Genomic DNA, 72089 nt, shown 5'->3' with positions numbered 1-72089 from the left:
GAGTTGGTCCAGTGGCATATCGTTTGATTTTGCCCCCTGAACTCGAAAAGATTCACGATGTCTTTCATGTTTCGATGCTTTGACGCTATAGATCTGATCCATCGCACGTGATTAGTCCATCAGAGGTTGAAATTCAAGCCAATATGAGTTATGAGGAAGAACCGATTCGTATCCTAGCTCGTGAAGTGAAGGAGTTGCGAAACAAAAGGGTTCCATTAGTAAAAGTGTTATGGCTCAAACATGGGATGGAAGAAGCTACTTGGGAACCCAAGAGCTCTATGAAAGAGCGTTACCCAAACCTATTTACTGGTAAGATTTTCGGGGACGAAAATTTCTTAAGTGGGGGAGAGTTGTGACAGCCCAAAATTGACCCTAGTCGGGAGGTGGTTTCGGGACCACAAAACCGAGGCATAAAAATAATTTATAATTTATTTTGATGCCTATAATATGTGTTAATTCATGTGTGACATTTTGATGTTTCGATTTAGAGTTATAAATGTGAATTTCATTAGAAAGGACCTAGTAGTAAACTTTGAAAGTATGATGGGGAAAGGTGTGATGACTAGTTGAACATGCATGCAAAAATAAGGGATTTGCATGTCAATTTCCCCAACATGAAGTGGCGGCCATGGCAAGAGTGGATGGGCAAAACATGTCATGAAACATGTTTTGTTGGTGCATTAGGGTGAAATAATAAAATAAAGAGCATGGGCAAAGAAAGAAAATAAATGGTCTCATCCATGCTTCCCCCCCCCCTTGGCCGTGAGTTGAGAGAAAGGAAAAGAAAAAAATTTGGTTCATCCATTCTCATTTTCTTTGGGCTGAAAATTCTAAGAAGGAAGGAGTTTTGCTCCATGCTTGGTTTAGAAGAGAACTAGAAGGAGATTTGGCTATACTTGCATCAAGATTAAGGTATGTTTGAGGTTGTGTCATGAGATTCATGCATGTTTTAGTTGCTAACTTGATGTTCATGTTAGCCATGGTTCAAATCCTTGTTGTGCCATGGAAATGGTGTTTGGCCAAGGTTGATATTGTGTTAAAGCCATTGCATGCTAAATGTGAAGCTTGTTGATGATGCATGCAATGATGGATTGACTACTCTTGAAATTTCTTTTAGCATTCTTGAGTAGGGCATTGAGTCCTTTGTTTAACCATGACCAAAAATTGAAAGGGTGTGGTGTGTGATGTATTCGGCCATGGTATGCTCATGAGCATGGTTTATGCTTCTTGCATGATAGTTAAAATTTGTGTTTTGAATGGTTATGAACACCTTGAGATTCGGCCTTGCACCTATATGTGTATACATGTTTGCACATGATGTATTGGCATGACATATATACTATTTCAAGGTATATATTTGCTTGTGATGATGTTTCGGTTATGAAGTACATGAGAGATGTGTATTGAGCTACAATATGTAATCGTTAGTTAGTAAAATGCATGCTGTTTTGTGTGGTATTAAGTGCATAATTGGCCTCAACATGGACATGCATATTCGGCCACATGAGGGAAATTGGTGTGCATGCATTCGGTTAGAGGCAAGCATATTGATGCCTATTCTTGGCTTAGAAAATTCGGCTAAGAGGAATATTAACTAATGTGTTGAGTTCGATTCGTGATTTCGTACATATGCGACTTTGATGCCTAATGAGTATATATATTGGCTAGGTATCTTGAATTCCTCTTTCGATGCTCAAATGATAAAACCAATTTATTTGTTAAATTAAGCTCAAGAGCAAAGGGGAACCAAATCCGATAAAGGGAAGGAAAAAGTAGTCGAATAGCCATCGAATCGCTCGACAACATCCGAGGTAAGTTTTCGAGTATCGAAACTTAGATTTTGATTTGATTGAATAAAGTAATAAGCAATCGAAATTCGCCTTGTATATGGCCATTGAGCGAAATGATATTTTTGTTAAGTGAATTGTGCATAAAAGTTTTGTTGTGAAAATGAAACAAAGATGTGTATGAATGTTCGAGTGATATCGGGCTAAGCCCAAGGCAATTGTCGAAGCTATGATATCCGGGCTAAGCCCAAGGCAATTGTGCGAGCTATGATACCGGCTAAGCCGAAGGCAATTGTGCGAGTTGTGATATCCGGGTTAAGTCCCGAAGGCATTTGTGCGGGTTACCATAATCGGGCTATGTCCCGAAGGTGTTTTGAACGAGAAGCTTTATCCGGATAAACTCCAAAGGTATGTGAATTGAAATTTATAAGCTGTTGGAAAATTTTCAGTTATTGCACTTGTGAAATTCCCAACAACAAGGTATGTTTTGTGTGTGCTTTGCACACTATGAGTAAATCGCATCTAATATTCGCTCTAATGATAAATGAGCTATCGGCATTAACTAGGCCGTTATTTGTGTATGAATATAAGAGTTGGGATTGTGAAGTAAGCATGTCTTTGAGAAATTGTGCATATGAATTATTGTTTAGCTACTTGAATGCTATGCTTTGGTTGTGTGTATATTATGGCTCAAACTTACTAAGCATAAATTGCTTACTCCGTTTCTTTGTTTCTCTGTTTATAGATTTTGCTCGTTAGCGATCGGATTCGGGATCATAGAAGTTGAAGTCAACCACACTATCAAAGCCCTTTTGGTACTCCTTTAGTTGAGTTTTGGATATGGCATGTATAGGACCACCCTCGGTTGTTTTAAGTACTTTGTGATGTATATGTGTGCTGCTATGCGAAAATGGTTCGTAAAAGTGGAGTATGGAATTTGACCATATGTGGTTTGTAATTATATTTGGTTTCATGATGTGATTATGGTTTGGAATGAGAGTGTTGGTCACATGATCAGCCATTGGAATGGCTAAATATGATCATATGTGGACCTAAGTATGACTAGACTATAGTTGGTCCATGGGAACTACAATATAGGTAAAGCCTACCTTAAAAACAGAGGCTGCCAGCTGCAGTGATGTGGATGTGAAAAATCACAAAAATTTGTAGGAATGGTTTTAAATAGTGAATAAATTATGTGATCGAACCTTGATGAGTCTATTTTCATATGAAAGTAACGAAATGATCATATGAACAGTATACTGAGAGATATTAAAGTTCTCGTGAGACAGGGCCAGAACGGTTTCTGGGTCCCCTGTCGCGACTTTGCAAATTTACCATAAATTATCCAGAATGAATTAGAAGTCATTCCTTATATTTCCAGATTCCTTTTTGAGTCTAGTTTCATTAGAAATAAACGGCATCAGTATTGAAACCCTGTACAGAGAGATATTCAAGTTGTAACGCGCGAAGGTCAGTGTAGTCGACCCCTGTAACATGGGTGACTTTAACTAATAAACTGTACCAATTTGCCCGACCAAAAATTCTACAAAAAAATACAGGGATGGATATATGAGTCTAAATTCAGGAAAAATTTACGGAATCAGTTTCCGAGTTCTGTAACTCGAGATATGCGTTTTAAGGCAACAGTGATGCAGTTTTCCAGCTTGCCTGGGAATGTCAAGTTGGTCGGTGCTATAAGTGGTTTTGGCTTGTTAACCCCTCGTGTCCGACACCGGCAACGGTCTCGGGTTCGGGGTGTTACACATTGTGACTTAGATAACTCCTTATACAGGGCTTCAATACTTATGCCATTTGTTTCTAATGAAACCAGACTCAAAAAGGAATCTATACATATATGGCATGACTTCTAATTATCTCTGGTTAATTTATAATGAATTTCCAAAGTCGATCGGGGATTCGTAAATCACTCGCCCCGTCCCCCTAAAACTTGAATATCTCTTAAAATACGACTCATATGACCGCTTTCGTTTCTTCCATATGGAAGTAGATTCATCAAGGTTAGATTAAATAATTTATTCACTATTTAATTCAATTTCTACTATTTTTAGTGATTTTTCAAATTTACACCATCTTCATTGTCAAGATCCGCCTTTAAGGTAGACTTTACCTATTACACGCTTCCATGATTCAACTAACCCTTTTGCATATATAGCACAAAGTATGATCGTGATTAACCATTCCAATGGCCAATCCTTGCCAAGCATATCCACACCTCTCAATAACCATATACATACAAAATGATTATAATATTATGCTCAAAAATATATATAAGCCATTTTCGCATGGCTATCCAAATTTATACAAAACTGAAGGGTACATGACCCACAACAAAAAGGGTAGTCCTATACATGCCATTTCAAAGTTCAACCAAAAGTGTACCAAAAGGGGGTTTGATAGTGTGGACGACTTCAACTTCGACACTCCCGAGTCCGATAGGTGACGAACCAAAATCTATAAAACAGGGATTCAAAGAACAGAGTAAGGATTTAATGCTTAGTAAGTTTGAGCCATAAAATTAGACACAACTAAAGTGTAGCATTAATATGGCTAAACAGATAATTTCATATGCACAAATTCTCAATATCATACTTACTTCACATTACCAACCCTTATATTCATACACAAAAGATCAACTTAGCCAAAGGCCGGTAGCTTATTTATCGACTGAGCGAATACTAATTGTAAGGGATCAACTAATTCAATGCATGAACAAGACATACCTCATTGCTGGGATTTTACGAGCATATTAATTGAAACTATTACAGCAAGGTCGCTCATTCCCAAGCCAAGTACCTTTGGGATTTAACCGGATATAGCTACTCGCTCAATGCCTTCGGGACATAGCCCGGATATAGTAACTCGCACCAATGCCTTGAGACTTAGCCCGATATAGTAACTTCGCACAAATGCCTTCGGGACTTAGCCGGATATAATAACTCGCACAAATGCCTTCGGACTTAGCCCTAACTAGTCACTAGCGCAAAATGCCTTCGGGACTTAGCCCGGTTATCATCCAAATATTCATGCACATATCAATAAATCGTGACACATCTATATTTCATTTTCATAATTAGAGTTCAAACACAAGTCACGTATTAAGCAATCCCATTTTCTACTCACTAGCCACATACAAACAACATGGTTTAGTTTGCTTTATGACACGATCTCTATGCACATACGGCTACCATCATAACGTATAGACTACTTAACTCAACATATAATTCAAGTAGAATCATCATATCACCGTATATTTGTTATGCTCATACGTCATGACTTAATCAAATCAAACTAAGTCTCGTTATCAAAACTTACCTCGGATGTTGTCGAACGATTTCGATGGCTATTCGACCACTTTTCCCTTCCCTTTATCAGATTTAGTTCCCCTTTGCTCTTGAGCTTAATTCAACAAATAAATTGATTTAATCATTTGAGCATCGAAAAGAGGAACTCAAAGTACTTAGCCCATATATATACATTAGACATTAAAGTCACATACATATGAAATCATGAATCAACTCAACATATTAACCCACACTCCCTTTTAGCCGGTTGTCTAAGCCAAGATAAAAGCATCAATATGCTTGCCTCTAACCGAATACATGCAACACCAATCTTCTTCCTATGGCCGAATATGCATGTCTATGTTGAGGCCGATTATATGCTTAATACTTCCTACAAGTATGGTTACTTGTATTGATTATATATCATTTTGTTTCAAATTCAAAACTCGGCTAATACGCATATATACACTAGTAATCAAATACTAACATTTTGCACTTCACCTTACTACCTTTTCACATCTACTTTCTACCATGGCCGAATGCATCAAGACACCATTTACCCTTACAAGGCATAAATTTCACCATCAAAACTAACAAGCTTATAATCCCATGACCGAAACCTCTAACAACACCAGTTAAAAATACTTCACGGGTTTGAGGTAAAACCAAGAAAGAAACTCATGAATATCAAGATATAAGCACTAACATTGTTCATCTAGATTTAGCATGAAACAACATCCATCACCCTTATAATTACCATAGCCGAAAACCTTACTCATTCCAAAATCCAAATCTCAACTTGGGTCACAAAAATAACTTGATATCTCACCAACACAACATCAACACCAAGCAAGAATGATGCATCCATGGCCGAGTGTCATCTCCATCACATAGCAAGATTTAGACCATGGGCTAGGTAGAACTCAAGCTAACAACTAAAACATGCATGCATCTCATGGAACATCATCAAACATACCTTAGCCGAGTTACATGCATGGCCGAACCTCTTCAACCTTTCTTCTTCCTTCCTCCCTAGAATTTTCGGCCAAGGATGAACATTTTTTTTTCTTTTTCTTTGTCTAGTCACGGCAATGGGGAGTAAGGGGGGACAACTTTGGTTTCTCCTCCCACTCACCTCATTTTTTTATCATTCTTAATTCACTATTTTATTTTCTAAACCCATAATGCTAATAGGAAATTCATATTATCATCTAAGACCCATACATGGCCGACCACTACTCAAAATAAATGGATATTTGACATGCAAACTCTTCATTCTTATAACATGCATTAATAGGCCACTTACATTTGCCTAGCACATTTCTAAAATTTCTCACATAAGTCCTATTAACTAAATTCACATGCAATCAACTAAATTGGAGCTTAAAACTTTCACACATTGATATTCACATATTTTAGACAATAAATATCATATTCAAATAATTTGGTGACTCGGTTTAGCGTTCCCGAAACCGCTTTCCGACTAGGGTCACTTTAGGGCTGTCAAAACTCTCCCCCACTTAAGAAATTTTCGTCCCCGAAAATCTTACCAGTAATTAGGTTTGGGTATCGCTCTTTCATAGAGTTCTCGGTTTCCCAAGTAGCTTCTTCCATGCCGTGTTTGAGCCATAACACTTTCACTAGCGGAACCCTTTTGTTTCGCAACTCTTTCACTTCACGTGCTAGGATACGAATCGGTTCTTCTTCATAACTCATATCGGCTTGAATTTCGACCTCGGAGGGACTTATTATGTGCGAAGGATCAGACCTGTAACGTCGAAGCATTGAGACATGAAAAACGTTGTGAATCTTCTCAAGATCAGGGGGTAACATCAATCTATATGCCACCGGACCAACTCGTTCGGATATTTCATACGGCCCTATGAACCTCGGACTCAGTTTGCCCTTACGGCCAAATTTGAGTATCTTTTTCCAAGGTGAAACCTTAAGAAACACTTTGTCTCCCACCTGATACTCAATATTTCTCCGTTTTAAATCCGCATATGACTTCTCGACGATCCGATCTCGCCTTCAGACTTTCACGAATTATTTTTACTTTCTGCTCAAAGATCTTTAATCAAATCCACTCAAAATTTTACTTTCACCGAGCTCGGTCCAAAACAATGGTGTACGGCATTTACGCCTGTACAAAGCCTCGTAAGGTGCCATCTTAATACTTGATTGAAAACTATTGTTGTGGCGAATTCAATCAAAGGTAAATACCGCCCCATGAACCACTAAACTCGAGGATGCAACATCTCAACATATCCTCAAGTATCTGAATTATCCGCTCGGATTGACCATCGGTTTGTGGATGAAAAGCGGTGCTAAAATGCAGCTTGGTACCCAAAGCTTCTTGCAATTTCTTCCAAAATCGCGAGGTGAATCTCGGATCTCTATCCGACACAATAGAAATCGGTACCCCGTGTAATCTCACAATCTGAGAAGCATACAATTCAGCTAGTTTATCCAATGAAAAATCCATACGTACGGGGATAAAATGAGCCGACTTAGTCAGTCTATCAACAACAACCCAAATCGCATCTTTCTTACTTGTCGACAATGGCAACCCAGACACAAAATCCATCGTGACTCGATCCTATTTCCATTCAGGTATCATGATCGGCTGAAGTAAACTAGTAGGCACTTGATGTTCCGCCTTCACTTGCTGACATACTAAGCACTTCGAGACAAAATCAGAAATGTCTCGTTTCATACCATGCCACCAAAACTGACGTCTTAGGTCGTTGTATAATTTCGTACTCCCCGGGTGAATTGACATTCGGCTACAATGAGCTTCGTTCAGAATCATCGAAATGAGTTCTGAATTTCTTGGAACACACAAACGATTTATCAACCTCAAACAATCGTCATCATCAACTTGAAACTCTGATTCCATATTCGGAACACATTCAGCCCATTTTGCAACCAATTCATCATCGACTTTCTGAGCTTCACGAATTTGATGAATCAACAATGGTTTGGCCTTTAATTCTGCCACTAACACATTGTCGGATAGAACGGACAAGTGTACATTCATCGCTCGTAAAGCAAACAGTGATTTACGACTTAAGGCATCCGCAACCACATTAGCCTTTCCCGGGTGATAGTCAATGACAAGTTCATAATCTTTTAACAACTCAAGCCAACGTCTTTGTCGTAGATTTAAGTCTCTTTGAGTCATCAAATATTTGAGACTTTTGTGATCCGAAAATACATGGCACTTCTCACCAAATAAGTAATGTCGCCATATTTTCAAAGCGAATACGATGGCAGCTAATTCGAGATCATGGGTCGGATAATTTTTCTCATGTGGCTTTAATTGTCTCGACGCATAGGCCACAACTCGACCTTCTTGCATCAATACGCAACCCAACCCAAGTAGGGAGGCATCACTATAAATGACAAACTCTTTGCCCGATTCGGGTTGCACTAGAATTGAGCTTCACCAAATAAGTTTTCATTGATCAAAACTTTTCGACATTTTTTCGTCCATTCGAACTTAACATCTGCTTGAAGTAGCCGTCATTGGTGTGGCTATCATCGAGAAACCTTTACAAACCGTCGGTAGTAACCGGCAAGTCCCAAAAAGCTCCGAACCTCAATAATATTTCTCGGAGGCTTCCAGTTAAGTATGGCTGAAATTTTGCTCGGATCAACTCGAATACCTGATGCGGATACCACATGGCCCAAGAAGCTCACCTCTCTTAACCAGAACTCACACTTACTGAGCTTTGCATATAACTGCTTATCTCGTAAAATTTGCAACACTAATCTCAGGTGCTTGGCATGTTCGGTCTCATCTCTTGAATAGACCAAGATGTCATCAATAAACACAACTACGAACCGGTCCAAATACTGTCTGAAGATCCGATTCATCATATCCATAAATACCGCAGGGGCATTAGTAAGCCCAAACGGCATCACTAAGAACTCGTAGTGGCCGTATCTCGCTCGAAAGCGCTTTTGGGTATATCCGAATCTCGAATTATGGCGATAATAACCCGATCTCAAATCTATCTTTGAAAACACTGAGGCTCCCTTTAGTTGATCAAACAAATCATCAATACGTGGTAACGGATATTTATTCTTTATTGTCACTTTATTCAGCTGAAGATAGTCGATGCACAACCTCATGGTTCCGCCCTTCTTTTTCACAAACAATATTGGTGCACCCAAGGTGAGAAACTTGGTTGAGCGAAACCTCTATCCGTTAATTCTTGCAATCGAAGCTTTCAACTCTTTTAACTCGGTTGGTGCCATACGATCACGGAGCTATCGAAATCGGCGTAGTCCCGTGTACAAGCTCAATACCAAACTCTACCTCCCGAACAGTGGTAAACCCAGTAATTCCTCGGGAAAAACATCCGGTATTCACAAACCACCGCACAGATTCGGGTTTCTTTTCTAACTCTTTGTCATCAAGTACATATGCAAGGTATGCTTTGCACCCTTTCTTACATATTTCGGGCCAACATTGATGATATTACACCGGCAACCCTTGAAGTCCGTAGACTCAACTCGGATTATCTCGTTATTTATGCACCTCAAATCAATAGTCTTGCTTTTGCAATTCACAACCGCATCATGCACGGTCAACCAATCTAAACCGAGGATAACATCAAATTCATCAAATGGCAAAAGCATCAAGTTCGCCGAAAAACAGGAACCTCGAATTACTAGGGTACATTTCTTACACACTTTGTCGACAAGCACGTAACGACCCAAGGGATTTGACACCCGAATTACGAACTCAGTAGACTCAATAGGGAAAGTCTTACTGGATGCTAAGGTTTCACATATATAAGAATGAGTAGAACCAGGGTCAATCAAAGCAATTACATTAGTATCAAAGAGAGTAAAAGTACCGGTAATAACATCTGGCGAGGAAGCATCCTCGCGTACTCGTATAGCATAAGCCCTAGCAAGAGCACGAGCCTAAGATCTGGTCGTAGCATCTCTAGATCCTCTCTGACCACCACTAGCATTGCTCGTATTTCTAGATGGTCTACCTCGAGCCGTGGTAGCACCAGGCTTCCCACTCTGATTTACGTTGTGTTCAGACAATCTCGGGCAATCTCTAATAAAGTGGTCAGCTGACCCGCACTTGTAACAGGAGCGGTCATAGAATTTACAACTCCCCGAGTGCCATTTACCACAATCATCGACACTGCTCGTCTCGACGGTCATTTCCAACATCGGCGATCAAGTGACTCGTGCACTCACGGGGGTCGATCACGGTCTCGTCTAGAAAAACTGAAGTGTCTCTAGATCGCCCAAATCATCTCTAAACTTTTTCGATGATTGTTGAAAGGGCCTCCCAAGACCTCTTATGAAACTCCTTTGCTCCCATATCGCCTTTTCTTTTCTCCATATTGAGCTCCTCGGCTTTGCAAGCTCGCTCGACAAGTACCACAAATTCTGATTTCCAAGATGCCAACATACGACTTTATATCATCATTCATCCATCCTCAAACGCTTACACATTACGGCTTCGAGGAGATGCATTCTCGTGACGCTAAGCCTCACAAATTTTTGTTCATAGTCGGTAACCGACATGGAAACTTGTTTAAGTTCAAGAAATTCCTTCCGCTTTTTGATCCATAAATCTCTGACTGATATACTTTTTCCGAAACTCGGTTTGGAAAAACTCCCAAGTTACTTGCTCTCTGGGCACAACAAAAGTCACTGTATTCCACCAATAGTAGGCAGAATCACGTAGCAAGGAGATAGTACACTTTAGGCACTCATTGGGTGTGCAAGATAGCTCATCGAGTACCCGAATAGTGTTGTCCAACCAACATTCAGCTTACTCGGCATCATCGCTATCAAGAGCTTTAAATTCATAGCCCGTGTTTTCGATTCTCATCAACTAGGGCTTATTTGACCTTATTTGGTCGATTCACGGAGGTATTGTAGGTCTTGAGGTTGGTATTATTCGGGAATGGAGGTTGTGGAACAGTAGTATTAGTTCGAATGTATTGGTTGAACCAATCATTCATCACGCTATAGAAAGCTTGTCTAGCTTCATCATTCGGATTACTAGCAATAGGTTGAGAGTCCGCCAGAGTGTCCCTTGTGCAGAGCAGCGCTACACTTTCAAGATCATCACCATCGCTTCTCGGTCGGGACCGGATCCATTACTATAAGTAAACACATTTGTAAATGTCGAAATCACCACACTATCAAATAATCACATAATGGCATGTATAGCTAGACCCAAACGTATTACAAGTAGCCTAGAATCGACTAAACCGTAGCTCGATACCAATTTAATTGTAACACCCCATACCCTGCATTACATCAAGTCGGACACGAGGGGTTCACAGACTAAATTCACTTATTTTCACAAATTCAATTTAAAATTTCCAGACAAATGACTAACTGCGTCACTGTCACCTTAAAAATCATATCTTGAGTTCCAAAACTCGAAAATCAGTTTCGTAATTTTTCCCTGAAACTAGACTCATATATCCATCCACAAATATTTTTCTAGAATTTTTTGTCGAGCCAATTAGTACAGTTTATTAGTTAAAGTCTCCCCTGTTACAGGGTTCGACTACCCTGACCTTCCTGCATTGCGACTTAGATAACTCCTTATACAGGGCTTCAATACTTATGTCATTTGTTTCTAATGAAACTATACTCAAAAAGGAATCTATACATATATGGCATGACTTCTAATTATCTCTGGTTAATTATAATGAATTTTCAAATTCAGATCAGGGGATCTAGAAATCGCTCTGGCCCTGTCCCACGAAAACTTGAATATCTCTTAAAATACGACTCATATGACCGTTTTATTTGTTCCATATGGAAGTAGATTCATCAAGGTTCGATTACATAATTTATTAACTATTTAATTCCATTCCTACTATTTTTAGTGAGTTTTCAAATTTACACCACTGCTGCTGTCAGCATCTGCCTTTAAGGTAGACTTTAGCTATTACACAGTTTCCATGATTCAACTAACCCCTTTTGCATATATAGCACAAAGTATGATCGTGATTAACCATTCCAATGGCCAATCCTTGCCAAGCATATCCACACCTCTCAATAACCAAATACATACAAAATGATTATAACATTATGCTCAAAAATATATATAAGCCATTTTCGCATGGCTATCCAAATTTATACAAAACCGAAGGGTACATGACCCACAACAAAAAGGGTAGTCCTATACATGCCATTTCAAAGTTCAACCAAAAGTGTACCAAAAGGGGGTTTGATAGTGTGGGCGACTTCAACTTCGACACTCCCGAGTCCGATAGGTGACGAACCAAAATCTATAAAACAGGGATTCAAAGAACAGAGTAAGCATTTAATGCTTAGTAAGTTTGAGCCATAAAATTAGACACAACTAAAGTGTAGCATTAATATGGCTAAACAGATGATTTCATATGCACAAATTCTCAATATCATACTTACTTCACATTACCAACCCTTATATTTATACACAAAAGATCAACTTAGCCAAAGGCCGGTAGCTCATTTATCGACTGAGTGAATACTAATTGTAAGGGATCAACTAATTCAATGCGTATACGAGACATACCTCATTGCTGGGATTTTACGAGCATATTAATTGAAACTATTACAGCAAGGTTGCTCATTCCCAAGCCAAGTACATTCGGGATTTAACCGGATATAGCTACTCGCTCGATGCCTTCGGGACATAGCCCGGATATAGTAACTCACACCAATGCCTTCGAGACTTAGCCCGGATATAGTAACTCGCACAAATGCCTTCGGGACTTAGCCCGGATATAATAACCCGTACAAATGCCTTCGGGATTTAGCCCGGATATAATAACTCGCACAAATGCCTTCGGGACTTAGCCCGAAACTAGTCACTAGCGCAAAATGCCTTCGGGACTTAGCCCTGTTATCATCCAAATATTCATGCACATATCAATAAATCGTGACACATCTATATTTCATTTTCATAATTAGAGTTCAAACACAAGTCACATATTAAGCAATCCCATTTTTGGCTCATTAGCCACATACAAACAGCATGGTTTAGTTTGCTTTATGACACGATCTCTATGAACATATGGCTACCCGTCATACGTATAGACTACTTAACTCAACATATAATTCAAGTAGAATCATCATATCACCGTATATTTGTTATGCTCATACGTCATGACTTAATCAAATCGTAAACTAAGTCTCATTACTCGAAAACTTACCTCGGATGTTGTCAAACGATTCCGATGGCTATTCGACCACTTTTCCCTTCCCTTTATCGGATTTAGTTCCCCTTTGCTCTTGAGCTTAATTCAACAAATGAATTGATTTAATCATTTGAGCATCGAAAAGAGGAACTCAAAGTACTTAGCCCATATATATACATTAGACATTAAAGTCACATACATATGAAATCATGAATCAACTCAACATATTAACCCACACTCCCTTTTAGCCGGTTGTCTAAGCCAAGATAAAAGCATCAATATGCTTGCCTCTAACCGAATACATGCAACACCAATCTTCTTCCTATGGCCGAATATGCATGTCTATGTTGAGGCCGATTATATGCTTAATACTTCCTACAAGTATGGTTACTTGTATTGATTATATATCATTTTGTTTCAAGTTCAAAACTCGGCTAATACGCATATATACACTAGTAATCAAATACTAACATTTTGCACTTCACCTTACTACCTTTTCACATCTACTTTCTACCATGGCCGAATGCATCAAGACACCATTTACCCTTACAAGGCATAAATTTAACCATCAAAACTAACAAGCTTATAATCCCATGACCGAAACCTCTAACAACACCAGTTAAAAATACTTCATGGGTTTGAGGTAAAACCAAGAAAGAAACTCATGAATATCAAGATATAAGCACTAACATTGTTCATCTAGATTTAGCATGAAACAACATCCATCACCCTTATAATTACCATAGCCGAAAACCTTACTCATTCCAAAATCCAAATCTCAACTTGGGTCACAAAAATAACTTGATATCTCACCAACACAACATCAACACCAAGCAAGAATGATGCATCCATGGCCGAGTGCCATCTCCATCACATAGCAAGATTTAGACCATGGGCTAGGTAGAACTCAAGCTAACAACTAAAACATGCATGCATCTCATGGAACATCATCAAACATACCTTAGCCTAGTTACATGCATGGCCGAACCTCTTCAACCTTTCTTCTTCCTTCCTCCTTAGAATTTTCGATCAAGGATGAACATTTTTTTTTCTTTTTCTTTGTCTAGTCACGGCAATGGGGAGTAAGGGGGGACAACTTTGGTTTCTCCTCCCACTCACCTTATTTTTTTATCATTCTTAATTCACTATTTTATTTTCTAAACCCATAATGCTAATAGGAAATTCATATTATCATCTAAGACCCATACATGGCCGGCCACTACTAAAAATAAATGGATATTTGACATGCAAACCCTTCATTCTTATAACATGCATTAATAGGCCACTTACATTGCCTAGCACATTTCTAAAATTTCTCACATAAGTCCTATTAACTAAATTCACATGCAATCGACTAAATCGGAGCTTAAAACTTTCACACATTCATGTTCACATATTTTAGACAATAAATATCATATTCAAATAATTTGGTGACTCGGTTTAGCGGTCCCGAAACCACTTTTCGACTAGGGTCACTTTAGGGCTGTCACAGGTAAGGTGTCCAATTTGACTAATAGGACTAAATTGCAATAGGTGTAAAATATGTGTTCTAGAAGCTAGAGGTCTCTAATTGCTATGAAATTTTAAATTAGAGGTCCTTAAATAGTAGTTTGACCATTTTACTTTAAGTTGGACCAAAATGGACATAGTAGGGTAAAATTGCAAAGTTTTAGGTGAAGGGCATTTGGGTCATTTAGCTAGTAAAGACAAAATAAAACACATAAAAGATGTAATCTTCTCAATTTCATCCTCCAATAGCCTACTTAGAAGAGTCTCCATAGCTAGGGTTTTGGTCAAACCTTCCAAGCTCGATTGTAAGTCCGTTCTAGCCCCGTTTTTAATGATTTTCATGTTTCTAAGATCCTTATAACCTAATCTAGCTATTTCAAGGAACAATTTGAAAGAAAGATGAAGTTTAATTTTTTTTACTATGTTAGATATTTGTGTATTTTGATGTCTAATGGTAGAAAATGCATGTTTGGTGTTAGATAAACATCTTTTGCTACGTGATTTTTTGGTAAAAATGTCAAAAAGGACTTATTTGTTAAAGTTATAAAATAAGTAGTAAACGTGTGATTAAGTGGAAAATGTGGGCTAGTATGAGCATGAAAATGGTTCGGCTAGGCTTGGGCTTTGAAGAAATTGAATACATTTCATTTTACGAGCCTAGGGACTAAATTGTAAAAATCTGAAACATGTAATTTTTCCATAATATGATTTTTGGGCCAAATTGAATAATGTGAGTACTAAATGAGTTAAATTTATTATTATAGATCAAGAAAAATGAGGTTTAAACCTAGATTGGGGAAAACATAAAGTGTTTGACGATTAGGTCCAATTTTACTATTTTTGTAACGAGGTAAGTTCGTATGTAAATAATGTATTGTTACATTTATTTTTTAAATGCTTTAATACTGTATGAATTGTGAATGACCCTTTGGATGTATTCGAAAAAGTTTTGACAAGCGTGAAATCCCGGTTGGACCTTAGGAATAGAATAGGATACAAGTGACATGTCACTAGGAACTCATGTGTATATGCGATTATGTAATCCGGGTGCTGGTTACGTACGTTCTACTAGTGGCTGGCTAGTCCGGCATGTGTTACGGATACCTGATAGCTTGTTTGAGCAGCAATGTGTAGCCCGTGAATAGCTCGAAAACGAGCCCATATGTATTATGAGATATGAGGTAGCTTCGGCTACATATATGGTACTTGTGTGCAAGATTTCCAAGTATCCGTTAATATTCTAAGTGTTCAACGGGAATGTCAAAGTTGTGAAAGGATATGGTTATGTTGTGAGTTGGTATAGGTATGTACGTAAAACTCATAATTAATGAGCTCGATATGTGATGAACTCTTGGTAGGATTATGATTGAGTAAGTTATGATTATGAGATTTTGATAACATTCATGTTAATCTTCATCAAGTTAATTGTATGTTAAATGTGTGGTTATGATGCTTATTATTTCCATAGGAAACTAAGCTATAAAGCTTACTCCCCTTCCTTTCCCTTGTCTTATAGCATCACCAAGGTAGCTCGGGATTTGGAGATCGTCAGAGATCCACTGACACTATCAGGAATTATTTTGGTACCAAAAATTCAACATTTTGAGTTATGGCATGTATAGGGGACTTGGTCATTTTGTTATGGGTCATATTGATTTGGCCAAATATGTTGCCTTATATTGGTTAAAAGTTCATTTTGTATAAGGCTATTGGAAAGAGGCTAGTATTGGCTATAAGTATATTTATAAAATGATGCCTTCCATGAATAATGTGTTGATGTCTTGGTTGTGGATGTTAGTTGTATGTATATGCTTAGATTGGTGCTATGTTATGTAGTGTAGGTGTGTACATTAAAGGGGTGGCAAAATGAATTGGTAAATAGCATTACTTTTGTCCACACGAGTAGACACATGGCCATGTGTTTAGGCCGTGTGTCCCATCACCCTAACTTTTGCAAAATAGAATGCCCAATATTATGTACACGGGTAGAGACACGGCCGTGTGTCTCAGCCGTATAAGGGCCACGGCCTTGGGCACAGGCGTGTGTCCTGGGCGTGTGAAGTCCGCACTTATTTAATGAAAAATCATAAATTTTAAATCAACCACACAGCCTAGCACACGGGCATGTGACTTGGTCGTGAGTCTTCAATTTGTTCTTAAGTGACAAACAGAGGGTTACACGGGGTCGAGACATGAGCGTGTGTGACCACATGGCCTGCCTACACAGACATGTCCCATATCCACACGGGTGTGTGACCCTTGTTTAGTGAAAAATTTTCTAAGTTTTGTAAAATTTCCTAAATGTCTTGGTTTAGTCATGGACCACTTCTAAAGCATGTTTTGGCCCTCGTAGGCTCGTATTAGGGACCTATGATTAAATGCAAAAATTTTTAATTTGGACACAAATGTATAACCCGAAATTGTATGTTTGTTTGTGTGATAAGTCCGATAATGCCTCGTAACCTATTCTGACGTTGAATACGGATATGTATAGCCCGAAATTGTATGTTTGTTTGTGTGATAAGTCTGATAATGCCTTATACTCTGTTCTGACGTTGAATACGGATAAGGGTGTTACACTTGGTGGTATTAGAGCTATGGTTTAGTGGATTCTCGAACTAACATAGCATGTGTAAAGTCTAGCTATACATGCCATATATGAACTGTGATAGTGTGATGAATCCTGACAATTTTAAACTGTGTTTTCATATAGTAAATGGATACCGACAGACCTATAGCTAATAATGTAGAAAGTAATGTACCGGCCCTCGCTGAAGGGGCAGAGTCATCTGATAATAGACAACCAACAATCAGTCAGGGAGGAGGGGCTAGAGAAGCCTTCCTCAACTTGATGAATAAGTGGTATTTGGAGTTTGTTCGAACAAATCTATATGCTCAACATCCTCCACCCCCTCCTTATCCCCAACCGACTCCCGTAGCTCCTCAAAGTGTGGAATTAATAAGACTGAACAAGCCTTTAGTTGATAAGATTCGAAAGGAAGGAGCTGAGGAATTTAGGGCTAATGTTGATGATGACCCCAAGTTTTAGCTTATGAATACTATTAGGGTATTTGATGAGTTATCATGTACACCTGAAGAACGCTTGAAATGTGCTATATGATTATTGAGGGACACAACATATCACTGATGGAAGGCCCTAGTATCTGTGGTACCAAGGGAGAGGGTTACATGGGAATTCTTTCAAGAGGAATTCTGAAAAAAATATATCAGTCAGCAGTTCATCAATCAGAAACGTAAAAAATTTCTTGAGCTGAAACAGGGTCGAATGTTAGTGACAGAGTATGAGCGAGAATTTGTCAGGCTCAGTAAGTATGCCTAGAGTGTGTTTCCTCTGAGGCTATTATGTGTAAAAGATTTGAAAATGGACTGAATGAGGACATCCGACTGTTAGTTGGAATCTTGGAACTAAAAGAATTTATTGTGTTGGTTGAACGAGGTTGTAAAGCCGAAGAGCTAAGCAAAGAGAAAAGAAAGGCCGAGAGTGAGGCTAGAGATGCAAGAAAAAGGCCGATGAGTAAGTCATTTCAATCTTAGTCAAAGAAATCTAGAGAAATGAATTCTCGTTCGAATGTTTTAGCTGGGTATTCACATAGAGACCGTGGGAAGCAATATTTGAGTTTTAAATCCCAAGCTACTTCAATGGCAAGTGTGGGTAATGTTAGGTCTAACAGACATGAATGTAAGCATTATGGAAGAAGACACCCTGATGAGTGTAGGATGAATGATTCAGCTTGTTTCAAGTGTAGCTCTCAAGAGCATTTTATCCGAGATTGCCCTGAGATGGCTGAGAAAGAATAATTTTTGAGTACAAGGCCCAGTACTACTACCAATAGGGGTAGGCCATCAAGAAACACTGGGAATGGAACTAGCAGTAAAGATGTGATGAAAGATACAGTAGTGAGATCTGAGGCCAGAGCACCTACTAGAGCTTATGCCATTTGTGCTCATGAGGATGCGTCATCTCTCGATGTGATTACTGGTACATTTTCTCTTTATGATACTAATGTTATTGCATTGATTGATCCTGGATCAACTCATTCTTATGTTTGTGTGAATTTGGTATGTAATAAGAATTTTTCTGTCAAGTTTACTAAGTTTGTGATTAAAGTGTCAAACCCCTTAGGCAAGTATGTGCTTGTTGATAAAGTTTGCAAGAATTGTCCTTTGATGATTCGAGGTCACTATTTTTTAGCTGACTTAATGTTGTTTCCATTTGACGAATTCAATGTTATTTTGGGGATGGATTGGTTGACACTGCAGGATGCCATAGTAAATTATAGACAGAAAGCTATTAAATTGAAATATGAAAATGGTGAGGTTATTCGGGTTGGAATTGATGAATCAAGTGAATTGCCTATTGTGATTTCGTTTATGTCTGCTCAGAGGTGCGTAAGGAAAGGTTGTAAAGTTTATCTTGCTTATGTTTTGAATACAAAAATGTCTGAATTGAAAATTGAATTAGTGCCGGTAGATTGTGAATATTCGGATGTGTTTCTAGAGGAGTTGCCTGGGATACCTTTGATCAGAGAGGTCGAGTTTGCTATTGATTTAGTAACTGGAACTTCATCGATATCGATTGCTCCATATAGGATGGCTCCGACTAACTTGAAAAAATTGAAAGCTCAGTTGCAAGAGTTGACAGATAAGGATTTTGGAAGACCGAGTTTTTCTCCCTGGGGTGCTTTAGTGTTATTTGTAAAGAAGAAAGACAAATCTATGAGACTTTGTATCGACTATCGACAGCTCAACAAGGTGACTATAAAGAACAAGTATCCTTTACCGAGGATTGATGACTTGTCTGATCAGTTGAAAGGAGCACGATATTCTCGAAAATTGATTTGAGATCTAGCTACTATTAGTTGAGAGTTAAAGATTTGGATGTGCCAAAGACTACTTTCAGGACAAGGTATGGGCATTATGAATTTCTTGTTATGCCTTTCAGACTAACTAATGCTCTTGCGGTTTTTATGGACTTGATGAATCGAATATTCCAACTGAATTTGGATAAGTTTGTGGTTGTGTTTATCGATAATATTCTGATTTATTCACGAGATGAGTCTGAACATGCTCTGCACTTGAGAATAATATAGTAGACGTTGAGAGATAAGAAATTATTTGCTAAATTCAGTAAAAGTGAGTTTTGGCTTTGAGAATTTGGATTTTTGGGACTGTAGCACCCCTAACCCGAATCCGATCGCCGGATTAAGGCAAAGAGGTATTACCGAACTAAACATTTAATTATCTCATTCACATTGCAAATAAATTTAAACAGAGATCGAGCTGAAATACATACTGATATTTAAGTTATATGCCATTTTCGTATGGCCAAAATATTTACAAATTCAAAACATTTTTATCATCAACGTAACCTATACATGCCATATCGAGTCCAAAATATAAATGTACCAAAAAGGTCGATAGTATGATGAACTGCTGACGGTCCCCGAGTCGGTGGCCAAAATCAACAATCTATAAAACAGAGAAATAGGAATCGAGTAAGCTTTTGAGGCTTAGTAAGTTCTAAGCATTACAAACATTTAAAACTTATCATTTACTTCAAACATTAAGTATCACAAAACTCATATTCTAATTATAAATCACTTGGGTGAATATACTCAAGTATACTAATTATGAAGCCACTTAGCCGAATATATATATATATATATATACACACAAAGAAAATCTTCAGCACATACTTTGCTCTACTATATGACTCATACAACTAATTTAAGTCACATACTTTCTTATAATGATAGACATTGACCGAATAGGTCATTCTTTTATACATAGATACAATAATCATCCACACATATATATTGTTCTTTGATACTAATAATTCACTTTAAAATCAATTCACATATGAGTACGTAATACGTACCTGGCTATTATAATGTATCATACATAATCAATAGTAGTTTACCTTGAACATTCGAATTCATAATCTTACTCGAATCACCGGCATTAAGCTGCTAGGTTTAAAACCCGAGTCCAGCCACTAGCACAAGGTCTTCGGAACTTTAAGCCCGGATATATTTCCAGCACGTAACCTACGAACCTTAAGTCCAAATTATAATTCCAACATATAGCCTACGGACCTTAAGTCCGGATATATTTCCAGCATATAGCCTACGGACCTTAAGTCCGGATATAATTCCAGCATATAGCCTGCGGACCTTAAGTTCGGATATAATTCCAGCATATAGCTTGCGGACCTTAAGTCCAGATTAATTCCAAATATCATGCATATTTAGTCATACTTTAACACATCTCATTCTACTTATCACTTTAGTAGTCATTTGTTACATTCGGATCTAATACTCAATATGCACACCATCATTTACATTTCGGCTCAAAAGTCATACATAAATGTCACATATCCATTTCACCATTCAACCTTAAATCCAAGTGACCATTAGACTATAAGTCATATACATGAATTATTTATTTCACAACTTCATTCAAGGAAAAATCAAAAGATCACAATTCATCTAATATACTCATATAAAAACATTATCAATTATATATTAAAGGAGACTACTCAAAACTTACCCCGGATATATTTGAACAGTTGCGGATAGGCTACTCGATTGCTTTCTCCTTTCCCCTATCTGATTTAGATCCTCTTTGCTCTTGAGCTTAATTTAAACAAATGAATTGGTTTAATTACTTACTCAATTTTACTTCTTAGTAGTCATATTTGACAATCATATAAAACTCCAATACATATTATATTTTATAAAATATGCCATGACTCGATTTCATGCTTATTTAATCTATATCTAATTAGTATACACAAACAAAGATTCACATAACTTACCATGCTTTCTTATACATGAATTTAACTATATATATATCCGAATGTCTCTATCACACAAGGTACATACATAAGGCATATATATACCTACGTGACTATCACAATTTAATCGTTTACTCATATTTATGCACAACCACGTATACACATGTATATATATTTATTGCATGCTTTAATATCATATATAACCCATTCAGCCTTAACTACTCAAACTTAGCCTTCATATTCAATTCCGTTTTATGACCAAATGTAGCAAATTCATATAGGTGTCACCTATGCTAAATGATGACCGAACCATTCAATCATGTTTAAAGCCGATTCTATCTTGTTCTTTTTAAGGTCATAACTCACTTAAAACAAATTCTAACCTTTCACACTTTCATATCTAATGTTATAAGTAATGCCGAATGCTCAAACTTAACTAAACTAAAAATTTACTCTACCTCACCTTAATTAACCACTACCTATTCTTCAAAACACCGAATACAAGGTAATTAACACCTATACATTTGTACCGAATTTGCTAGCACATATAGTCCTTGGCCGAATGTTATTAACTCAAGCCAAAAATATTATTCCTTAAGTCATATTCAAAGACCACATTCGGCATCTCCCTATAAACACATACTAACCTCAACTTTCAAGTTAAAAACAACTAACAACTCATCATACCCAACATTACTATCCATTCTAACGACACTAAAGTATCTACTAAGAGTTTCAAGCTCCTTGGCCGAATTTCAAACCTCCAAATATCCTAAATTCAAACCATGAAATAGGTAGAATTCAAACTAATCATCCCAATTATGCATAAATTTCTAAGAGTTGCATTGTACATACCTCATTCAAGCAATCACCTAAGCCGAAATTCAAACAAGAATTTTTTCTTCTTCCTCTCTTCTAGCTACGGCAATGGAGGAGCAAAGATGAACCAACTTTCATTTCTCCTCCCACTAACCATTATTCTATTATCTTTTATTCATTAATTCATTTAGTAACTAAAAAAAATGTTAATAGAAAATATATATAATATATATTAAACAATATCATGGCCGGCCACTGACAAAAATGGATAATTTGGCATGCAAGTCCACCTTTTTGATAATATGCATTATTAGACCATTTTAAAATTAACCTATCACATTTCAAAAATGTCTCACATAAGTCCAATTTATTAAATTTCACACACAAATGACAAAATCAAAGGATGAAACTTTCACACATGCATTTACACATATAATAAGCATAGAATGTAACGGTTAATTATTCTTATGACTCGGTTTTGTGGTCCCGAAACCACTTTCCGACTAGGGTCAAATTAGGGCCGTCACAACTCTCCCCCTTAGAAATTTTCGTCCCTGAAAATCTTACCAGCGAAAAGGTTAGGATAACGTTCTTTCATTGAGTCTTTTGGCTCCCAAGTCGCTTCTTCAACCCCGTGTTTGAGCCACAGTACTTTCACTAATGAAATTTTCTTATTTCGTAGTTTTTTTACTTCACGAGGCAAAATACGAACCAGTTCTTCTTCGTAACTCAAATCAGATCGAATCTCAACCTTCAATGGACTAATTACATGCGATGGATTCGGATCTATAACGTCGAAGCATCGAAACATGAAAAACATTGTGAATCTTTTCAAGTTCAGGGGGAAAAATCAATCTGTATGCTACCGACCCAACTCGTTCAGATATTTCATACGGCCCAATGAACCTCAGACTCAATTTGCCCTTACGACCAAATCTGAGCACCTTTCTCCAAGGTGAAACTTTAAGAAATACTTTGTCTCTGACCTGATACTCAATGTCTTTTCGTTTTAAATCAACATACAACTTCTGACGATCTGAAGCTGCTTTCAAACTTTCACGGATCACTTTTACTTTCTGTTCAGCATCTTTAATCAAATCAACCCCGAAGATTTTACTTTCACTAAGCTCGGTCCAAAACAACGGTGTACGGCATTTACGACCGTACAAAGTCACGTAAGGTGCCATCTTAATGCTTGATTGAAAACTATTATTGTAAGCAAATTCAATCAAAGGCAAATACCGTTCCCATAAACCACTAAACTCAAGGATGCAACATCTCAACAAATCCTCGAGTATCTGAATTATCCGCTCGGATTGACCATCAGTCTGGGGATGAAAAGTAGTGCTAAAATGCAACTTGGTACCCAAAGCTTCTTGTAATTTCCTCGAAAATTGTGATATGAATCTCGGATCTCTATCCTACACAATAGAAGTAGGTACCCCATGTAACCTTACAATTTGAGAAACATACAATTTGGCTAACTTGTCAAGTGAATAATCCGTACGTACAGGAATAAAATGAGCTGATTTTGTCAATCTATCAATAACAACCCAGATTGCATCTTTCTTGCTTGGTGACAATGGCAACCCAGATACAAAATCCATCGCGACTCGATCCCATTTCCATTCAGGTATCATGATCGGCTGAAGTAATCCCGAAGACACTTGATGTTTCGATTTCACTTGTTAACATATCAAACACTTCGAGACAAAATCAGAAATGTCACGTTTCTTACCATGACTCCAATACTAACGTTTCAAAATGTTGTACATTTTCGTACTACCCGAATGAACTGACATTCGGCTGTTATGAGCGTCGCTCAAAATCACCAAAATAAGTTCCGAATTTCTTGGAACACACAATCGACTTCTGAACCTCAAACAATCATTGTTGTCAATTTGAAACTCTAAATCCACATTCGAAACACATTCAGCTCGTTTAGCAATCAATTCATCATCGACTTTCTGAGTTTCACATATTTGATGAATCAATAACGGTTTGCCTTTTAATTTTGCTACTAACACATTATCGGATGAAACAGACAAGTGTACATTCATCGCTCGCAAAACAAACAATGAATTACAACTTAAAGCATCGGCAACCAAGTTAGCCTTTCCTGGGTGATAGTCAATGACAAGCTCGTAATCTTTCAACAATTCAAGCCAACGTCTTTGTCTCAAATTCAAATCTCTTTGAGTCATCAAATATTTGAGGCTTTTGTGATCCGAATATACATGACACCTCTCTCCAAACAAGTAGTGTCGCCATATTTTCAAAGCAAATACGATGGCAGCTAATTCGAGATCATGTGTCAGATAGTTTTTCTCATGTGGCTTCAATTGCCTCGAAGCGTAAGCTACAACTCGACCTTCTTGCATCAATACACAACCCAGGCCATGTAAGGATGCATCACTGTAAATGACAAACTTTTTACCGGATTCAGGCTGCACTAATACTGGAGCTTCAGTTAAATAAGTTTTTAGTTGGTCGAAACTTTTCTGGCACTTTCTGAAGTAGCTTTGTCAATGGTGTGGCTATCATCGAGAAACCCTTTACAAACCGTCTGTAGTAACCGGCAAGTCCCAAAAAGCTCCAAACTTCAGTAACATTTCTAGGAGGCTTCCAATCAAGTATGGTTGATATTTTACTCGGATCGGCTCGGATACCCGATGCGGATACAATATGCCCCAAAAAGCTGACTTCACTCAACCAAAATTCACATTTACTGAATTTAGCATATAACTGCTTGTCCCGTAAAATTAGCAACACTAATCTCAGGTTCTCGGCATGTTCGGTTTCATCTCGCGAATAGATCAAAATATTGTCTATAAACACAACTACGAACCGGTCCAAATACTGTCTGAAGATCCGATTCATCAAGTCCATAAATGCCACAGGGGCATTAGTGAGCCCAAGGCACATCTGAGTCTCGAACTCGCAACTGATAATAACCCGATCTTAAATCTATCTTTAAAAACATTGAGGCTCCCTTCAGCTGATCAAAAAAATCATCAATACGTGGTAACGAATATTTTTTCTTTATTGTCACTTTATTTAATTGACGATAGTCGATGCACATTATCATGGTTCCGTCTTTCTTTTTCACAAACAATACTGGTGCACCCCAAGGTGAGAAATTCGGTCGAACAAAACCTCTATCCGTCAACTCTTGCAACTGAGCTTTCAATTCCTTCAATTCGGTTGGTGCCATACGATACGGAGCTATCGAAATTGGTGTAGTCCCAGGTACAAGTTCAATGCCAAACTCTACCTCTCGAACAGGTGGTAATCCAGGTAACTCCTCAGGAAAAACATCCGAATACTCACTAACCACTGGCACTGATTCAAGTTTCTTTTATGACTCTTTACTATCAAGTACATACGCAAGATATGCTTCACACCTCTTCTTTACATATTTCTGAGCCAACATCAAGGATATTACTGCTAGTAATCCGTTCAAATCAGTAGACTCGACTCGGATTATCTCATCATTTGCACATCTCAAATCAATAGTCTTTCTCTTGCAATTCACGACTGCATCATGTACGGTCAACCAATCCATACCGAAAATAACATCAAATTCATCAAATGGTAAAAGCATCAAATCGGCCGGAAAACAGAAACCTCAGATTATCAGGGGACATTTCCTGTACACTTTGTCGACTAGCACATATCTACCCAAGGGGTTCGACACTCGAATCACGAACTCAGTAGATTCAACAGGTAGAGTCTTACTGGATGCTAAAGTCTTACATGAATGAGTAGAACCAGGGTCAATCAATGCAATCACATCAGTATCAAAGAGAGTGAAAGTACCGGTAATAACATCAGGCGAAGAAGCATCCTCGCGTGCGCGTATAGCATAAGCTATAGTAGGAGCACGAGCCTTGGATATAGTCGTAGCATCTCTAGACCCTCTTTGACCATCACTAGCATTCCCCGTATTCCTAGGTGATCTACCTTGGGTTGTAGCAGTACTCGATTTCCCACTCTGATTCATATTTTGTTCTGAAAATCTCGGGCAGTCTTTGATAAAGTGGTCAGCTGATCCACACTTGTAACAGGAGCGGTCATGAAATCTACAACTGCCTAAATGCCATTTCCCATAATACTTGCACTCGGTCCTGTCCCGACAATCGTTTCCAACACTGACAACTGAAGTGGATCGCGCACTCACAGGGGGTCGATCACAGTCTCGTCTGGAAAAGCCCGAAGTGTTCTTAGACCGACCCGAATCATCTCAAAATTTCTTCGGTAACTGCAGAAAGGGCTTCCCGAAGATCTTTTACAGAACTCTCTAGCTCTATCTTCAACCTTTCTTTTTTCTTTCCTGATCTCTTCGGCTTTGCAAGCTCGCTCGACAAGTACTACAAACTCTCTAATTTCAAGAATTCCAACATACAGTTTTATATCCTCGTTCAATCCATCTTCGAAACATTTACACATTATAGCTTCAGATGATACACATTCCCGAGCATATCTACTAAGTCTGACGAACTTTCGTTCATAATCAGTAGCTGACATGGAATCCTATTTAAGTTCAAGAAATTCTTTCCATTTCTGATCGATGAACCTCTAACTGATGTACTTTTTCTGAAATTCAGTTTGGAAGAACCCCCACGTCACCCGCTCTCTAGGTACAACAGAAACCAATATATTCCACCAATAATAGGCAAAATCACGTAGCAAAGATATAGCACATTTCAGGCATTCATCGGATGTGCAAGATAGTTCATCAAATACTCGAATAGTGTTATCCAACCAAAATTCAGCTTGCTCGGCATCATAACTGTCTGTAGCTTTAAATTCAGTAGCCCCATGCTTTCAAATTTTGTCAACCGGAGGCTTATTCAACTTCATCTGATCAATTACCAGAGGTATCGTAGGTGCAGGGGGTGTATTATTCGGGAGTGGGGGTTGTGGAACAGCCGTATTAGTTTGAATATATTGGTTGAACCAATCATTCATCACACTATAAAAAGCCTGTCTAGCCTCATCGTTCTGATTGCTTGCGATAGGTTGAGAGTCCATCGGCACTGTCCCATGAGCGGGAGCAGGCGCTACCCTCTCTACATCATCAGCTACCGCTCGATTGGGATCGGGATCCATTACTATATGAAAACACATTTTTTTAACTGTAAGAATTCATCGCACTATCGTATTAATACTATATGACATGTATAGCTAGACTCAATCACTCTACATTAGTCCTAGAATCGACTAAACCATATCTCTGATACCAATAAAAATGTAACACCCCTAACCCGAATTCGATCACCGAATTAAGGCTAAGAGGAATTACCGAACTAAGCATTTAATTATCTCATTCACATTGCAAATAAATATAAACAGAGATCGAGCTGAAATACATACTGATATTTAAGTTATATGCCATTTTCATATGGCCAAAATATTTACAAATTCAAAACATCTTTATCATTAGCCTAACCTATACATGCCATATCGAGTCCAAAATATAAATGTACCAAAAAGGTCGATAGTATGATGAACTGCTGACGATCCCCAAGTCGGTGGCCAAAATCAACAATCTATAAAACAGAGAAATAGGAATCGAGTAAGCTTTCGAGGCTTAGTAAGTTTTGAGCATTACAAACATTTAAAACTTATCATTTACTTCAAACATTAAGTATCACAAAACTCATATTCTAATTATAAATCACTTGGCTAAATATACTCAAGTATACTAATTATGAAGCCAATTATCCGAATATATATATACACACAAAGAAAATCTTCAGCACATACTTTGCTCTACTATATGACCCATACAATTAATTTAAGTCACATACTTTCCTATAATGATAGACATTGATCGAATATGTCATTCTTTTATTCGTAGATACAATAATCATCCACACATATATATTGTTCTTTGATACTAATAATTCACTTTAAAATCAATTCACATATGAGTACGTAATACGTACCTGGCTATTATAATGTATCATACATAATCAATAGTAGTTTACCTCGAACATTCGAATTCATAATCTTACTCGAATCACTGACGTTAAGCCTGCTAGGTTTAAAACCCGAGTCCAGCCACTAGCACAAAGCCTTCTAAACTTTAAGCTCGGATATATTTCCTGCACGTAACCTGCGAACCTTAAGTCCGAATTATAATTCTAGCATATAGCCTGCGGACCTTAAGCCCGGATATATTTCTAGCATATAGCCTGCGGACCTTAAGTCCAGATATAATTCCATCATATAGCCTGCGGACCTTAAGTCCGGATATAATTTCAACATATAGCCTGCGGACCTTAAGTCCAGATTAATTCCAAATATCATGCATATTTAGTCATACTTTAACACATCTCATTCTACTTATCACTTTAGTAGTCATTTGTTACATTCGGATTTAATACTCAATATGCACACCATCATTTACATTTCGACTCAAAAGTCATACATAAATGTCACATATCCATTTCACCATTCAACCTTAAATCCAAGTGACCATCAAACTATAAGTCATATACATGAATTATTTATTTCACAACTTTATTCAAGGAAAAATCAATAGATCACAATTCACCTAATATACTCATATAAAAACATCATCAATTATATATTAAAGGAGACTACTCAAAACTTACCTCGGATATATTTGAACATTCTATGGATAGGCTACTCGATTGCTTTCTCCTTTCCCCTATCTGATTTAGATCCTCTTTGCTCTTGAGCTTAATTTAAACAAATGAATTTGTTTAATTACTTACTCAATTTTACTTCTTAGTAGTCATATTTGACAATCATATAAAACTCCAATACATATTATATTTTATAAAATATGCCATGACTCGATTTCATGCTTATTTAATCTATATCTAATTAGTATACACAAACAAAGATTCACATAACTTACCATGCTTTCTTATAAATGAATTTAACTATATATATGTATATATCCGAATGTCTCTATAACATAAGGTACATACATAAGGCATATATATACCTATGTGACTGTCACAATTTAATCGTTTACTCATATTTATGCACAACCACGTATACACATGTATATATATTTATTGCATGCTTTAATATCATATAGAACCCATTCGGCCCTAACTACTCAAACTTAGCCCTCATATTCAATTCCGTTTTATGACCCAATGTAGCAAATTCATATAGGTGTCACCTATGCTAAAGATGACCGAACCATTCAATCATGTTTAAAGCTGATTCTATCTTGTTCATATTAAGGTCATAACTCACTTAAAAGAAATTCTAACCTTTCGCACTTTCATATCTAATGTTTTAAGTAATGTCGAATGCTCAAACTTAACTAAACTAAAAATTTACTCTACCTCACCTTAATTAACCACTACCTATTCTTCAAAACATCGAATACAAGGTAATTAACACCTATACATTTGTACCAAATTTGCTAGCACATATAGTCCTTGGCCGAATGTTATTAACTCAAGCCACAAATATTATTCCTTAAGTCATATTCAAAGACCACATTCGGCATCTCCCTATAAACACATACTAACCTCAACTTTCAAGTTAAAAACAACTAACAACTCATCATACCGAACATTACTATCCATTCTAACAACATTAAAGTATCTACTAAGAGTTTCAAGCTCCTTGGCCGAATTTCAAATCTCCAAATATCCTAAATTCAAACCATGAAATAGGTAGAATTCAAACTAATCATCCAATTATGCATAAATTTCTAAGAGTTGCATTGTACATACCTCATTCAAGCAATCAACTAAGCCGAAATTCAAACAAGAATTTTTTCTTCTTCCTCTATTCTAGCTACAGCAATGGAGGAGCAAAGATGAACCAACTTTGGTTTCTCCTCCCACTAACCATTATTCTATTATCTTTTATTCATTGATTCATTTAGTAAATAAAAAACTGTTAATAGAAAATATATATAATATATAATATATATTAAACAATATCATGGCCGGCCACTAATAAAAATGGATACTTTGGCAAGCAAGTCCACCTTTTTTATAATACATTATTAGACCATTTCAAAATTAACCTATCACAATTCAAAAATGTCTCACATAAGTCCTATTTATTAAATTTCACACACAAATGACAAAATCAAAGCATGAAACTTTCACACATGCATTTACACATATAATAAGCATAGAATATAACGGTTAATTATTTTTATGACTCGATTTTGTGGTCCCGAAACCACTTTCTGACTAGGGTCAAATTAGGGCCTTTACAGGGACACATCATTTTAGGTGATGGTATTTGAGTTGATCCAAGTAAGATTTCGACAATTGTTGAGTGGAAACCACCAAGGAGTGTATCTGAAGTTAGAATCTTTTTAGGTTTACCTAGTTATTACCGACGATTTGTCAAAGGATTTTTATGATTGCTACTCCTATGACCAAGTTGTTTCAAAAAGATGTTAAATTTAAATGGTCCGAAACATGTCGCAAAGTTTTGAGAAATTGAAAGCATTACTAACTAAGGCGCCGATTTTAGTACAACCTGAATCGGGAAAAGAATTTGTAATTTATAGCGATACTTCATTGAATGGTTTGGGATGTGTGTTGATGCAAGAGGGCAAAGTGATTGCTTATGCTTTGAGACAGTTGAAACTGTACGAGAAGAATCATCTGACGCACGACTTGGAATTGGCCGCCACTATTTTTTCTTTGAAAATTTGGCATCATCATTTCTACGGTGAGAAATGCCATATCTTTACTAATCATAAGAGTTTAAAATACTTGATGGCTCAGAACTATCTGAACTTGCAACAACAGAGATGGCTCGAGTTACTGAAGGATTATGAACTAATGATTGATTATCATCCGGGAAAGGCAAATGTAGTCGTAGATGCTTTGAGCAGAAAGTCCTAGCTTGTTTTGAGAGCTATGAATACTAGATTGAATTTGTCTATTGGTGGTTCAATTTTGGTTGAGTTGAGAGCTAGACAGATATTTCTTCAACAAATTTGTGAAGCTTAGAAAAATGATAGTAAATTGCAAGCTAAAAGAGCTAAGTGTGAATTGTACAGTGATTCAGACTTTCGGATCAGTTCAGATGATTGTTTGTTGTTCCAAGATAGAGTATGTGTTTCGAAAAATGATGAACTTCTTCAAAAAATTTTGCACGAGGCATACAGTGGTTGTTTATCAGTTCATCTAGGTAGTACGAAAATGTATAATGATTTGAAGAAATTGTATTGGTGGTTAGGTATGAAACGAGATATTTCAGAGTTTGTCTCGAGATATTTGATTTTTCAACAAGTAAAAGCTGAACACCAAGTGCCTTCGGGTTTACTACATCTAGTGATGGTACCCGAATGGAAATGGGATAGGATTACGATGGACTTCATAACGGGTTTGCCTTTGACCCCTAAAAAGAAAGATATTGTCTGTGTTTTTGTTGATACATTGACAAAATCAGCTCGTTTTATTCTGGTACATACTGACTATTCACTTGATAAGCTAGCTAAATGGTACATTGTTGAAATTATTAGATTGCACGGAGTGCCTATTTCTATTATTTCGGATAGAGATTCGAGATTTACTTTGAGATTTTGGAATAAATTACAAGAAGCTTTAGGTACGAAGTTAAATATTAGTACCGCTTTTCATCTGTAAACTGAAGAAAAATCTGAAAGAGTAATCCAGATTCTTGAAGATATGCTCTGATGTTGTGTTCTAGAATTTGAAGGTAGTTGGGAGAAATATCTACCATTGGTTGAATTTCCTTATAACAACATTTTTCAGTCGAGTATAAAGATGGCACCGTATGAAGCATTAAACGGTCGTAAGTGCCGAACTTCATTGTATTGGACAGAACTTAGTGAGAAACAGATTCATGGGGTTGACTTGGTTAGAGAAATCAAAGAAAAAGTAAAGGTAATTCGTGACTATTTGAAAGCAGCTTCAGATCGACAAAAGCCATACACAGATTTAAAAAGGAAAGAAATTGAATTTCAAGTCAGTGACAAGGTATTTTTGAAAGAATCTCCATGGAAAAATATTCTGGGATTTGGCCGAAAAGGCAAGTTAAGTCCATGTTTCATTGGGTCGTATGAGGTTACTGAAAGAATAAGGCCAGTGCATATCAGTTAGCTTTACCGACAAAGTTAGAAAGGATTCATAATGTGTTCCATGTGTCGATGTTGCAATGATATCGTTCTGATCCCTCATATGTGATTTCTTCAACAGAGATTTAGGTTCGACCTGATATGACTTATGGTGAGGAACCGATCAAGATTTTACCTCGAGAAGTTAAACAATTGAGAAACGAAAGTATAACCCTAGTGAAAGTTTTGTGGCAAAGACATAGGGTCGAAGAAGCTACATGGGAACTCGAGGAAGCTATGAGAAAATAGTACCCAAACCACTTTTTTAGCAAGATTTTCGGGGATAAAAATCCCTAGGGGGGAGAGTTGTAATAGCCCATTTTAGGGTCAAAATGGAATAGTGGTTTCGGGACCACGAATCCAAAAAAAATATTTATTGTGATATTTTTTTAAGGTCTACAGTATAATTGAATGATTGCGTGAAAATTTTATTAAGATTTTGAAGAAATTGAGTACATTTCATTTTACAAGCCTAGGGACTAAATTGTAAGAATGTGAAACATTAGGGGAAAAAATGAAAATTGTAAGAATTTGAGTAAAATGACTTCATTTCATTTTTCCCTTAATGGAATAGCGGTTTTGAAGAAATTGAGTACATTTCATTTTACGAGCCTAGGGACTAAATTTTAAGAATGTGAAACATCAGGGGCAAAAATAAAAATTTTCAATAATATGATTTTTGGGCCAAATTGAATAATGTGAGTATTAAATGAGTTAATTTTTTTATTATAGATTAAGAAAAATGAGGTTCGGACACAGATCGGGGGAAAAACAAAGTGTTTGACTATTAGGTCTAATTTTACTATTTTTGTACCGAGGTAAGTTCGTATGTAAATAATGCATTGTTACATTTATGTTTTAAATTATTTAATATTGTATGAATTGTGATTGAATCTTTGGATGTATTCGACAAAGTTTTAACAAGCGCGAAATCCCAATTAAACCTTAGGAATAGAATAGGATACGAGTGACATTCACTAGGAACCCATGTGTATATGTGATTATGTAATCCAGGTGCTGGTTTCGTAGTCCTACCAGTGGCTGGCTACTTCGGCATTGGTTGCAGATACCTGAAAGCTTGTGTGAGAAGCACTGTGTAGCCACGTCCTGACTGATAGCTTGTGTGAGCAGGCCCGTGAATAGCTCAAAAATGAGCCCATATGTATTATGAGATATGAGGTAGCTTCGGCTACATATATGGCACTTGTGTGCAAGATTTCTGAGTATCCGTTAATATTCTGAGTGTTCAACGAGAACGCCAAAGTTGTGAAAGGTTATGGTTATGTTGTGAGTTGGTACAGGTATGTATGTAAAACTCATAAGCAATGAGCTTGATATGTGATGAAGTGTTGGTAGGATTATGAATGAGTAAGTTATGATTATGAGATTTTGATAACGTTCATGCTAATCTTCATCATGTTATTGTATGTTAAATGTGTGGTTACGATGCTTATTATTTGTATAGGAACTTACTAAGCTATATAGCTAACTTCCCTTCCTTTCCCTTGTCTTATAGTGTCACCAAGCTAGCTCGGGATTCGGAGATCGTCGGAGATCCACTCACACTATCAAGAATTATTTTGGTACCAATGAATTCAACATTTTGAGTTATGGCATGTATAGGGGACTTGGTCATTTTGTTATGTGTCATATTGATTTGGCCAAATGCGTTGGCGTATATTGGTTAGAAGTTCATTTTGTATAAGGCCATTGGAAATGGGCTAATATTGGCTATAAGTATATTTATAAAATGATGCCTTTCATGAATGATGTGTTGATGTCTTGGTTGTAGATGTTAGTTGTATGTATATGTTTGGATTGGTGCTATGTTATGTTGTGTACGTGTGTGGATTAAAGGGGTGGAAAAATGGCTTGGTAAATAGCCTTATTTTTTTCCACACGGGTAGACACATGGGCGTGTGTCTAGGCCATGTGCGACACATGGCTTGCCCCACGGGCATGTGTTTAGGCCATGTGTCCCCTGCACCCTAATTTTTGCAAAACAAAATGCCCAATATTGAGTACACGAGTAGATACACGGCCGTGTGTCTCATCCGTGTGAGGAAACGGCTTTGGACACAGGCGTGTGTCCTGGGCATGTGAAGTCTGCACCTATTTAATGAAAAATCATAAATTTTAAATCAACCACACGGCCTAGCACACGGGGGTGTGACTTGGCCGTGTGTCTTCAATTTGTTCTTAGCTGATAAACAGAGAGTTACATGGGGTCAGGACATGGGCGTTGTGACCACACGACACGCCCTACCCACACGAATGTGTCCTATATCCACATGGGCGTGTGACCCCTGTTTGGTGAATAATTTTCTAAGTTTTGTAAAATTTGCTAAAGATCTCGGTTTAGTCCTGAACCACTTCCAAAGCATGTTTTGGGCCTTGTAGGCTCGTATTAGAGACTTTATGATTAGATACAAAAAGTTTTAATTTGGACGCAAATGTATAACCCGAAATTGGATGTTTGTTCGTGTGATAAGTCTAGTAATGCCTCGTACCCTGTTCTGGCATTGAATACTGGTAAGGGGTGTTATAGTTAGGAATGACTCTTTATCAGTTAGTCTTTGAAAAGGCATGTCATTTTCCATTAGAGTTGGAGAATAGAGCTTACTGGGCTTTGAAGCAGTTAAACTTTGATCTTAAGCAAGTCGGTGAAAGAAAGATATTACAACTTGATGAGTTGGAAGAGCTAAGGTTGTTTCCCTATGAGAATGCCAAAATGTGTAAAAAAAGATCAAAGAGATGGTATGATAGTCAAATACAACCTCATGAGTTTAAAGAAAGTCAGAAGGTTTTGTTATTTAATTCAAGGTTGAAGTTATTTTCTGGGAGGCTTAAATCCCGATGGAAAGGACCCTATACCATCTATCGAGTTTATCCTTATCGAGCTACTGAATTATATGACAATTACGGAGGTACTTTTAAAATTAATGGTCAATGTCTCAAACACTACTAGGATGGTGAAGTTGAGCATGTTGAATCCTCGTTCAAATTATCAAACACTTGATTTTTCATGAACTCATTTTGTAAATAAATAAATAATTATAACTTATTTTCTTAACTTATTACATTTAATTAATTTTGTCTAAGGAGATTGGGACCACTGTGACCCCTCTAACTTTTCCTGGGAATTATTTTAATGTAATTTGTTAAGAAGAAATTTTCTAATTAAGATTTAAATTTTTTATGTTTCATTTGTTTTGTTTAAATTTGAAATTTTTATGTTAATAAATGGGGTCAAATTTGGCCCAAGTACTAATCAGTTTTCCTTTTGAGTAAGTTTGTAAATATAGTCTAAATTTGAGGCCCAAGACAAGAAAAAGGAGGGAAAAATCCATACTTCGTTGCCACTCCCATTACTTGCCGCCCAAGTAACCCTAATGTAACTAAATTTTTGCTACATGTTGCCCTAATTCTTCCCTATATAAACTTCCCTTTATTCTACTATATTTCATATCCTTCAAAGCAATTTGCTTAACCCTAAAAATCCCTAAATCTCCCTCTTGTGCCACTAGCCTCAAATCTCGAAAGAAACCCCAGTCTCTCTTCCCTTTTTTTGCCAAAGTCACTTATTGTTGTCGTAAAAAGATTTTCGAAGCACCAACGTTGCTACAACACATTGTCGTTGCACTTACACACTGTTGTTGTCACTGCACCATCCTTGCTGCCGCAAGATTTTCGTCGTAGCAAGTCCTTACCCACCTCGCTAATTTCTCTTTTCCCCATTGTGTAAAAACTTTGCCAAATTCTCAAGAAAAGTTATCATGTCTTGCAAAAGAATAGATCTTTAAAGACTACTCCTGAAAACTCAATTTTGATCGATGAAAAAGTGAAAGAGAGATTTGATTCAATCTTCAAGCATCAACCTATGATGTCGGAAAAAGATTTTAATTTGACGAGTCATGATTTGATGGTTGTTCCTATACCGATTGGAAATAAAATCAATGCTCTCAAATGGGAATGATTTTGTGATGCTCGTTCACTTCCCGATGATGAACTAGATGCTCGTTCACTTCCCGATGATGAACTAGTTTGAGAATTCTATGCTAGTTTGACTATGCAAGATGCTATTAAGGTCATCGTTTGAAAGAAAAAGGTACCTCTTAATTCTAAGTCCATCGATGATTTGTTTAACTTACCTAATGTTGAAGAAGATGAGTACTACCTAATGATGAACAATATCAATTGGGATTTTCTTCAACAATTGCCTGATGTTGTGAAAAATCTGGGATCCCAATGGATTATAAAAAAGTATGGGAGCCATTCTTACCAAAGGGAATACGTAAAACCAGTAGAAAGATGCTATCTTTGAGACATGGATGGAAGATACTAACTATGCAAGCGGGATGGAGCTGAAAAAGACAAGGGGAATGAGTCAAAAAAATAAAAAGGGGGATTCTTATCTTGATTTAGTTAATTATTTTTTAGGTCTTTAGGAATTTATTTCTTTTGTAATTAGGATATAATTTCTACAAGAATAAAGCATAACAAGCATGAAAAAACTTCGCACTTCTTTAGAAAGAAAAAGACTAAGTAATGTGGAAATAGGAATGAACATGTCTAGGATTGCGTTATCAGGAAAGACTTGGTTTTTAAGCAGTCTTAATGACTCACCTCTCTTTCTTTTCAACCCTACCTGGTGTTCAGTTTTCATTCATTACTTTGTTCTTGCAATGAGGACGTTGCTTCTTTTTAAAGGGGGTAAGGCAAATAAATTGCTCAAATTTTAAAAATTTTCAAAGTATGTTTCAATCATTTATCTCATGAGTATGTTTTAATAAATGAATGTTTAGAGACATTTTTTATTAATGAGATAATTTGTATGCAAGTATGAATAATGATTTTATCTTATTGAAAGTATGTTATCATGAAGAATGGAATGCTTGTATGATCTTAGCCTTAGTAATATTTGCCATGAAAACTTAGTTTCTCTTGAGATTAGACATGTATGAAGGTTTATATCTTTAGAATTGACTTAGTTACTTTCTTGAGGTAAAATCCTAGGGGATATAAAGATCTAAAATGATATAGGAACTATTTCTTTGGATCGTTTGACCCTTTACAAGCCAACCCTATGATATTAGACCCTTGAAACTGTAATTTTGAGCTTAAAGGCCTGTTTATTGCAATGAACCTACATTATAAGCCACATTACCATCTTTTAAAGTTATCCTAGTTTTGTGCACCCATCTTAACTAAAGTTGTCTTGGTAATCAACATTTGAGAAAATTTCAAAAAGATGTATGTGCTCATGCTTAAAAAAAAGATAAAGGAAGAGCGAAGAAAAGTTTGCTCAGCCTCTAAAAAAAGGAAAAAATATGAGCTTGAGTTCAAAATAAGTTTGGGGGTGTTCTAAAGGATCACTTAAAGAAAAAGACTATATTTAGAGAAATCTAAGACAATTAAAGGTTAAGATTTTGAAACCAAAATGTTTCATCTCTTAAAATCACTACCTTTAACCGAGCCCCATTACAACATTATAAAAGACCTATTGATTTGATGATTATGTTACCTACATTAGTGGAGAGGAAGTACTAAGTTCAACATATGAAGATCGTAAATAAGCCTTATGATTGTTTGCTTGATTGATAAGAAATTATGTTGAATGAAGAATGTTATCTATGGCTGTGACAAACATACAAACTATGATTCATGTTGGCATATTTTGAAACTTAGTATAAAACTTTAAAAATATGAATTACTTGTTAATAAAGAAGATCTATGAACATGAAGTTTTTAATGCATGATTATGGGACAAAGATTGATGTTGCTTACACAGTTGCAATTTTGCCTTAGCAAGACCTTTTGCTATGCATAAACACTACTTGGGACGAGCAATAATTTGAGTTTGGGGGTGTGGAAACTAAAAAATCAATAGAATTTTTCCTATGTAATTTATCACCTTTTACTTAAATTCGCTTGCTAAAACATAAATTCGTTGTTAAAACTAAGTAATTGTTTAATAAATTAATGAAATATGTGAAAATATGAAATTAGGACATAGAAATTATTAAATGTGATTTTATGCTTTATTATATAGTTTTCATGCATAAAATGGATTATTTTATATTTATTTAAAAATATTATATTTTTAAGACATAAAATGGGCCATGCATGATTAAATTAAATAATAAAATATAAAATTATATTTAATAATTCATTTTAAAATATTTCATTAATAATTTGGGTTTGAATAAATTATTTAAATTGGATAAATTTTGTTCTTTGGTCCTTTAATTTATCTATTTATTTTGGACAGTCCAGCAGCTTTTTGGATTATAAAAAGCCCAAATTGAGGACCAAGTCGACCCAAATTCGGCTACACATGGCTCATAAACCACTTTTTGGTTTAATTACACAAGGTCCTTAAAATGTTGAAGAAATTAAATATTTGCCCGAAGATTTACATTGGACTGAGTCTCAATCCGAAGTTGTTCTGGCATTTAAATTGCTTAAAAATAAAGCAAAATTCAACTCAAAATCCACTAAGCATGTCTCACCAATCATTGGAAAAGCTTGAAGAGACTAAACTTCTCTAGTTTTAGCAAACTACCCTCCTCTCTTCACCTATAAATAAGACCTCATTTGATCCCTCAAAAATCATCCCTCATCCCTCATCATTCTCTCTATTTTCCCAATCCTCTTTAGCATTTTCCATTTCCTACGCCTAGGATCATCTCTTCATAGAAATTTTAGCAATAAAGCCTCTTAAAGAGCCCTCAATCGGCCACCTTGGAGAGACATCAGCAAAGGAGGAAAGCGAAAGAGCGAAGGAGCCTTGTCGGTCAGAGTCTTGGGTGATAGCCACTCTGATTTGAGTTTAATCTTTCTTTTCTTTAATTTAATCTAAAAATGTTTGCTATGTGTTCTTTGTTCTTGTTTACAAAAATGTTAGCTTAATTTTATTTAAGCCAGGATGATTGCTTTGATTAAATAATATTTATTTGATTCATACTCATAATGTTTGTGCCTCAATCGATCATGTTTTCAATTAAAATCAAGTCTGTATTTTGTTCATACGTGATTGATATGCACCTGTATTAGCTAAGTGATCCTAACCAGACGACGGCTAGTGGACACATAATTGAAATGTGCATGCTCAATTTTGATCCTAACCCGATTAAATTGTAGGTTGCATAACAACTCTAACCAAGCTTTCTTATCTGCATAGTTTTTAGATTTGTGTGATTAAACTACTTCAAACCTAACACGTCCCTGTTACCTCACATGAATGCTAAGAAACCCTTAGTAAATAAGGATCAGTAAAATGCATATTTACAAAGTAAAGGATTCCAAAAGTACCTAATGTGGTTTCCAAACTCATGAAAGATCGAGTTGCCATGGAATATTTTTCCGAATGTTATTAAGCATGTTGATAATAAGTTGAGTTTAATTAAAGTAATTGTCCTAGTTTATTTATGTTATAATTGTTGCAAACTGTGTTTAATTTTGTTAAAATATATTCCATTCATAAAGTTTGCTTACTTAGTGTAATTTACATTAGGGATCATTGCATGTAGTTTAATATATTTAATTTTAATCATCACTTCTCAACCATATTGTGTTTTTATTTACCAAGTTGTTAGTCTAATTTTACAATTAAGTGATTTAACACAAATACAATCCCTGTAGAGACGATAACTCGATACTTACTTATTACTTACTAACGACTGCGTACACTTGTACAAACTTACGTGTTACAATTTATTGGTTAAACTAATGGTGTTCAAACCTTCAAAATCAAGAACCCAATATACAGAAACTCGATAAGAATCCTTACTCTCATTGTTCTTCCAATCCATGAGTAGAGAGAGATAAAAAAGCTTATGATTTCTCAAATTCTCTAGTTCTAGACCTTAAATCTCACGACTATTACTCTATGCAGAGCTATTCTAAATTCTCCTCTTCTTTAGAACAACCAAAGAAGAAAATGCAAGTGAAAAGAAATTTTTGTAGACAAAATTGAGAAGAGTTTATTTTGCAAGAGTGTCCATTCTCACCTATATATATAACTCCTATACATAGTCTTCTAATCTCTTTTAGCCAATCACTGATAATCATTATGTCTCCTACATGGAACTAGCCATTTCCATTCTAACCAAACCAAAATTGAAACTTAATTATTTGCACGACTGTCACAAAATTTTTTGAAATTATCAGTAGAATCCGCCAAACTTGTTATTTTGCTCAGTTAACTCCCAAAGCTCATTTAAGCTGATGCCCTTGTGAAATTTGGGTGTGCAACTCCCCCACCCTTAAAAAAAAAATTATCCTCGAAATTCCCTCTCGTGCCTAAACTCAAAGGCATTCTTTCAAGCAATTTCTCATTCCTTCGATAACTCTCTTCATAACATAGTGGTAGACACCTCTTCTTTTTCTTAATGCTTTAATGTTGACCTCTTATTTATAGATTCATTCTAAACTCATTTCACTCGATCGATGGGTCTATCTTTAATCCATATAAGATGGACAGTTGCAGAAGACAACCCTATAGCTATCCTGGCAGATACCTTGGCTGACACTTTGAACCAGGCACTCGTTCAACATGATGCTAGTAGGCGGTTCCTACATTATCATGTACCACTTGGTGGGTACTTGATAAATGACGAACTCTGGCAGACATTCCCGCTTTTCTAGTTATCAAGTGGTTTAGGAGAAACCCTATCCATATTCAAAAGGAGTCAAATACGAATCTGAGGATTTGAACCATTTATTTCAAATCGAACCCAAGCTTCACTTGGACACTTGGCTATATAAATTAATATGTAGGGAAAGGATGCATTTTTATCTGAAATTTTCTTTCAGTTTTCTTGTTGATTTAGTTTCCTTCTGGTCCCCTAAATTCTCTCTTTTTTTCTTTCTTCTATTTACTTGTCTAAGTTCTACTTCCTTTCTTCCCTTGACCAATTCTTTGCATTTTTCAGGTAATTCTTTGAGTCTTTTTTTTTAATTTCTTTTTCCCCTAAAATGGTTAGGATTAAGCACAATAATCTTAGGGTAGAAGCAATCATGGCAGTGGTAGGAGAGGTCATGGGGTTGGTGTAAAAGGTGATGGGGTTGGGCCCAATAACCGCGAAGTAAGCATCCCAGTGGAGACCCTATTATTCTGATATTCGATGACCTGAGAGCAGATGGTTCGACATTTAGGCGTTATAGAGGTGCAATTGTAACATCCTGATTTTCGAATTTATTCGCGGTTTTCAATATTTTGTAAAGTTTTTAAAATTTCGTATTTGGATGGGAAATTAATCTTTTGAGTAGGTAAATGGGCTTATAGAAGGCCCATGTGTTGGCCAAAACCCAGTTGAATTTTTAAATTTTTGGACTTAAAAGGTGAGGGATTCTAGCTAAGTGGCCTTAAGTGGAGTGATGGGTAAATTGCATCACAAAAAGAGCCTTAGTAAAGTGGCAAGTGTGATGCCACTAGGCTCCTAAAAATGTGGCGTGTGGAGCTTTGAGGGAGGCATGGGATCAATTTCCTGTGTTGACAAATAGGTGCATTTATTTTTAAGTGCAGGAGGGGTAGTGTTGGAGTCCAGGTGGATTCTGCTAAAGGAGAGTTTGGATTAGTCCAAACGCTTGGATTAAGGAGTGATAAGGGGAGAGATTTAAGGGATTAGGAGAGAGGATAGGAGCTGGCCGAATATTGGGAATTGAAGAGGGAAAAATCGGCAGGGGGTTTTGAGGTTAGTATTTCGGCACTTAGGGTGTTGAGTGGTGCCGTTTTATTTTGCCGAAACACCTTAGGGTTTTTCTTTTCTCTCTTCTTCCTCTCTAGCCAAAACTACCACCTCCCATATTCTTCTTTTTCTATTTTTCTTCTTCAAAACCATTCATCAAACCTGCTATTCATCAGCACCTTTGCTGAAGTCGCAAAAGCTGAAATCCTGTGATCACTGTTTGTACCGATTTCTTCAAAGCCAGGTCCTTCTATGTTCTTTTGTTTTTATTAATCCACGATTATCTTTTCTTAATCCTAGATACCTGATGGCAATTTTACTTCAAGGTTATAGCCTCATATCGTTATCTCCTTCACCACCCAAAACCCGAAAGTACCATTGGTTTAGGGGCTTATAGCCAAAACTTCTCAACCCTTGGATTCGGGTTTTACCATTGTTCTAAGGATAAATCTGCACCGGATTGCGCAAAAATCAAGTAGGAGTAAGGGGTAAGTACTTATCAACTCAGATCTGTTCTTATTTTACAAAGTTAGGAAAAGCCGAAGTCCCTAAAATCTAGGGAGGCTGTCGATTTGGGCATGTGGCTCTAAGGGTTTTTAACTGACATTTTCTGTCAATGATTAGTGTCTTCTTAAGTGTTGGATTGAAGGCATGGGTTGTTGGAGCAATCGGATTCGGAGCTAGCTATCGATTTTGGCAAAAAGGTAAGGTTTCAAAGGCTTTTAGGGACATGGTTCGGTCATGGATAAGTAGGTTGTGGGTTTAGTGATTATGGTTTGTAAATAAGAACTGTGCTAATCAATTGTAGGACATCGGAAGAGATCTCAAGAGTAATCGTCATGAATCGTGTGTACCAAACACCCTTTCTTAGTTCAATTGAAAAAAGCCGAAATGTCAAATTCCAAAGATTTCATAGGCTTGTGAGTATGCGAATGCTCTCAAGACATAGAGTAATTGTTAGATCTAGCACCGCAAGGTGGTAAGTAAGTTTGTGTGACGCCTTAACGCATTTCGGAAAAGAGGGCCTCGATGGGCCAAAATCGGGCCCAATGGGCTTACTGCATCAATATGGGTAAGAGATGGGCAAATTAGCCTTTTAGTTAGATGGTGGAACCAAATTGCATAAAATCGCTAAAATTACCGATGTAGCATGTGTAGTTGCGTAAGTTACTTAAATTACCCTAAAGAGCATAATTACCAAATACCCTAGGTTTTAAATTGGCTAAACCGCATGATTGATTAATACTGCATCAGTACATGATATGCTCTATTAATATCTGTTGCATGGAATTGGGGTATTGATGGAGGAAGTATTGAAAGTGTTTCATCCACGTACTGGAGGCTTTGCCTCAACTTACTGATATTTGAGTAGCGCCGCAATCTGTGGAGTGTAGGGTGGGTGGGTTGAGATATTCCCACATGGAGTGTAGGGCTGGTGCAGGCGTGTAGCGGTTGGTGGGTTGAGTAGTCTCCCGGATGGGCTTGCATGCATTACTACTGTTGTTACTTATGTTATCTTGAATCGGGCCTATGGGCCACATTGTTATGTTAAAAGGGCTAAGGCCTTGATATCATGTCAAAAGGGCTTCGGTCCACTGTGTAATCGTTATCTGAATAGGGCTTAGGCCCAACTGCTCGAGCTGATTTGGGCTTTGGATGGGTTTCAGATACACCGAGTTTTCCCAAACTCACTCCTTCCTCTTCCATCCTTGCGGTGATCCCTAGTTGGTGGATTTGGAGTCAAGGTGATTCAGAGTGGCCATGAAGATTGATTGCCGATTTTAAATAAGTTTAGCCTTTAATTTGGATTATTTTATTATGCTTAAAGTTGTAATAAGGCCGCTCCTTTTAATTAATTTTATTTTGGGGATTATTAAACTGGTTAGCACTAGGGTTCGATTTTATAAAAACTACTTGTTTTTAAAAGATCACGATGACCGCAAAGTTTCCGCAAAGAAAATGTTTTTCCAAGAAAATAAATATTTTAAGCAAACGTTTTTCAACCTTAATCATTTTCTTAAGATGGATATAACCAAACGGTTTTCTCCAAATTATACGAGATGTTAGAGTGTGGCAATGGCGGTGTGCATGTCTAGGATTGGATCCGAAGGGAGCTTGGTACTTAAGCAGTCCGACGGACTCACCTCCTCTCTTTCCTGGTTTCCTACCTGGTGCACAGCTTCCATTCACTTTAACCTACCTTTAAAAGTGTCTTTTACAACACCAACTAAGTTTTTCCAAACTAAGTAATACGACATGTTTTGAACGCTTCGATGTGGCGCATCAGATCCGGTCATAACTTCTAGGCCGGGTTTGGGGTGTTACAGCAATTTTCTAGTTTTTCATATGAATTCAACCTAGTTCACGGTGAGTGTCGGCTGAGTGACAACTTCTGTAACACCCCTTACCCGTATCCAAAGTTGTGACAGGGTTTGTGATATTCCCCACATGGAGTGTAGGGCTGGTACGGGGCAGTGTAGCGGTTGGTGGGTTGAGTAGTCTCCCCAGATGGGTTTGCATGCATTACTACTGTTGTTACTTATGTTACTGAACTGGGCCTATGGGCCACACTGTTATGTTAAAAAGGGCTATGGCCTTGATACTGTAATCTGAAAAAGGCTTCGGTCCACTGTGTACTATTATCTGAATAGGGCTTAGGCCCAATGGGCTCGAGCTGATTTGGGCTTTGGATGGGTTTCTGTATACACTGAGTTTTCCCAAACTCATCCCTTCCTCTTCCATCCTTGCAGGTGAGCCCTAGTTGGTGGACTTGGAGCTGGGCGGGATTCAGAGTGGCCATGAAGATTGATTGCCGATTTTAAATAAGTTTAGCATTTAATTTGGATTATTTTTATTATGCTTAAAGTTGTAATAAGGCCGCTCTTTTTAATTAATTTTATTTTGGGGATTATTAAACTGGTTAGCACTAGGGTTCGATTTTATAAAAACTACTTGTTTTTAAAAGATCACGATGACGCGCAAAGTTTCCGCAAAGAAAAAGTTTTTCCAAGAAAATAAATATTTTAAGCAAACATTTTTCAACCTTAATCATTTTCTTAAGATGGACATAACCAAACGGTTTTCTCTAAATTATACGAGATGTTAAAGTGTGGCAATGGCGGTGTGCATGTCTAGGATTGGATCCGAAGGGAGCTTGGTACTTAAGCAGTCCGACGGACTCATCTCCTCTATTTCCTGGTTTCCTACCTAGTGCACAGCTTCCATTCACTTTAACCTACCTTTAAAAGTGTCTTTTACAACACCAACTAAGTTTTTCCAAACTAAGTAATACGGCATGTTTTGAACGCTTCGATGTGGCGCATCAGATCCGGTCATAAAATCTAGGCCGGGTTTGGGGTGTTACATTTAGTGGTATCAGAACCTGGTTGCAACAACTAGGCTGTGGATCGGGTCTGAAAATCTTTTAAAAAAAAAACAAAACAAAAAAAAGAGAGTTTTTTTCTATAAGTTTTTCAAAGATGTTCAAAGTTTTTCTATTGAACGAGGTTAAAATCAATAGTTTTAAAATAAAATTATTTTCAAATGAAATCTTTTTTTCGGTAAACAAAAACATGGGTTTTTATGGACTGATAAGGAAGTGGCACACTGAATCCCCGGCACCAAGTCTGTAAGTGTTCTTTTTTCTGCTTTAAATATTTATATGGAACTAGACTAGAAATAATACTGTAGATAGTACTAAGCCTTAGAGATAGTGCTATTGATTATGTAGTATTAGGGCTACAAAACTGGGACCGTAGCTAAATTGTGATTGCGCGAAAATAACTCTGAAACTCTATCTGCTCATAAGACATTCAGAATAAACAAAGGAACCAAGAAACTAATGTCATAAAATTCGTAATCGATAAATCGTTATGAGTACAAGGGCTACTCGGGGAAGAGGCCGTGGTCGAGGCCGAGGTAGCACTCAAGCCGGATCTGCGTTATCTGAACACATACCAGCTGGCGAGGTACGTCCACCACCGGTTAATGAAAATGGGCCGTATGACCGGGCCGCAGGGGATGACGCTTTATCTCAGGCCATGTTGAGGGTTTTGGAAAGGGTGGCGGAGCTAACGTCGGGCCCATGAATAGGGGTCCATTTCAACGACTTGAACCAACTGAGTGAGATTTTAGAGGCGATCTCGAGTGGCCCCAAATGTGGCTAAGCATCTTGGTTGGAAGCCACAGAGCGGATCATGGATGACCGGACCGCTCAAGAGAATGTAAATTGAAAGGGCGATGTCGTTGTTTGCGGGATGAAGTGTATCGATGGTGGATTATCGTGAGAGAGGGTACCCCACCGAGCGGGTAACATGGGAGCTGTTCAAACAGACCTTTAAGGCAAAATATGTTGGAGCTAGCTATGTGGATACACGCAGAAAGGAGTTCCTGAATCTGACTCAGGGAAATAGGACCATTGCTGAATATGAGGCGAGTTTCTACGATTGAGTCGGTATGCTAATGGCATCGTTTCCACCGAACACGAGCGCAGCGTTCGTTTTGAGGATGGTGTTAAGGACTGTCTATGATAAAGAGGTAATGATTATTAGAGAACGAAGGGATTACTTATCCAATGTAGTATCGGGGTTGAGGGCTGAGAAACTGATGCGCAAGGGATGCGAGGCATATCTGGCTTTGGTAAGCCAAGCTTAAACGGAGGATCTGACCGGGGAGACCATCAGAACTGTTAGGGAATTCTGGGATGTTTTTCCGGAAGAGCTTCCTGGATTACCTCCGAATCGGGAAGTTGAGTTTGGAATCGATTTGTTGCCTGGAACAGCTCCAGTATCTATTGCACCCTATAGGATGGCACCGAAGGAGTTAGTGGAACTGAAGGCTCAAATTCAAGAGTTGTTAGATAGAGGCTTCATTAGGCCTAGTGTGTCTCCTTGAGGAGCACCGGTCCTGTTTGTGAAGAAAAAGGACGGAATGATGCGCATGTGTATCGATTATCGCCAGTTGAACAAACTGACGATTAAGAATAAGTATCCACTACCAAGGATTGACGATCTGTTTGATCAACTGAGGGGAGCTTCAGTATTCTCCAAAATCGATCTTCATTCTGGATACCATCAACTAAGGGTAAAAGAAGGGGATATTCATAAAACAGCATTTCGAACTTGATATGGACATTATGAGTTTGTGGTCATGCCGTTTGGGCTGACGAACGCACTTGCAGCTTTTATGGATCTGATGAATCGAGTATTCCAACCTTACTTGGATCGGTTCGTAGTCGTCTTTATCGACGATATCCTAGTATACTCTGAAACGGAGGCGAAGTGTGACAGCCTTAAAACGACCCTAGTCGGAATGTGGTTTCGGGACCACAAAACCGAGGCATAAAAATAATTTGATATTTATTTTGATGCCTATAATATGTGTTAACTCATGTGTGACATTTTGATGCTTTAATTTAGAGTTATAAATGTGAATTTCACTAGAAAGGACCTAGTAGAAAACTTTGAAAGTATGATGGGGAAACGTATGATGACTAATTAAAGCATGCATGCAAAACAATGGCCTTGCATGTCAAATACCCCCTTTTTACAAGTGATGGCCGGCAATGGCAAGGGAGTATGGGCTAAACATGTCATGAAACATGTTTTGTTGGTGCATTAGGAGGAAACAATAAACAAATAAGCATGGGTAGTAAAAAAAAAAAAATGTGTGTGTGTGAGTGAAACCCCCCCCATTGCCGTACATGGAAGAAAAGAAAATAAAAAAATTTTGCTCATCCATTTCATTCTCTCTTGACCGAAAATACTAGAGGGGAAGGGAGGAATTTTGCTTCATGCTTGGGTTGGAAGAGGATTAGGAAGAGGTTTGGCTATATTTGCATCAAGATTAAGGTATGTTTGATGTTGTGCCATGAGATTCATGCATGTTTTTGGTTGTTAACTTGATGTTCTTATTAGCCCATGGCTCAAATCTTTGTTATATCATGGGGATGGTATTTGGCCAAGGTGGATTTTGAGTTAATGCCATTGCATGTTAAATATGAAGCTTGATGATGATACATGTGATGGTGGATTGAGGACTCTTAGATTTTCTTTGAGCGTTTTTGAATGATATACTAAGTTCTTTGTGTAATCATGACCAAAATTATGGTGTTGTGATGTATTCGCCATGGTGCATCCCCAAGTGTGATTTATGCTCTTTGCATGGAGAGTAAGATTTGTGTTTCAAATCATGTTCATGTTTAGTTACAATCAACTTGAGATTCGGCTCTAGCATACATATATGTATATATGTTTGAGCATGATGTATTGGTATGACGTATATACTATCTTAAGGTATATACTTACTTATGATGATGTTTTGGTTATGAAGGAAATGATAGATGTGTATTGAGTTACAATATGGAAAGGTATTAGTTAGTAAAATGTATGCTGTTTTGTGTGGTAATAAGTGCATAAATGGCCTCAACATGGACATGCATATTCGCCACATGAATGGAAATTGGTGAGCATGTATTCGGTTAGAGGCAACCATATTGAAGCCTTATCTTGGCTTAGATTGTTGACTAAATGGGTAATAAGTGAGGATGGTTGCGAATATACAAACATACATATGTATGTGTAATTGAATTATGAATGTTTAGCGAGATGGTTAAACTAGTTGATTTAATGATTAAGCTCAAGGAGTTAAAGAAGGAGAATCAAGCAAGGAAAGGCGAAGGTCATCGAGTAGCCGACTTGGACTATTTTACCCAACACAACGTAAGTCATTAAGCATATATTTGATATTGCTTAAATGATTGTAATATCTATGCAATTGTGTTTAATGAGATGAAATATATACAAATGTATGTGTATGAAAAGATGATAATGTTGAACGTAAAAGAGATAGTGAAATGTGTAGGAAGTTTGCTTCGGCACTAAGTGTGCGAGAAATAGATGTGTACGGTGACGAGATTGGCACTAAGTGTGTGAGCTTGTAATGTACGGCACTAAGTGTGCGAGTTTGGACTATATGGCACTATGTGTGCGGGCTTGAATCATATGGCACTAAGTGTGCGTGATTGAGTATTAAGCACTATGTGTGCGAACTCTACACATATCTCCGATTGAACATTTATATGGAGGCGTGACTTTATCGAGATGAGTATGGACAGCGGAAAGAGTAAGTACCTTGAGTTCATGGCTAATAGATGCTATGTTCATGCTCGGGTGGAGTTGGTAAGATTTAAATCTATGTGATGATTTCAATTGCATTCCGTAAATAAGGTATCGTGGAATAGATGAAAGTTCATTTGATTGCATGATTGTTGCGGAAATGAAATGATGTATGGAAATTGCTTCAAATATCCTATTGAACAGTATATGAAATGTAAATGTATGACTTGGTATGAGATTGATCCGAAGATCTAAGGAACTATGGTATAGTTCGGTATGGCTGGAACATTTGGCCTTGTTTCATTATTTCATTTTATGATAATTGTATTAATGGATGGTTGTGGAATGCTTATGACTTCTCGAGTTATAAACTCACTCGGTGTTTTCTTGTCACCCATTTTAGGTTCCTTGGGCTCGCTCCTTTTGGGTGTTCAGAATCACAACTAAGTCATCACACCGCGAGCAATTTTTGGTATTGTCTTCTTAGTCGGCTTAGGAGAACATTTGGCATGTATGAGCTATTTTGTTTTGTTAAATTTTGGGTTGTAAACTTTAAGCCATGTGAAAATGGCCTATGTGGTCGTTTGAGTGGGATGCTAGAATCTATAGCCACGAGTCTTAGAAACCTTAATTTTAATAAGGTGGCCATAATTTGTGTCACGTATGATGGATGAGTAGTAAGGCTAAGGAAGGATTCATGAAATTGGCATAGTCATCGCAGTAACTGTTGCGGACAGCAGCAGTGATATGAGATCGAAAAATCACTAAAAATAGTAGAAGTGGAATTAATAGCTAAAAAAATTACGTACTCGAAGCTTGATAGGTCTATTTTCATATGGATGAAACAAAATGACCATATGAGCTGTATTTTAAGAGATATTAAAGTTCTCGTTAAACAGGGCCAGAACGGTTTCTGGAGCCCCTGTTCCAAATTTGGAAAATCATTGTAAATTAACCAGAGATAATTAGGAGTTATTCCATATATGTGTAGATTCCTCTCTGAGTCTAGTTTCTATAGAAACAAATTGCATCAGTATTGAAGCCCTGTACATGGAGATATCCAATTCGTAACGCACAAAGGTCAGTGTAGTCGATCCCTGCAACAGGGGAGACTTTAACTAATAAACTGTACTAATTGGCTTGACCAAAAATTCTAGAAAAAAATCTGTAGATGGACATATGAGTCTAGTTTCAGGGAAAAATTACGAAACTGATTTTCGAGTTGTAAAACTCAAGATATGATTTTTGAAGCGACTAGTACACAGATTGGCAGCTTGTCTGGGAAATTCTTAATAAGTGGTTTGAAGTCTGTTAACACCTCGTGTTCGACTCCGGCGACGGTCTCGGGTTTGGGGTGTTACAATTTTATTGGTATCAGAGCTATGGTTTAGTCGGTTCTAGGACTACCGTAGCGCGTGAGTCTAGCTATACATGCCAATGTGTTAGTGCTTAAAAATGTGATGACTTCGACGGTTGAAATTTTTGTTTTGATTAGCAAATGGAACCTGTGGTAGAGAGACCCTTGGCGGATGACGTTGAAAGTGTAGCGGCTACTCCTGCGCAAGGGACACCGATGTTGAGCCTCGGTCATCCACGAATAATCAAGATGAAGGGCGAAACAAGCCTTCTTCACCATGATGAATGAGTGGGTCGCGCAATATGCCCGAACCAATCCTACTGTCCAACCATTCCCAAATTTAAATAATCCACCCCAAGAGCCCGTAATGCCATCAGCTTGCTGATCCCGTGAGGCCGAGTAAACCACCGTGGACTTGATTAGGAAGCGTGGGGCCGAGGAGTTTAAGGCCATAGTTACTTGATTTATGCCGAAAGGGTGAGTTCGCTTGATAACACCATTAGAGTGTTTGATGAACTGTCATGCACACCGATGAATGTCTTAAGTGTGCTATATCCTTGTTAAGAGACTCACCTACTATTGGTGGAGGACCTTAATTTCCATAGTCCCAAAGGAACAAGTTACTTGGGATTTCTTCCAAACGAATTTCAAAGAAATACATTAGTCAACTGTTCATCGATCAAAAGCGTAAGGAATTCTTGGAGCTCAAGCAAGGTCGTATGATTGAGATCTCAATCTGAACATGAGTTCGTAAGACTTAGTCGGTATGCTCGGAGTGTGTGGCTGATGAGGTTGCTATGTGCAAAAGATTTGAAGAGGGATTGAATGAAGAGTTAAAGCTACCGGTGGGTATTTTGGAGATAAAAGAATTTGTAACACTAGTTGAACGAGCCTCGCAAGGCGGAAGAGCTCGGAAGGAGAAGAGGAAGGCTGAATTTGAAGCTAGAGATTATCGTAAAAGATCGACGGCAAGGCTCCATTTTTGGCTGTAAAGAAGTTCGAGAGGACACAAATAAGTCAAGGGCGATCAAGGGATTTCTATTAGAGCACGACCATCGATGGACTCACGAGCTACCTCGGTAGCTGCAGGGCAATAATCGCCAAGAAAAGCCCGAATGCCCCCAATGTGGAAGACGACACATAGGTGAATGTTGGGGTAAGTCTGTTAATAGGGCCTGTTATGGATGCGGTTCGAGGGACCACTTCATTAGAGATTGCACAGAGCTAGATGAGAAGAATAAGATGGAAGGTGCAAGATCTAGTGGGACGACGGCTAGAGGTAGACCCCCGAGAATTTCAGGAGGTAGGGGTGGTAATCAGAGAGGGGTCTCTGATACGGTTGTTCGATCTGAGACTCGTGCTCCTGCTAGAGCATATGCTATCCGCGCACGAGAGGAGGCATCCTCCCCTGACGTTATCACTGGTACTTTCACTCTCTTTGATACTAGTGTGATTGCATTGATTGACCCCGGCTCTACTCATTCATATTTATGTGAAACCTTAGCATCCAAAGAAGACTCTACCGCTGAGTCTCTCGAGTTCAGAATTCGGTGTCAAATCCTTGGGTCATTACGTCTGGTCGACAAAGTGTGTAAGAAATGCCCCTAGTCATTCGAGGTTCTGCTTTTCGGCGGACTTGATGCTTTTGCCGCTCGATGAATTTGATGTTATTCTTGGGTTGGATTGGTTGACCGTGCATGATGCGGTTGTGAATTGCAAAAGCAAGACTATTGAATTGAGATGCGCAAATAACGAGATGATCCGAGTTGAGTCTACGGACTTGAAGGGGTTGCCAGCTGTAATATCATCAATGTTGGCCCAAAAATATGTAAGAAAAGGGTGCGAAGCATACCTTGCGTATGTACTTGATGATAAGGAGTTAGAAATAAAACCCGAATCTGTGCTGGGGTGGTTTGTGAATACCGGATGTTTTTCCCAAGAATTACCGGGTTTGCCACCTGTTCGGGAGATAGAGTTTGGTATTGAGCTTGTACCGACCACACCGATTTCGATAGCTCCGTATCGTATGGCACCAATGGAATTAAAGGAGTTGAAAGCTCGGTTGCAAGAGTTGGTGGATAGAGGCTTTGCTCGCCTCGAAGTTTTTCACCTTGGGGTGCACCGTGTTGTTTGTGAAAAGAAGGACGGAACCATGAGGTTGTGCATCGACTATCGCCAACTTAATAAAGTGACAATAAAGAACAAATATCCGCTATCACAGATCGATGATTTGTTCGATCAACTCAAGGAGCCTCGGTGTTTTCAAAAATAGATTTGAGATCGGGCTATTATCGCCATAATTCGAGATTCGGATATACCCAAAACGCCTTGAATCGAGATATGGTCACTACGAATTCTTAGTGATGCCGTTTGGGCTCTCTAATGCCCTACGGTATTTATGGATTTGATGAATCGGATCTTCGATCATATTTGGATCGGTTCGTAGTGGTGTTCATTGACGACATCTTGGTCTATTCAAGAGATGAGACCGAACATGCGAGCACCGAGATTAGTGTTACAAATTTTACGGATAAGCGGTTATATGCTAAGTTCAGAAGTGTGAGTTCGGTTAAGAGAGGTTAGCTTCTTGGGTCATGTGGTATCTCATCGGTATTCGAGTCGAATTCGAGTAAAATTTCAACTATACTTAACTCGGAAGCCTCAGAAATATTACCGAGGTTCGAGCTTTTGGGACTTGCTTTACTACCGACGGTTTGTAAAAGGATTCTCGATGATAGCCACACCCATGACGTAAACCGCTTCGAAGGATGTCAAGTTTGAATGGACGGAAAAGTGTCGAAAAGTTTCGATCAATTGAAAACTCATTTAACTAAGCTCCAGCTTTAGTGCGACCGAATCGGAAAGAGTTTGTCATTTATAGTGACGCCTCCTACTTGGGTTAGGTTGCGATTAATGCAAGAAGGTCGAGTTGTGGCCTACGCGTCGAGACAATTAAAGCCACATGAGAAAAATTATCCGACCCATGATCTCGAATTGGTCGCCATCGTATTCGCCTTAAAGATATGGCGACATTACTTATTTGGTGAGAAGTGCCAAGTGTATTCGGATCACAAAAGTCTCAAATATTTGATGACTCAAAGAGACTTAAATCTGCGACAAAGACGTTGGCTCGAGTTGTTAAAAGATTACGAGCTTGTCATTGATTATCACCTGGGAAAGGCTAATGTGGTTGAGGACGCCTTAAGCCGGAAATCACTGTTTGCTTTACGATCAATGAATGTACACTTGTCTATTCTACCCGACAATGTGTTAGTAGCCGAATTAAAGACCAAACCATTGTTGACTCATCAAATTCGTGAAGCTCAGAAAGTTGATGATGGGTTGGTTGCAAAACGGGCTGAGTGTGTTCTGAACAAGGAATCGGAGTTTCATATTGGTGATGACGATTGTTTGAGGTTCAGAAGTCGTCTGTGTGTTCCAAAGAATTCGGAACTTATTTCAATGATTCTGAACGAAGCCCATTGTAGCCGAATGGCAATCCAACCGGGGAGTACGAAGATGTACAACGATTTGAAACGACGGTTTTGGTGGCATGGTATGAAACGAGACATCTCCGACTTTGTTTCGAGATGTTTAATATGTCAACAAGTGAAAGTGGAACATCAAGTGCCTTCAGGATTACTTCAGCCGATTACGATACCCGAGTGGAAATGGGATCGAGTCATAATAGACTTTGTGTCCGGACTGCCATTGTCAGCGAGCAAGAAGGATGCGATTTGGGTTGTTGTTGATAGACTGACTGAGTCGGCTCACTTTATCCCCGTGCGTACGGATTTTTCATTGGATAAACTAGCTGAATTGTATGTTTCTCAGACAGAGATTACACGGGTACCAATTTCGTGGTGTCGGATAGAGATCCGAGGTTCACCTCGCGATTTTGGAAGAGATTGCAAGAAGCTTTAGGTACCAAGTTGCATTTCAGCACCGCCTTTCACCCCCAAACCGATGGTCAATCCGAGCGGATAATTCAGATACTTGAGGATATGTTGAGATGTTGCATCCTCGAGTTCAGTGGTTCATGGGAACGGTACTTACCTTTGATTGAATTTGCTTACAACAATAGTTTTCAATCAAGTATTAAGATGGCGCCTTACGAGGCCTTGTACGGGCGTAAATGCCGTACACCATTGTTTTGGACCGAGCTCGGTGAGAACAAAATTTTTGGAGTGGATTTGATTAAAGATGTTGAATAGAAAGTAAAAGTAATCCGTGAAAATCTGAAGATAGCCTCCGATCGTCGAGAAGTCGACGCGCGGATCTGAAACGAAAAGACATTGAGTATCAAGTGGGAGATAAAGTGTTTCTTAAAGTTTCGCCTTGGAAAAAGATACTCGACGGGCAGTAAAGGCAAATTGAGCCCGAGGTTCATCGGGCCATATGAGATATCCGAACGAGTCGGTCCATTCGCGTGTCGCTTGATTTTGCCCCGAACTTGAAAAGATTCACGATGTCTTTCATGTTTCGATGCTTCGACGCTATAGGTCTGATCCGTCCCACGTAATTAGTCCATCAGAGGTTAAAATTCAAGCCGATATGAGTTATGAAGAAGAACCGATTCGTATCCTAGCTCGTGAAGTGAAGGAGTTGCGCAACAAAAGGGTTCCGTTAGTAAAAGTGTTATGACTCAAACACGGGATGGAAGAAGCTACTTGGGAACCCGAGAACTCTATGAAAGAGCGACACCCAAACCTATTTCCCGGTAAGATTTTCGGGGATGAAAATTTCTTAAGTGGGGGAGAGTTGTGACAGCCTTAAAACGACCCTAGTCGGAATGTGGTTTCGGGACCACAAAACCGAGGCATAAAAATAATTTGATATTTATTTGATGCCTATAATATGTGTTAACTCATGTGTGACATTTTGATGCTTTAATTTAGAGTTATAAATGTGAATTTCACTAGAAAGGACCTAGTAGAAAACTTTGAAAGTATGATGGGGAAACGTATGATGACTAATTAAAGCATGCATGCAAAACAATGGCCTTGCATGTCAAATACCCCCTTTTTACAAGTGATGGCCAGCCATGACAAGGGAGTATGGGCTAAACTTGTCATGAAACATGTTTTGTTGGTGCATTAGGGGGAAACAATAAACAAATAAGCATGGGTAGTAAACAAAAAAAAAATGTGTGTATGTGAGTGAAACCCCCCCCATTGCCGTACATGGAAGAAAAGAAAAGAAAAAAATTTTGCTCATCCATTTCATTCTCTCTTGACCGAAAATACTAGAGGGGAAGGGAGGAATTTTGCTTCATGCTTGGGTTGGAAGAGGATTAGGAAGAGGTTTGGCTATATTTGCATCAAGATTAAGGTATGTTTGATGTTGTGCCATAAGATTCATGCATGTTTTTGGTTGTTAACTTGATGTTCTTATTAGCCCATGGTTCAAATCTTTGTTATATCATGGGGATGGTATTTGGCCAAGGTGGATTTTGAGTTAATGCCATTGCATGTTAAATATGAAGCTTGATGATGATACATGTGATGGTGGATTGAGGACTCTTAGATTTTCTTTGAGCATTTTTGAATGATATACTAAGTTCTTTGTGTAATCATGACCAAAATTATGGTGTTGTGATGTATTCGCCATGGTGCATCCCCAAGTGTGATTTATGCTCTTTGCATGGAGAGTAAGATTTGTGTTTCAAATCATGTTCATGTTTAGTTACAATCAACTTGAGATTCGGCTCTAGCATACATATATGTATATATGTTTGAGCATGATGTATTGGTATGACGATATACTATCTTAAGGTATATACTTACTTATGATGATGTTTTGGTTATGAAGGAAATGATAGATGTGTATTGAGTTACAATATGGAAAGGTATTAGTTAGTAAAATGTATGCTGTTTTTGTGTGGTAATAAGTGCATAAATGGCCTCAACATGGACATGCATATTCGGCCACATGAAGGGAAATTGGTGAGCATGTATTCGGTTAGAGGCAACCATATTGAAGCCTTATCTTGGCTTAGATTGTTGACTAAATGGGTAATAAGTGAGGATGGTTGCGAATATACAAACATACATATGCATGTGTAATTGAATTATGAATGTTTAGCGAGATGGTTAAACTAGTTGATTTATTGATTAAGCTCAAGGAGTTAAAGAAGGAGAATCAAGCAAGGGAAAGGCGAAGGTCATCGAGTAGCCGACTTGGACTATTTTTACCCAACACAAGGTAAGTCATTAAGCATATATTTGATATTGCTTAAATGATTGTAATATCTATGCAATTGTGTTTAATGAGATGAAATATATACAAATGTATGTGTATGAAAAGATGATAATGTTGAACGTAAAAGAGATAGTGAAATGTGTAGGAAGTTTGCTTCGGCACTAAGTGTGCGAGAAATAGATGTGTACGGTGACGAGATTGGCACTGAGTGTGCGAGCTTGTAATGTACGGCACTAAGTGTGCGAGTTTTGTGACAGCCTTAAAACGACCCTAGTCGGAATGTGGTTTCGGGACCACAAAACCGAGGCATAAAAATAATTTAATATTTATTTTATTGCCTATAATGTGTGTTAACTCATGTGTGACATTTTTGATGCTTTGATTTAGAGTTATAAATGTGAATTTCACTAGAAAGGACCTAGTAGTAAACTTTGATAGTATGAAGGGGAAATGTGTGATGACTAAGTAAAGCATGCATGCAAAACAATGGACTTGCATGTCAAATACCCCCCTTTTTATAGGTGGTGGCCGGCCATGGCAAGAGAGGATGGGCTAAACATGTCATGAAACATGTTTTGTTGGTGCATTAGGGAGAAATAATAAACAAAGGTGTATGGGTAAGAAAAGAATGAAAAAAAATGTGTGTGAGTGTGGTATCTTCCCCCCCATTGCCGTGAGTTGTAGAGAAAGAAAGAAAAAATTTGTTCATCCTTTCTTTGAGCCAAAACTAAGGAAGAAGGAGGGATTTTTGCTCCATTTTTGGTTTAGAAGAGATCTAGAAGGAGATTTGGCTATACTTGCATCAAGATTAAGCTCAAGAGCAAAGGGGAGCTAAATCCGATAAGGGGAAGGAAAAAGTCGTCGAATAGCCGTCGAAATCGTTCGACCACGTCCGAGGTAAGTTTTCGAGTATCGGAACTTAGATTTTGATTCGATTGGATGAAGTAATAAGCAATCGAAATTGTGCCCTTTGTATGTGGCCATTGAGCCGAAATGATATTTCTTATTAAGTGAATTGGGCATAAAAGTTTTGTTATGATATTGAAACAAAGATGTGTATGAATGTACGAATTGTGATATCCGGGCTAAACCCGAAGGCAAATGTGCGAATTATGATATCCGGGCTAAGCCCGAAGGCAATTGTGCGAGTTGTGATATCCGGGCTAAGCCCGAAGGCAATGGTGCGAGCTATGATATCCGGGCTAACCCCGAAGGCAATTGTGCGAGTTGTGATATCCGGGTTAAGTCCCGAAGGAATTTGTGCGGGTTACCATAACTGGGCTATGTCCTGAAGGCGTTTGAACGAGTAGCTATATCCGGTTAAACTCCGAAGGTATGTGATTTGAAAATTATAAGCTTGCTGGAAAATTTTCAGTTAATGCACTTGTGAAATTCCCAACAACAAGGTATGTGTTGTGTGTGCTTTGCACACTAGGAGTAAGTGCGTATGAATATTTGCTCCAATGATAAACGAGCTATCGGCCTTAACTAAGCCGTTATTTGTGTATGAATATAAGAGTTGGGATTGTGAAGTAAGCATGTCATTGAGAAATTGTGCATATGAATTATTGTTTAGCTACTTGAATGCTATGCTTTGGTTGTGTGTATATTATGGCTCGAAACTTACTAAGCATAAATTGCTTACTCCGTTTCTTTGTTTCTCTATTTATAGATTTTGCTCGTTAGCGATCGGATTCGGGATCATAGAAGTTGAAGTCAACCACACTATCAAAGCCCTTTTTGGTACTCCTTTAGTTGAGTTTTGGATATGGCATGTATAGGACTACCCTCGGTTGTTTTTAAGTACTTTGTGATGTATATGTGTGCGGCCATGCGAAAATGATTCGTAAAAGTGGAGTATGGAATTTGACCATATGTGGTTTGTAATTATATTTGGTTCCATGATGTGATTATGGTTTGGAATGAGAGAGTTGGTCACATGATCAGCCATTGGAATGGCTAAATATGATCATATGTGGACCTAAGTATGACTAGACTATAGTTGGTCCATGGGAACTACAATAGAGGTAAAGCCTACCTTAAAAACAGATGCTGCCAGCTGCAGTGACGTGGATGTGAAAAATCACCAAAATTTTTAGGAATGGTGTTAAATACTGAATAAATTATGCGATCAAACCTTGACGAGTCTATTTTCATATGAAAGTAACGAAACGATCATATGAACAGTATACCGAGAGATATTAAAGTTCTCGTGGGACAGGACCAGAATGGTTTCTAGGTCCCCTGTCGCGACTTTGAAAATTTACCATAAATTATCCAGAATGAATTAGAAGTCATGCCTTATATGTTCAGATTCCTTTTTTAGTCTAGTTTCATTAGAAACAAACGGCATCAGTATTGAAACCCTGTACAGATAGATATTCAAGTTGTAACGTGCAAAGGTCAGTGTAGTCGGCCCCTGTAACATGGGTGACTTTAACTAATAAACTGTTCCAATTGGCCCGACCAAAAATTCTAGAAATAAATCCATGGATGGATATATGAGTCTAAATTCAGGGAAAATTTACGGAATCAGTTTCCAAGTTGTGAAACTCGAGATATGCTTTTCAAGGCGACAGCGACGCAGTTTTCCAGCTTGCCTGGGAATGCCAAATTGGTCGGTGTCATAAGTGGTTTTGGCTTGTTAACCCCTCGTGTCCGACACCGGCAACGGTCTCGGGTTCAGGGTGTTACAATTTTATTGGTATCAGAGCTACGGTTTAGTCGATTCTAGGACTACCGTGATGTGTTTGGGGTCTAGCTATACATGCCATATAGTGATAAATTGATAGTGGTGATTTTTGACAATCTGAATTTGTGTTTGTTTATAGCAATGGATCCCGATCCAATCGAGCAATAGCGATGATGTGGAGAGTGTGGCGCTGCTCGCGCAAGGGACAACGGCCGGACTCTCAACCTATGGCCAAGAATCCGAATGATGAGGCTAGGCAAGCCTTTTATAGTGTGATGAATGATTGGTTCAACCAATACATTCGAACTAACACTGCTATTCCACAACCTCCATTCCCGACTAATGCAACCCTCAAGACCTACAATACCTCCGAATCGACCAAATAAGGTCAAGTAAGCCTCCGATCGACGAGATTCAAAACATGGGGCCACTGAATTTAAAGCTACGGATGATGACGATGCCGAGCAAGCTGAATTTTGGTTGGACAACACTATCCGGGTGCTCGATGAGCTATCTTGTACACCCGATGAATGCTTAAAGTGTACCATCTCCTTGCTACGCGATTCCGCCTACTATTGGTGGAGTACTCTGACTTCTGTAGTGCCTAGAGAGCAAGTAACTTGGGAGTTCTTTAAAATCGAGTTCCGAAAAAAGTATATCAGTCAGAGATTTATGGATCAAAAACGGAAGGAATTTCTTGAACTTAAACAAGCTTCCATGTCGGTTACCGACTACGAACGAAAATTTGTGAGGCTTAGCCGGTACGCGCGCGAATGCATTTCTCCAGAAGCTGTGATGTGTAAACGCTTCGAAGATGGACTGAGCGATGATATAAAGTTGTATGTTGGCATTTTGGAAATCCGAGAGTTTGTGGCTCTTGTCGAGCGAGCGTACAAAGCCGAGGAGCTCAGTATGGAGAAAAAAGAAGCTGAAGTGGGAGCAAGGGAGTTTCGTAAGAGGTCTTCGGGAAGCCCTTCCCACAGTCATCAAAGAAATTTAGAGATGGCTTAGGCCGGTCTAGAGACATTTCGGGCTTTTCTAGACGATACCGCGATCGACCCCCTATGGGCACGCGAGTCACTTCAATCGCTAAAGGTGGAAATGATCGTCGAGAGAGAACGGAGTGCCAGTATTACTGCAAATGGCATTCTGGAAGTTGTAGATTCCGTGACCGCTCCTGTCACAAGTGCGGATCGGCCGACCACTTTATCAAGGATTGCCCGAGGTTGCTTGAACAAAATGTAAGTCAAAGTGGAAACCCGGTGCTACCATCGCCGAGGTAGGCCATCTAGAAATGCGGGCAATGCTAGTGGCGGTCAGAGAGGGTCGAGAGATGCTACAACAAGACCCGGGGCTCGTGCTCCTGCTAGGACTTATGCCGTACGCGCACGCAAGGATGCTGCCTCACCAGATGTTATTACCAGTACTAATGCACCGGATCCCATCAGAACTCCGCAGTTAAGCGTGCTTGGGCGAGAGTAGTAATAGGATTGGTTGACCATACACGATGCGGTTGTAAATTGCAAAAGCAAGACTATTGATCTGAGGTGTACGAATAACGAGATAATTCGGGTTGAGTCTACGGACTTAAAAAGGGTTGCCAGCTGTAATATCAACAATGTTGGCCCGAAATACTTAAGAAAGGGGTGCGAAGCATACCTTGCGTATGTACTAGATGACGAGGAGTTAGAAAGGAAACCCGAATCTGTGCCAGTGGTTTGTGAATACCCGGATGTTTTCCCTCAAGAATTGCGGGTTTACCACCGTTCGGAAATAGAGTTTGGCATCGAATTGGTACCGGTACCCTCCAATTCGATAGCTCCGTATCGTATGGCACCAACGGAATTAAAGGAGTTGAAAGCTCAGTTGCAAGAATTGGTGGATAGAGGTTTTGCTTGTCCGAGTTTTTCACCTTGGGGTGCGCCAAAGGTTGTTTGTGAAAAGAAGGACGGAACCATGAGGTCGCATCGACTATCATCGACTTAATAAAGTGACAATAAAGAACAAGTATCCGTTACCGCGTATCGACGATTTGTTCGATCAACTGAAGGGAGCCTCAGTGTTCTCGAAAATAGATTTGAGATCGGGCTATTATCAATTGCGAATTCGAGATTCGGACGTACCCAAGACTGCCTTCAGAACGAGATATGGTCACTACGAGTTCCTAGTGATGACGTTTGGGCTTACTAATGCCCCTGCGGTATTTATGTATTTGATGAATCGGATCTTCAGACCATATTTGGATCGGTTCGTAGTCGTATTCATTGATGACATCTTGGTCTATTCAAGAAATGAGACCGAACATGCTGAACACCTGAGGTTAGTGCTACAAATTTTACGGGATAAGCAGTTATATGCTAAGTTCAGCAAGTGTGAGTTTTGGATAAGAGAGGTTAGCTTCTTGGGGCATGTGGTATCTGCATCGGTACTTTCGAGTCGATTCAACAAAATTTCAGCCATACTTAATTGGAAGCCTCAGAAATATTCTTGAGGTTTGGAGCTTTTGGGGCTTGCTTGTTATTACCGACGATTTGTAAAAGGTTTCTCAACGATAGCCACGCCAATGACGGCTACTCCAAAAGGATGTTAAGTTCGAATGGACGGAGAAATGTCGAAAAGTTTCGATCAACTGAAAACTTATTTGACTGAAGCCCCAATTCTAGTGCAACCCGAATCGGGCAAAGAGTTTGTCATTTATAGTGACGCATCCCTACTTGCGTTGGGTTGCGTATTGATGCAAGAAGGGCGAGTTGTGGCCTATGCGTCGAGGCAATTAAAGCCACATGAGAAAAATTATCCGACCCATGATCTCGAATTGGCTGCCATCGTATTCGCCTTAAAGATATGGCGACATTACTTATTTGGTGAGAAGTGCCATGAGTATTCGGATCATAAAAGTCTCAAATATTTGATGACTCAAAGAGACTTAAATTTGCGACAAAGATGTTGGCTCGAGCTGTTAAAGGATTATGAGCTGGTCATTGACTATCACCCGGGAAAGGCGAATGTGGTTGCGTATGCCTTAAGTCGTAAATCATTATTCGCCTTACGAGCGATGAATGTGCACTTGTCTGTTCGATCCGACAATGTGTTAGTAGCTGAATTGAAAGCCAAACCATTATTGATACATCAAATTCGTGAAGCTCGTAAAGTCGACGACGAGTTGGCGCAAAAGCGGCCGAGTGTGTTCGAACAAGGACTCGGAGTTTCAAATCAATGATGACGATTGTTTGAGGTTCAAAAGTCGTCTGTGTGTTCCAAAGAATTGAACTTATTTCGATAATTCGAACGAAGCCCATTGTAGCCGAATGGCAATCCACCCGGGAGTACGAAGATGTACAACGATTTGAAACGTCGGTTTTGGTGGCATGGTATGAAACGAGACATCTCGACTTTGTTTGAGATGTTTAATATGTCAACAAGTGAAAGCGGAACATCAAGTGCCTTCGAGGATTACTTCACCGATCACGATACCCGAGTGGAAATGGGATCGAGTCACAATGGACTTTGTATCCGGACCGCCATTGTCGTGAGTAAGAAGGATGCGGTTTGGGTCGTGGTAGATAGATTGACTAAGTCGGCTCACTTTGTCCCCGTCGTCATTTAATTTTTCAATGGACAAACTAGCCGAATTGTACGCTTTCTCATTGTGAGATTACTTGGGGTGCCTATTTCTATCGTGTCGGATAGAGATCCGAGATTTACCTCGCGATTTTGGAAGAAATTGCAAGAAGCTTTGGGTACCAAGTTGCATTTCAGACCGCTTTTCACCCCCAAACCGATGGTCAATCCGGCGGATAATTCAAATACTTGAGGATATGTTGAGATGTTGCATCCTCGAGTTCAGTGGTTCATGGAACGGTATTTGCCTTTGATTGAATTCGCTACAATAATAGTTTTCAATCAAGTATTAAGATGGCACCCTACGAGGCTTTGTACGATCGTAAATGCCGTACACCATTGTTTTGACCGAGCTCGGTGAAAGCAAAATTTTCGGTGGATTTGAATAGAGATGCTGAATGAGCAAGTGAAAGTAATCCGTGAAAGTCTGAAGATAGCCTCCGACCGCCGGTTGTACGCGGATCTGAAGCGTAAAGACATCGAGCATCAGGTGGGGGATAAAGTGTTTCTCAAGGTTTCGCCTTGGAAAAAGATACTCAGATTCGGCCGTAAGGGCAAGTTGAGCCCGAGGTTCATTGGGCCATATGAGATATCTGAGCGAGTCGGTCCAGTGGCATATCGTCTGATTTTGCCCCCTGAACTCGAAAGGATTCACGATGTCTTTCATGTTTCGATGCTTCGGCGCTATAGATCTGATCCGTCGCACGTAATTAGTCCATCAGAGGTTGAAATTCAATTCGATATGAGTTATGAAGAAGAACCGATTCGTATCCTAGCTCGTGAAGTGAAGGAGTTGCGAAACAAAAGGGTTCCGTTAGTAAAAGTGTTATGGCTCAAACACGGGATGGAAGAAGCTACTTGGGAACCCGAGAGCTCTATGAAGGAGCGTTACCCAAACCTATTTACCGGTAAGATTTTCGGGGACGAAAATTTCTTAAGTGGGGGAGAGTTGTGACAGCCTTAAAACGACCCTAGTCGGAATGTGGTTTTGGGACCACAAAACCGAGGCATAAAAATAATTTAATATTTATTTTATTGCCTATAATGTGTGTTAACTCATGTGTGACATTTTTGATGCTTTGATTTAGAGTTATAAATGTGAATTTCACTAGAAAGGACCTAGTAGTAAACTTTGAAAGTATGAAGGGGAAATGTGTGATGACTAAGTAAAGCATGCATGCAAAACAATGGACTTTCATGTCAAATACCCCCTTTTATAGGTGGTGGCGGCCATGGCAAGAGAGGATGGGCTAAACATGTCATGAAACATGTTTTGTTGGTGCATTAGGGAGAAATAATAAACAAAGGTGTATGGGTAAGAAAAGAATGAAAAAAAATGTGTGTAAGTGTGGTATCTTCCCCCCATTGCCGTGAGTTGTAGAGAAAGAAAGAAAAAATTTGTTCATCCTATCTTTGAGCCAAAACTAAGGAAGAAGGAGGGATTTTTGCTCCATTTTTGGTTTAGAAGAGATCTAGAAGGAGATTTGGCTATACTTGCATCAAGATTAAGCTCAAGAGCAAAGGGAAGCTAAATCCGATAAGGGGAAGGAAAAAGTCGTCGAATAGCCGTCGGAATCGTTCGACCACGTCCGAGGTAAGTTTTCGAGTATCGGAACTTAGATTTTGATTCGATTGGATGAAGTAATAAGCAATCGAAATTGTGCCCTTTGCATGTGGCCATTGAGCCGAAATGATATTTCTTATTAAGTGAATTGGGCATAAAAGTTTTGTTATGATATTGAAACAAAGATGTGTATGAATGTGCGAATTGTGATATCCGGGCTAAACCCGAAGGCAAATGTGCGAATTATGATATCCGGGCTAAGCCCGAAGGCAATTGTGCGTTTTGTGATATCCGGGCTAAGCTTGAAGGCAATGGTACGAGCTATGATATCCGGGCTAAGCCCGAAGGCAATTGTGCGAGTTGTGATATCCAGGTTAAGTCCCGAAGGCATTTGTGCGGGTTACCATAACCGGGCTATGTCCTGAAGGCGTTTGAACGAGTAGCTATATCCAGTTAAACTCCGAAGGTATGTGATTTGAAAATTATAAGCTTGCTGGAAAATTTTCAGTTAATGCACTTGTGAAATTCCCAACAACAAGGTATGTGTTGTGTGTGCTTTGCACACTAGGAGTAAGTGCGTATGAATATTTGCTCCAATCATAAACGAGCTATCGGCCTTAACTAAGCCGTTATTTGTGTATGAATATAAGAGTTGGGATTGTGAAGTAAGCATGTTATTGAGAAATTGTGCATATGAATTATTGTTTAGCTACTTGAATGCTATGCTTTGGTTGTGTGTATATTATGGCTCGAAACTTACTAAGCATAAATTGCTTACTCCGTTTCTTTGTTTCTCTGTTTATAGATTTTGCTCGTTAGCGATCGGATTCGGGATCATAGAAGTTGAAGTCAACCACACTATCAAAGCCCTTTTTGGTACTCCTTTAGTTGAGTTTTGGATATGGCATGTATAGGACTACCCTCGGTTGTTTTTAAGTACTTTGTGATGTATATGTGTGCGGCCATGCGAAAATGGTTCGTAAAAGTGGAGTATGGAATTTGACCATATGTGGTTTGTAATTATATTTGGTTCCATGATGTGATTATGGTTTGGAATGAGAGAGTTGGTCACATGATCAGCCATTGGAATGGCTAAATATGATCATATGTGGACCTAAGTATGACTAGACTATAGTTGGTCCATGGGAACTACAATATAGGTAAAGCCTACCTTAAAAACAGATGCTGCCAGCTGCAGTGACGTGGATGTGAAAAATCACCAAAATTTGTAGGAATGGTGTTAAATAGTGAATAAATTATTCGATCAAACCTTGACGAGTCTATTTTCATATGAAAGTAACGAAACGATCATATGAACAGTATACCAAGAGATATTAAAGTTCTCGTGGGACAGGACCAGAACGGTTTCTAGGTCCCCTGTCGCGACTTTGAAAATTTACCATAAATTATCCAGAATGAATTAGAAGTCATGCCTTATATGGTCAGATTCCTTTTTGAGTCTAGTTTCATTTGAAACAAACGGCATCAGTATTGAAACCCTGTACAGAGAGATATTTAAGTTGTAACGTGCAAAGGTCAGTGTAGTCGGCCCCTGTAACATGGGTGACTTTAACTAATAAACTGTACCAATTGGCCCGACCAAAAATTCTAGAAATAAATTCATGGATGGATATATGAGTCTCAATTCAGGGAAAATTTACGGAATCAGTTTCCGAGTTGTGAAACTCGAGATATGCTTTTTAAGACGACAGCGACGCAGTTTTCCAGCTTTCCTGGGAATGTCAAATTGGTCGGTGTCATAAGTGGTTTTGGCTTGTTAACCCCTCGTGTCCGACACCGGCAACGGTCTCGGGTTCGGGGTGTTACAAGTTTGGACTATATGGCACTATGTGTGCGGGCTTGAATCATATGGCACTAAGTATGCGTGATTGAGTATTAAGCACTATGTGTGCGAACTCTACACATATCTCCGATTGAACATTTATATGGAGGCGTGACTTTATCGAGATGAGTATGGACAGCGGAAAGAGTAAGTACCTTGAGTTCGTGGCTAATAGATGCTATGTTCATGCTCGGGGTGGAGTTGGTAAGATTTAAATCTATGTGATGATTTCAATTGCATTCCCGTAAATAAGGTATCGTGGAATAGATGAAAGTTCATTTGATTGCATGATTGTTGCGGAAATGAAATGATGTATGGAAATTGCTTCAAATATCCTATTGAGCAGTATATGAAATGTAAATGTATGACTTGGTATGAGATTGATCCGAAAGATCTAAGGAACTATGGTATAGTTCGGTATGGCTGGAACATTTGGCCTTGTTTCATTATTTCATTTTATGATAATTGTATTAATGGATGGTTGTGGAATGCTTATGACTTCTCGAGTTATAAACTCACTCGGTGTTTTCTTGTCACCCATTTTAGGTTCCTTGGGCTCGTCTCCTTTTGGGTGTTCAGAATCACAACGAAGTCATCACACCGGCGAGCAATTTTGGTATTGTCTTCTTAGTCGACTTAGGAGAACATTTGGCATGTATGAGCTATTTTGTTTTGTTAAATTTTGGGTTGTAAACTTTAAGCCATGTGAAAATGGCCTATGTGGTCGTTTGAGTGGGATGCTAGAATCTATAGCCACGAGTCTTAGAAACCTTAATTTTGATAAGGTGGCCATAATTTGTGTCACGTATGATGGATGAGTAGTAAGGCTAAGGAAGGATTCATGAAATTGGCATAGTCTACTGCAGTAACTGTTGCAGACAGCAGCAGTGATATGAGATCAAAAAATCACTAAAAATAGTAGAAGTGGACTTAATAGCTAAAAAAATTATTTACTCGAAGCTTGATGGGTCTATTTTCATATGGATGAAACAAAACGACCATATGAGCTGTATTTTAAGAGATATTAAAGTTCTCGTGAAACAGGGCCAGAACGGTTTCTGGATCCCCTGTTCTGACTTTGGAAAATCATTGTAAATTAACCAGAGATAATTAGGAGTCATGCCATATATTTGTAGATTCCTCTCTGAGTATAGTTTCTATACAAACAAACGACATCAGTATTGAAGCCCTGTATAGGGAGATATCCAATTCGTAACGTACAAAGGTCAGTGTAGTTGATCCCTGCAACAGTGGAGATTTTAACTAATAAACTGTACTAATTGGCTTGACCAAAAATTCTAGAAAAAAATCTGTAGATGGACATATGAGTCTAGTTTCAGGGAAAAATTACGAAACTGATTTTTGAGTTGTGAAACTCAAGATATGATTTTTGAAGCGACTAGTACACAGATTGGCAGCTTGTTTGGGAAATTCTCAATAAGTGGTTTGAAGTCTGTTAACACCTCGTGTTCGACTCCGGCGACGGTCTCGGGTTCGGGGTGTTACACGAAGCATGATGAGCATCTTCATATTGTGCTGCAAGTGTTAAGGGAAAAGGAGCTCTATGCGAAATTCAGCAAGTGTGAATTCTGGTTGAGGGAGGTAACTTTCCTTGGGCATGTGGTCTCTGCCGAGGGGATTAAGGTGGATCCTCGTAAAATTGAAGCGATTCTGGAATGGAAGCCACCTAGGTCAGTATCGGAAATTCGGAGTTTCCTAGGGTTGGCAGGTTACTACAGAAGGTTTGTGGAAGGTTTCTCGGTGATGGCGGCACCCCTAACAAAACTCATAAGGAAAGGAGTACCATTTGTCTGGACCGAGATACAGCAAAAATCTTTTGATCGGTTGAAAAAGGTATTGACCGAAGCGCCAGTGTTGATTCAACTGGTGTCTGGGAAGGACTTTACTGTATACAGCGATGCGTCGCATGTGGGGTTAGGTTGTGTACTGATGCAAGAGGGCAAGGTGGTCACTTATGCATCGCGACAGCTTAAGGCTCATGAGGTGAATTACCCTACGCATGATTTGGAGCTAGCAGCGGTGATTTTTGCATTAAAAATTTGGAGACACTACTTATATGGGGAGAAGTGCATTATATATACAGATCATAAGAGCCTAAAGTATTTGCTGACTCAGAAAGAGTTGAACCTTAGGCAACGAAGATGGGTGGAATTACTTAAAGACTACGACTGTTCGATAGAGTACCACCCAGGAAAGGCTAATGTGGTGGCGGATGCGTTGAGTCGAAGGGTTGTTACTGATTTGAGAGCCTTGTTCACACGTTTAAGTCTGTACGACGATGGAAGCTTGTTGGCAGAACTGCAAGTAAGGCCTACTTGGACTGAGCATTAGGGAAAAACAGTTGAAGGACGATTCATTAGCTCTTCAGTTCCAGCAAGTTAAGAATGGTGAGAATGAGGATTTTGGGTTGAACACTGAAGGAGTTCTTTGCTTTTGTGGAAGGGTTTGTATTCCAAAGGACCCTGAATTGAGGCAGTTAATTCTGAAAGAGGCTCATGGTGGACTCTATGCCATGCATCCTGGAGGGAATAAGTTATATCGAGACTTGCGAGAGATGTACTGGTGGCCCGGATTAAAACGAGAAGTGACTGAAATTGTTGGGAAATGTCTGACGTGCCAGCAGGTTAAGGCTGAGCACTAATTGCCTTCGGGATTACTGCAACCTGTGAAAATTCCGCTATGGAAGTGGGAAAGAGTAACAATGGACTTTGTGAGTGGGTTACCTTTGACACCCACCAAGAATGATTCGGTGTGGGTGGTTGTGGATAGGTTAAAAAAATCTGCTCATTTCATACCTGTTCGTACCGACTACTCACTGCAAAAGTTGGCCAAGCTATATGTGGCGGAGGTAGTGCGACTGCATGGGGTGCCAGTGTCGATAATTTCTGATCGAGACCCTAGGTTTACATCTCGGTTTTGGCAGAAGTTGCAGGAAGCGTTGGGTACACGATTGGATTTTAGCACTTTTCACCCACGCATGATGGACAATCGAAAGGGTTATTCAGGTTCTGGAGGATATGTTGAGAGGTTGTATCATTGATTTCCATGGAAGTTGGGAGGACTACTTACCATTGGTGGAGTTTGCGTACAATAACAGCTATAAAGCAAGTATTCAGATGGCACCATATGAAGTGCTTTATGGGCGAAGATGTTGTACGCCGATGTGTTGGACAGAGTTGGGTGAACGAATAGTGCTTGGACCGGAATTGGTGGCAGACACTGAAAGCAAGGTTAGGCTGATAAGGGATCGGTTAAAGGAGGCATCGGATAGACAGAAGTCGTATGCGGATCTGAAGCGCAAGGAGATTGAGTTCGCTGTTGGGGATATGGTTTTCTTGAAGGTTTCCCCTTGGAAGAAAATTTTGAGATTTGGTAAGAAGGGTAAGTTGAGCCCACGGTTTATTGGGCCTTACCGAATTGTTAAGCGGGTTGGACCAGTGGCTTATCAACTAGAGTTTCCACCAGAACTGCATCGTATCCACGATGTTTTTCATGTATCCATGCTGTGGCGGTATCGACCTGACCCAACTCATATCATACCAGTTGCAAAAATCGAGGTACAGTCATATTTAACTTTCGAAGAGGAACCTGTGCAAATACTTGATCGTGACGTCAAGGTGTTAAGAAGGAAATCAGTTCCACTAGTGAAAGTACTTTGGAGGAACCATGGCAAGGAAGAAGCTACTTGGGAGACTGAGGAGGCTATGCGTCAACAGTACCCTCAACTGTTCTAATAAGGTAAAATTTCGAGGTCGAAATTTCTTTAAGGAGGGTAGAGTTGTAACATCCTGATTTTCGGATTTATTCGCGGTTTTCAATATTTTGTAAAGTTTTTAAATTTTCGTATTTGGATGGGAAATTAATCTTTTGAGTAGGTAAATGGGCTTATAGAAGGCCCATGTGTTGGCCAAAACCCAGTTGAATTTTTGAATTTTTTGACTTAAAAGGTGAGGGGTTCTGGCTAAGTGGCCTTAAGTGGAGTGATGGGTAAATTGCATCACAAAAAGAGCCTTAGTAAAGTGGCAAGGGTGACGCCACTAGGCTCCTAAAAATATGGCGTGTGGAGCTTTGAGGGAGGCATGGGATCGATTCCCTGTGTTGACAAATAGGTGCATTTATTTTTAAGTGCAGGAGGGGTAGTGTTGGAGTCCAGGTGGATTCTGCTAAATGAGAGTTTGGATTAGTCCAAACACTTGGATTAAGGAGTGATAAGGGGGGAGATTTAAGGGATTAGGAGAGAGGATAGGAGCTGGCCGAATATTGGGAATTGAAGAGGGAAAAATCGGCAGGGGGTTTTGAGGTTAGTATTTCGGCACTTAGGGTGTTGAGTGGTGCTGTGTTCTTTTGCTGAAACACCTTAGGGTTTTTATTTTCTCTCTTCTTCCTCTCTAGCCGAAACTACCACCTCCCATATTCTTCTTTTTCTATTTTTCTTCTTCAAAACCATTCATCAAACCTGCTATTCATCAGCACCTTTGCCGAAGTCGCAAAAGCCGAAATCCTGTGATAACTGTTTGTGCCGGTTTCTTCAAAGCCAGGTCCTTCTATGTTCTTTTGTTTTTATTAATCCACGATTATCTTTTCTTAATCCTAGATACCTGACGGCAATTTTACTTCAAGGTTATAGCCTCATATCGTCATCTCCTTCACCACTCAAAAGCCGAAAGTACCATTGGTTTAGCGCCTTATAGCCGAAACTTCTTCAACCCTTGGATTCGGGTTTTACCATTGTTCTAAGGATAAATCTGCACCGGATTGCGCAGAAATCAAGTAGGAGTAAGGGGTAAGTACTTATCATCTCAGATCTGTTCTTATTTTACAAAGTTAGGAAAAGCCGAAGTCCCTAAAATCTAGGGAGGTCATCGATTTGGGCATGTGGCTCTAAGGGTTTTTAAGCGACGTTTTACATCAATGATTAGTGTCTTCTTAAGTGTTGGATTGAAGGCGTGGGTTGTTGGAGCAATCGGATTCGGAGCTAGCTATCGATTTTGGCAAAAAGGTAAGGTTTCAAAGGCTTTTAGGGACATGGTTCGGTCATGGATAAGTAGGTTGTGGGTTTAGTGATTATGGTTTGTAAATAAGAACTGTGCTAATCAATTGTAGGACATCGGAAGAGATCTCAGTAGCAGTCGTCGCGAATCAGGTGTGTACCGAACACCCTTTCTTAGTTCAATTCGGCAAAAGCCGAAATGCTGAAATTCCGGCATTTCATAGGCTTGTGAGTATGCGAATGCTCTCAAGACATAGAGTAATTTTTAGATCTAGCACCGCAAGGTGGTAAGTAAGTTTGTGTGACGTCTTAACGTACTTCGGGAAAAGAGGGCCTCGATGGGCCAAAACTGGGCCCAATGGGCTTACAAACCAATATGGGTAAGAGATGGGCAAATTAGCCTTTTAGTTAGATGGTGGAACCAAATTGCATAAAACTGCTAAAATTACTGATGTAGCATGTGTAGTT

Source organism: Gossypium arboreum, chromosome 11, assembly GCF_025698485.1.
Source record: "Gossypium arboreum isolate Shixiya-1 chromosome 11, ASM2569848v2, whole genome shotgun sequence".
Lineage (NCBI taxonomy): Eukaryota > Viridiplantae > Streptophyta > Magnoliopsida > Malvales > Malvaceae > Gossypium > Gossypium arboreum.
Note: the sequence above shows the minus strand (reverse complement) of the source record.